Below are 62338 nucleotides of genomic sequence, written 5' to 3' on the forward strand. Positions count from 1 at the left end.
TTACTTAATAAATTAAAAAATCTTCAAGTGCTTTCTAGGCAATATACTATAAAAAAAGACTTAAAACTTTCCATTTTCTGAAGATGGAAACTCTGTATAAACCCTAGAGATATCTACACACAAGCAGGAACTAGGGACAATTTATCTCAGTATATTTTGTAATGATTAATGAAACAACTTTCATTCTAATAGAGTCAACAAGCTTTTCTTAAATGTGTTAACAAGAATTGGAACACTGGAATCCACAGGTCTTGAACAAGTAAAAATTCCCATATATTAATTTTCTACATTGTAATCAATATTCTTTTTGCTGATGTGTTTTGTTTAAAAATCTCAACTATCTTCACTTCTCTGTTTGCTACCAAGGAATCTGAAACAGAACATCTCCCCTACACAAATGTCCGAAAAGTAAAATAAAAAAAACCCCAACAAAACAACAACAAACGCACAGACTTTAAATTTCTGTTTGGTGAATTATGGGGTTTTAACAGCATCTTAAAAAGAATATGATCCTAAGGAATCATATTGAACATAACTCATTTATAAACAACACAATTTATATGAAGAAAATTATTTCATATGTATGTACATACACATGTACCCCACCCCTATTAAAAGTGGGGCTGAGGAAATTCCAGAAGTCACTGTAACAGAATTTCCTGGAAACAGTTTTTTGTTATCATAGTGCTGAGACCACAAACACTCCTCCCACCTCCAGCAACTGATATGTAACAATCCCCTTCTTCAGAACATTTACTTTCATTTTGTTTACTCCAGAATATGGCAGATGTATTTACCATAAAAAATATTACTTTCACAAGGATTTAGTTTTCAGTAACACATGGAAAAACTAAAGTTCTCCCAGTAATTCTATTGCTCAGAAGTTTCTAGCATCATGAATTCTTTTCCCTCATGGTCCAGTGCCATTTTGAACCAGCTGTTGGCCTTTCAGTTTTACCTTTTTTTTTTTCCCTCCTAGCTGGCATGAAGAAACTAGGGAATACCAACACAGTCTGATCTTCTCAAAGTGGATGCTACAACCAGAAATGAAAATATGTAGTTCTTACATAATGAATTCAACAGGTAAGAGTATAAAAAGAAACCCCAAACAAACAAATCGGAATTTTTAGACTCGTCGTTCCACTACAAATAACTAGCTTTTGCAAAGAAAGGTGACACAACTTCTCAGTATCCTCAGCATAAAAAAAACAGTGAAAAGGTTTCAATTATATGTCATTCTGCTCCAAAATCCACCTCAAATTTTTTTTTAGCTTGTAAACTCCACATAACCTCAAGGAGAGCCAGGGAATGGTAAAACGTATTTCTCTTAGTTTATTTTTTTAGTTCCTCCCTTGCTACAGGGAAGTATATGTGTTTTCTACTTATCTGTCTACAGCAGGTGAACAGACATTTAAAGAAATTGCTGTTATCAATTATTTCAGCTGTTTTCTATGGATGTTCTTTTTGGACAACATGTATTTAAACTACCCATAGATTTCTATTTTTCTACAGTTTTTTTAGCCTAAAAGCTAAAAAAAACAACCCAACTCTAAAAAAAACCAACAAGAACTAGAGACTACTTCCAACTCAGTAAACCTCACTTCTAATTCACTACGAGTTGCAGCCTAGCTTTGGACATTAATATCTCATTAAATGCTGGCTAGCATGGTCCTTCAAAGTAAGTAAAAGACAGTCATAAATAACACCAAAGACTATACCAATGACAGTAAACAAAAGTAAAAAACTAAAATTAAGTAGGCCATTTGAAAATTAAACTGAAGTGACAAGCTTTTTAACAAAAATTAGTTCAAATAATGATATTGATATATCTGTGTTTCAATGGATTTAAAGCCAAATGCTTCAACTTTTTTCATTTAAGAAGCCAAAAATTCAGGAGCAGTTGTATGTAAAAGCTGCTATCAGTACACAAACAGGCACAGTATGTAGGGCAGGCAAAAGCAGTAATTGTGGATAAAAGCAAGCCACATTTGAGTTACCATCTAAAAAAAATATCAGATGGTGAATTTATGAGCAAAATCTCTGGTTAGATGTCTAAATTTCAGGTTATTCATCCTCACACAAAATGAAGTATTCCCTCAAATAATTTACCCAACTACATGTTTCCCTTCACTATTTAACCACTTTGCTTTTCTCTTCATCTTTACACTGATGAGAAAAAAGCTTTCACATAACTCTTCATAAAGACACACAAGGGCCTTCTTCACCCTGACTTTAATGTAATTGGTACCAAATCAAGGTAGTTCAGAAGGCTAAATGCAGCTTCTTTGTGCAATACAGCAGTGTCTTATTTTCAAAACCACCAATTTTAAATCACATTAAAAAAAAGGTAAACAGCATTCTAAACCCACAGGTAAGAACATAGATTAAGCAGAAGAACTAACATTAACCCATATTTTTATTTTCTTGATGCCATGAATAATGTAAGGGAATAAGAACATATCAAGAAATTTGCTGCAAATGCAAAATGCTTGAATGTCTACATGCAGTCATTTTTAGAAAAGTTTACTGGCTCCCACCACCTGGATGTAATGCAAAACTCTCACAGAATGCCTTAAACCATTTCCAACTTTAGGACAAAACTCCACAACCACACAATAGCCATGTTTAGAACAAGGTCTTATTCACAACCTCACCTAGAACGAGGAGCACAAGGGAATGAATGCACAAAAAAAAAAAAAAAATCCAGCTGGCTCCATACACCACCAGCTCATGTCTCTGGCTCCTACTCTGGTGCTCCACAGCAGCTCCCAGCTCTCATTCCCTCTGGAAGCAGCACTACTGTTCAGGTTTATACAGCTGTAATTCCTCACAGACCTGAACAGATTCTGTGCAGAGCCACTGCTGCACAAGCACACACCATAGTTTATCTATATGTAAATCCAAGATAATGCACAGTTGACCACAGTATTGTTTGCTGTAGTATCAAACCAGGCTCTCCCTATGCTAATTATTGAATAAGCACTAAAGTATGAAGGACTCTGCTTCAAAGAACTCTAAGACATATTACAAAGACTGATACAAGAAACCAAACTGGTAAAGTGAGAAGCAGGCACTCATATGAAGACATCTGACAATGCTTGCCAGGTATTTGGAGACATCAAGGCAGGTGGAAATATATGGGAGTATGTTGGACAGCACAAGAACACTGGTGAAGGTATTTAATAAAGACACAACTAACACGAAGTCCTCGTGCAGGAGGTAGCAGTTCACGACTTGACACCACATGAGACAATATGCACTGGGGGGGAAATGGTCAAGATCCTCACTGGCTGAAACCACCACCTGCAGTTCGAAATGCTGCTGGAAAAGGTCACAAACTTCGCTGATGCAGAGAAACAGCAAATGTGATTGGAAGGAGTGATTAAAAACGTGTCTCTAAAGAACAGAAGTCAGAACAAACTTGGTTGCACAGTCAGGTGACTGCAATTAGTCTTCTTTTCCCTGCCCTGATGACAGCTCACATTAAGCTGCCTATTCCATGCATTACATGCTGGAAAATACTAAAAATACAAACCAAGTATCTGCAAAATTCAATGCTGTAATTTTCTTCCATCAAGGGAAGTGCTGTAAAGCATATCACCAAAAATTTCTCAATGCTTTCCTTTCAGTCCAATTACATGAAACCACGTTGCAATACATGACAAAATACTCCTTTTTCAGCTACTTCAAATCGAAGAGAGGGGAAAGAGACAAATTTCCTCTTTCCTTTTCTTTGCTGTCAGAACTGAGAGTCACAAGCAGGCAATAAGGTGATATCTCACTAAGCAAGTTGAAAGACTTTTTTTTAACAGAAAAAAGGCCCAACTTTACAATTCCCTTGAGAAACTCAAAGTATTTGCCCCATCTCATACAGCACTACTATGACAGAAAAATCTCACCAGGAATTTATTGAACAAGATGTTTTAACAGGGAACAGATTTTCCAAAGAAGGAATCAAATGCCCTCCCCCCTCAGATCTCCTCTAGGCACAATGGAAAATCCTGCCAGTCTAAGATTTCTTTTACTAGTTTGTGAGGCTTGAAAAGTTTTAGTTATTTGCAAGTTTGAGAAGCGGCTTAAATCATACATTCAACAGCCACAATCTGACTTGTAGTTTGGTGGAGCTAAATGCTACTGGAACTAATTGATAACAATGGCAAACTCAAAATTAAACCAGAGCAAACCCAAGTACAGAAAGATAATACTTAAAAAGTTGTTAGAGAACTTGTTGCTCGCCTTGAAGAAACAGAAATAAAAACAGCTTTAGAGGGATGTTAACTTCACAGGGAGAACAACCCCATCAGCCAGTTAAGATAAAACTTGAACTATTAAAATGAAAAACTAGCAATTAAAGTATTTATGTGTTGTATAGGTGATTAACACCTGAAACAGTCTTTTAAAATCTGTTTTTGAAAATTAGTTTGAAATCACTTTAAATCAGTTATATTTCACAACTACACTAAACTTTTAAGCTGAAGCAAAAGTTGCAAACAAAGACAGGAAATTAAAAAAATGGACTGCAAGCATATTTAGATTTCTAGGGACAGTTTTAACTAAAATCTATAAAAGGAAGAACTAATGATTGAGGAAATGCAATTCCCACTGTAAGGTCAGGAAACAGATTATGTTGCTCTCCATTTGAATGAAGAAATTATGTTCATTGTTTCAAGGGATGGCTACATGACTGTGAAGTCTCACATGGGAAAATGATTTCCCAATTTCTATTGCACAAACATATTAGTCTATCTTATTTGAACAACAAACAAAATCTTATTAAAACCAAGGCAGAATTTTTGCTAGGAATTGTCCATTTCACCCTGTTAAGTATTTGCACATTTTGCTAGTTTAATAGCATCTATACATTTTCTCATGGTTATATTCATTCTAATAGACCCCCATGGAAGTCAGGATGGATACCAGCAAAACCTGAAATGTACAGTTTCTCTCCAGACCACAGAAGTGCCAAAAAACTCCGTAAGACTCTTCCCTTTGTTCTCTCCTCTTCCTCTTCAAGGAAGGGTTTTTCTTTGTTACAGCAGCTACTCACAAAACTTTGAGATGTTTGTCAATTCTAACACAAATGAGTTGCAGCAACTGCAGCTCAACTGAAACTTTGTGTAAAGATACAATTTATGTTCTTTTGTTTATAGCACCACCACCCTTTGGATTTTTGGAAAAGGCTGCTACAGCTGAAGCTTTTCTCTGTCAGTCTTGTTGATCAACTCTTGCTTCTTTCAAAAGCAAGAAGCAAAGACACCCAGGTCATGTTAAAATACACAACCCAAAATATTTAGATTGAACTAATGAAGTGTTTAACTACCTTTGCCATGACAGAGGGAAGTAGATAGAGATGAACTAAGAAGACAGACAAGTAGCCTGGGCAGTATCACACTGCTGTAACTGTTTGCATGTGGGGAGAACATCTGCAAGTACTCCAACATCCTGGAAAATATATCCTGACTTTAAAAAAACTTATCGCTAACTCCAAATATTGCATACTGATTGCTGATCACTATGCCTTTCTATCCTAGACAATTCTTCATTTCTGAAATGATGGGAATTAATGACAAACAGATCGCTAACCTATCTGCAGCCCCATGAGGAAGCGAACAAAAGGATGATGCCACAGAACACAGCAGTCTTCCCCACATGCTCTGCTATCAGAGACTGAAATGTTTTTTTTTTTTGGTCTTGAGGGAAAGAAAAAAATGTCAAAACCTCAAGTGAAGTAATTTTTATACTTAGTTCACTATCCTTCATAACTCTTTTCACTATTAAATAATTCAAAGAAAGATTAATGGCACTCAGGGATGATTATCTCTAGATTAAAGAGTTTATACTTAACTCAGTCAGCAGCTGGATGGTCACTACTGTTTTAGCATGGAAGGTGACAATGGTGGTGTCCTGACTCCAATTAACAGTGCTGGCTTTCACATCTTGTACTGAGGAGTTGTGCATGCATTGCTATTCAGCTGAGTGTCCAAAGATTTTTGGCTATCACCTCTCACACAAAGCATGTTCCTCTAGCCTCTGCCCTCTCCTATGCTGCAAATTATTGTTAAGAGCCTCCCCCTCTGCCTGCAAAGTAGTTCAAGTCTCTGAAGTGCTGGCCATTAGTAACTGTTGTCCACCACTTCAATATTTATTGCTACAGCTGAAGCAGATATAGAAGAACATAACATACTGAGAATATTAATAATTTGCATGTTTCTGTGCCTCGTATGCTGAAATGCTCTGTAAGATGATGATGTTCACTTTAAGCAGTGGTTGGTTAATTTGGACACCAATGTGTCAAGTATACACTTAGCAGAAGGAATTTTCCATTTCAACCAAGTGTTGAATCCAATTCCATGTGATGTGTTTCAATTCCCTGCTCCTCTCTTAAATGTGTGTGCCACCTGGAGTTCTTCCATTAGTCTTGATAATTTCCAAATTAGGGTACACTAAGCCTCAATACTACCATGGATCTCCAGGATAACCCACTTGCTCTTTCCCTAGGCTTTCAAAGGCCTCCAGTGCTACTGTGAATTAACATAAAATATGTCAGCTGGAAGGAATCATCTAATCCAACTACTTGATCACTTCAGAGCTGACCAAAAGTTAAAGCATCTTAGTAATGGCATGAACTGCCTTCCAACTATTGACACTTCAGTGATAACTCCCACAGTTCATCCCTCAATAACCCCTTATCAGGGACACTGACAAGCAATTCCTCTTTTACCACAGTAAAAATTAAATATCCTACTAGACAAATAATTATCTTTTAGTAAAGACATTGTCTTGCCTTGCTTTCAGCTCTTTTGAAGATATTTCAGATGGCTTTTAGAAGACCAAGATAATGTTTCACTAGTATTATCAGGAATTAATTTCTTGCAATTAATGAATTATATTTATCAACTTCTTATTCTCTTACTGAGGTTCTTTAGTGCTTTAACTAATTTGAAGATTCTTCACAATCTGTGACTCCAGCCAAACAGATCTCTTTGTCTTATGGCTCCCAACAACTCTTTCAAGGCTTCTGGTATGAAAGTACCAGAAGTATACAACCTTTTTCCACCTTCTGTATTTAGTTGAAATCACTGGTTAAGGCCTCAGGCTCGTGGGACTTAGATGACAGAGGACTATACCTGGAAAACTGGTTGGAGTGTAATGCTGGGGAGAAGTTCTTGGGGTTTTGGTGGAGAGCTGGAGCTGTTCATCCTGGATAAGGCTCCAAGGAGACCTGAGTGCGCCTTCCAGTACTCAGAGGGGTTACAGGAAAGTTGGACAGAGGCATGGAAGGATAGGGCAAGGGTAAATGACTTTAAACTGACAGAAAGGCAGGTTTATAGCAGGTATTTACCATAAATTCTTTACCATGATGATGGTGAGGCATTGGTATCAGTTGCATAGAGAAGCTGTGGCTGCCCTATCCTTGGAAGTGTTCAGGGCCAGGCTGGATAGGGCTTTGAGCATCCTGATCTAGAGGAAGGTGTCCCAGCCCATGGTAGGAGGTTGGAACTGGATGGTATTTAAGGACCCTTCCAACCCAAACCATTCAGTGATTCCTTGAACATCAGACATTACAAGATGTTTATCTACTATATTTGCTTCTATTAGTTTTCTTTCCATTTTTTTCTTTGAATGCATAAAAAATTCTATTTTTAACATATTACCCTACACAGTCTGTAGTAGACATAGAACATAATCCCAGGTACATTTCCACTGTCTGCATAAATACAGATTTAGAAAACCCATTTCTTTACTACATCTAATTCTATAGTTTTCTGTTCATATAAAAACAAAACCTCCAAAATAACAAAAACAAAGAACAACCCCTCCCAAACAACCAAACCCCCCCAAAAATCCAAAAAACCCCCAACAGAACAGTTATCTTAACTACATCTCAAAGAACAGTGGTACACAGAACTCAAATCAAAGACTTGAAATGACAAGTCCCCTGATCCGTCCTTGATTTCTGTTGGTTTATACTGCTATAGAAGAAAGAGAGCAAATGAGTCAAAAAATGGCACAACAGTAAGATGATGATTACAGTAAGCTAAAAACTACTATTCTCATGTGGATAATGCACAGCAAAGAGCAGTTTCCCCTACACCAAATCTTCATAATGCACAGAGCCACTGAAGCACTTCAAAAATGAAGAACAGCTCCTCTGCATCCCCCATTCAAGTTACCACAAAACACATAAGAGGTTCATGACATTCACCTGTGAGAGGAATCCAGAAGTATTTGGAGGGACCTAAATGAACTAAAAGCTGCTGATAAAGGCACAGCTCTGATCACTGGGAATGGAAAGCAGGTGGCAGAAGGGGGATGCAACCGTTATTCAGCATTTACTTACCTGTGAAAGTAAACTTATCAGTACCAGTACCTGTACAACTTCCACTAGTGTGGAAAAACTAATCATTTTCATTCTCAAGAAATGTATCCAAATGGACAAATAAAATATTGTCCATTTGGACAAAAACAAAACTGCTTTATGGTTTCTGTACAAGTAATATAGAACACGATACAGCATAAAGCATGATGTTAGGTAAAATATTTTCTATTTTGCTATGTAGGTCAGTATAAGAGGAAGAAAATAGTAAAAGGGAAAGCCAGAAAGAAAATGCCAAAAGAAATTTAAGTATGAGAAAGAACAGGTGAACAAAAAGATGAAGATATAACAGGCATTCCTGCTTGTAAGGTCAGCAAATTTTATTTATTTACATTTGCTACTACACTTAATACATTTTTTGAGAACAGTCCCTATGTCCTTGGGATTGGGAAGGTGCAGAAAGTTCGTTGCAGATCAAAAATGTGGCACACTACCAGAATCCTGGGTGAGCAAGTAATTCCTGCCTTCAAATCCAAACAAAAGTTTTTAAAAGAAACTTGGGAAGCTGTATCAAAAATTTGAGGGCAAACTGCTTAAAAACTGGATTTTTTTTTTCCCTTCTAGGTTACCATATGCAAAAGAAAAGCTACATTTTAATTTACATTTAATTTTATTTCACCTGAATAAAATAGTCTTATCTCTAAGTGCAACAACTAAGACTCAATACTGAATGCATATTACTTCTCAGAAAGCCTACCAGGAGTGAGTGCCTTTTCAAACTGAAGCAATTGCTTTGCGTAAATTCTAAACTAATTGTTTTATCGTATTCTGATAAAAACAGGCACTCAGAGAAATACGACATGCTTATGCAAATTAAACAAATGGTTCCAACTGAACATTTCAAAATGACTTTATGCAGTTTCATGTATAACTGCTTTAACAAAATCAGTGTCAAGTTTTAGGTTGTATTATTACAGCCTTGAAAAATCAGCTTAACTCACACATACTGTTCCTAAAGACTTGACTTGACACAAAACCCAGTGACTGTTCCAATGAAAAACAAATCAACTATCTACTGTATGACCTATATGAATGCCATCTTCTGTGGGCCAGCAGTGTTTGCCAGACACACAGCTGCCCTCCAGCCTGCTGCTGGAAGAAATTCCAACTGTGGACTGGAGAATGTCCACTGAGGGGTACCTGGATACTGGAAGCACCTGACACCACAGTTACAGGGATGGTGTGAGAAGTGGTTCCACTTGAACTGGGCCCTGATGTTACAGCAGCTACTGTTCCAGCTGGGGCAAATCCTACTCCAATCTCACTGGCTTCTGGACCAATGTTCACATGCATCGTGCCTCTGATCTCCAGCCAGGACACTTCATCCATGCCTAGGAGGACACAAGAAATGCTCACTCCACATAGAAAGCTAAAAACTCTTGATAACATAAAAGGCTCTCCCCTACATATCTTTACATATATAGCTCTTAGAACTAGTACTGAGAAAGAAAAAAAAAAGTCTAAGCAATACAAGAACAATATTTATTGGGAAATATGTTTACTGATTTAAACCTTAAATCTTAAATGCCACTGCCAAACTACGACTCTAAAAGGAAAAAAAGCACCACAGAGGTTTTTAGAAAACAATATATTCGAATGGTAGAGCTCCCTACATTATAAATGCTTGCCCACATATTTCCTTGCTAAAAAAATCAAAATACAATTTTCAATCACAAAGGCAGCAGTTTCTTTTACATTATTACTCAGCATGATGTGTAAAACCACTATTTCTGTTATACTGCTATGTCTGATTCTATAATTAGTAGACTGTAACAAAGTAGCACAGAAAACTAACTTCTCTATCTGAACTACATCTCACTCTTACACCCCAGCCTCAGTTGCTCTTTCAAATGTGTTAAGCCACATAACATTCCAACATAGTAATTCCCATTAAACATCTCTAACCCATACAACAGTACATGTGCAGGTCTTCACAAAATATAGATTTCAGACTCAGATTAAAATTAAATTCATCAGCTCACTTGTGAAACATTTAAGACTTGGCTTAAAACAATTAGAAATTACAACAGCAAAACACTCTGGTATCAACAAAATCCTCTCAGGAAGAAACACCTGTCCCTGCCTGCACACCCACACTTAATGATCTCCACACACTCCTAACCTACCATAACTAAAGTATTATCAAACTTCTAGTACGTAAATGGACATAAATAAAACCCAAAATACCACCTATAATCTAAAATAATAACTTTTTAAGGGAGCAAAAAATATTTCAGTCCAAGAAATGTCATATTTTTCCCGCTAAAGGAAAGTGAGTCCCATTAAAATCTAACATATGTGGATATTTAATCAGACTACAATACTTAGATCTCAAATATTGACAAAATAAACCAGTCCTTTAATCCCTCTACACAATTCTACCTTCTTTACTGAGTCTTATAGACTACCAAATGTCCCATTTTTAAGAAAAAATATAATATATAGACAGTTATTTTTTATATATACAGGCAGTAATTTTTTATAATCTTGAACAATCTTGGTTTTGGGAGCAATTCAAGATCTAAAGCTACTTTGTCTTATCAGTACTACTATAGTAGACATTTGCTTATTGTCAAAATACTGTAGTAACATGAGTTCTGCAACTTCAGAATATTTGATTAACTCATCACTTTACCATGCCAGAACTAAACTTTAAGCAATATATATCATAGAGGAGACAAACAGAAGATACTTGAAAAATATGAGTCAAGCCTGACTCATTTTTAGATCAACTACACAAAGTCATTTCCAGCAAGTCTAGCTTCGTATGTAATCAATACACACACGTGAAAAGTTACAGAACTTAATGTAGCTTTTAAAAACTCACTTCCTCTTTGAAGAGATTTATGATCTAATTCTACATGAAACTTCATATCAGCCATGCAAAATGACTATATAACTAGCTCAATCCATCACCCAAAATTCTTCCTATAAAAACACAGATGAAATCTAAGAACAAAGTTATGAACATGACATGACACTCAGACTTGACTCCACTCATTTCCACTAGGATTTACATACTGGAAGCATTATATGGAAGGACAGACAACCAGACCTACTACCTGTAACTGAGACTTTTGCCAATGAAGCAAGAGGTAACCTATCCTGGAGTTGTATGAAAAATTTAATTAAAAATAATCACAGCTACAAAACGTACACCAGATTAGTCCAAGTTACACAAATATTTGTTGTCAAAAAATAAGCCTGCCTAGAATGGCTGCAGATGTGTTTTTAGCATAGCCTGCAGAGGACAGCAGATCATATCACCACTTAAATGTAGTGCCAATTTATTCATATACAGAGAACTGGCAAAAATGTCAACTGTGGATTATTACTGAGATGCTTTTGCTATAGCGTTTTGCATTTCCTTCCTAACTCCTAAGATCGTTGTCATAACCTCCTCAGATGTATTTCTTCTACATACCTACAACTGCTCTTAAATAACCTTGTTTAGAAAAAGTATCTTTTAAGCAATAATGAAATATATAATCTTTAGAGATAAGTGGTCTTTATTTGTAAGATAAACATTTCACATATCGGCTCTTGCCTACTATTCTAAGAGCCACAGCAGGTATTCCAAGTGAGATCCAAACTAAATCTGGCTTTAAAGTTTTAGCATGCAAGCCATTGTATAAATTTTACACAAACTGTTTGAAGTGACACTGAAGCAGCTAGAACCAAATTCTTTATATGCTTTGATGTAATTTAAAATGCTTTTCCACTATATGACTGTGTAAGTGCCTACAACTTCATTACTAGACAATTGGTATTATTTGTTACAGTAACTTTCAAAGGAGAGATTTCTTGCCTCATTCCCAAGACAAAGAAAGGCCTGGGCACTGGCTTATGTGGAATAAGCAAGAAAACAGATGCTATGGGTGGGGAAATCCAAATTAAATGAGGCAAACATTTTTACCTAAATTACTTGAAGGGAAATAAGATTGATAACTCTCTTACATACCTATACTTTTGATAAACACAATGAGATGCATTTATACATCACGTCTACTGTCTTATGTTGTTTCCTCTGTAGAGTTTCTATCAAACTTAAAAAAAAAAATACAATGTATTAATGCTCATTTTTCAGATTCACAACTCAGAATTTAACATTCAAGAGAATTTAGGTTTCTTTTTACTGTAATAGGCAGTTAATTCTCATATAATTCCACATTCAAAAAAAAGCAAGAAGACATACAAGCAGTAATTCAAACCCTCTATTGGCTTATGTGCCTCTGTGTATAAAAACTTGGTCAAATAATTTTGGGATTTTGGAAACCACTGTACAAAGAAAAGGAAAAAATTACCAAGGAGAATGCTTCTACACACGCTGGTTATTCAGTGTATAGTCAAATATCACTTAATCAAGGAGAGGGGGCAATATCTAAAAGTGAACTATAAAGTGGCGTTTAAAAATCAGATCTAGCTCACAGTATTCAGCAAGCTGATATTCTGTTAACACACTTGGCCTATACATCTGCAACATCTGGCCCACCGAGAACATTGCAGAGGAACACCCAAGGAAAACTGCTACATAAAGCCTTCAGTGTACTCCACAATCCACTGTAAGATTTGATTTAAACTATCATAACAAGAGGCATCTTCTCATAAGACAGGCAAGCCCAGCTCTTTCAGCCAACTGCTTGCACTATTAGCTCAATCAGGATACCAGATACAATTACAGTTGCCTCAGCACTGTGCCAACATCCCTAGCAGAAGAAAAGGATTCAGTAGTACAGTGATACTACAAGAAAAAAATAAAAACAAACCATTTTTATTAATGTAGAAAAAATAGGATTCCAGTAACATGGACTTTCCTATGTGCAACATCCACATAATAATCTGTAGAATGTACATTATCAAGCAGTTTATCACATGCATTTGCCTACTAACCATTCTGCTGGGCCAAATTCCAAATTTTCAACTCTGAACACTTCAGAAAACTGTCAGGTGATTTGGTGTCATTTCCACACATATAACCCAAGCTACACCACTACTAAATTAGCATTTCCCTTTTTATTCGAGTTTCCTTCTCCCACTTCCCCAGCATATTTATATTCATGTTGACACACAGTTGTTGAGCAAAGTAGGCAACATTTTCCTCAGATTCTCAACAAAACTGCGACTGTTGTTAACATCTGGTTTTAAGCCTAGACGTGTTTAAATATAACAAAAAAACTATGCTTTACGTGTAAAAATGGTAACATGGCATAGTAATTAGATTTCGAATGCATTCATATTCCACATACCTGAAGAGCTACACCATCAGCTCACTGAAACTATGAAGGCCTGATCTCTCAGTGGAGATGCAACAAAGAGAAAGTAAAATAAATCTCAAAGTATCTGGTTCATATCTAGCCTATAAGTGAATATTAGGCGAATTAAGAGTTCTGCCGATTCTCATTGCTCATACACATCTAATTCCTCAGAAAAAAGCATCCCGAAATCAGGAGATAAGAACCTCTTTATCACAACTCAAACACGCTACACATTTTGGTATTAAGCCATCTTGCTACAAACTGTAAAACAGAAGGATATAAACCATCCCAAAAATATTAATTTTCTCTCAAGAAAATCGAAGTCTGACCTTAGGAAATGCACGAAAGAAAACCATGCCAAAACAAAACCCAAAAATCTTTGCACAATAACTGCCATGGAGATTAACCCCAAACTGTTCGCTGTACGGACGATCCACTCAGGACAGGAGGCATTTTCCTCAACTTTTTATTATTGTGGTCTGCACAGGCAGGTTTGAAGCAGAATCAAACCCTACCGCTTCATTGTGTTCTACCAGATACCAAAGGCATTTGGCCTCCTCGCTGCACTCTCAGGAAGCGGTTATTACCTTTAAGAACACTAAAAAAAACCACAAGTTTTTCGTACGTTCGAACAAAGCCAGTGCGATCCCAGCCACGCAAATGGCCCGTGGGGTCCGAGCGCCGCCCCCGGCTCCGCTCCCCGCGAGCCGGAGCCCATTGTAGCCCCAGCGCTGCGGCCGCCCCCGTCTGCCCCGGGCCCCTGACGCTCTCCCAGGCACCAACTCGGCCCCGCACACCCCTCCGGGCCGGGGTCGGCTGCCCCCGGGCCCCTCCGAGCGCACAATGCCGCCCCTCCCTCCGCCGGCGCCGCCGCCCGTCACGGCGCTCGCTCCGTCCCCACCTCGGCGCCGCTCCCGGGCGGACACAAAGGCGGCGAGGCCGCCGCGCAGGCCCCGCGCCGCCCGGTGACCTGCCACAACATGGCCCCCTCCCTCCTCCTCCTCCTCCTCCCCTCCCTCTCCCCTCCCTCGGCGCGCAGCCGAACCCGCAGACAAAAGGGGGCTGGAGGAAGGGGGGCCCGCCTGCCCGCTCCGCCCGCCCGCGGCCTTCCCAGCGCGGCGCCGGCCCCCCAGGGGTACTCACGGGCTGGCTGGCGGCGATGGAGCCGGAGCGGCCGCTGGGACACGCCTGCCCGCCCGCCAGCCCCTTCCTCCTCCTCCTGCCGCTCCCGCTGGGCACCGCTCCTTCCTGCCTCCCCTCCCGCCCGCCCGGGGCTCACAACAACATGGCGCGGAGGGACAGGGACAGCGAGAGCGCGGCTGAACCTCCCCGGCCGCTCCCCCCGGCCGCCGCCGCCGCTCGGCCCCGCCGCCCCTGCCCGCCCCGGCCCCGCCGCGCCTGCGCGCCCCGGCCCGGCCCGCGGGGAGGCGGAGGGAGGAGGCGGCGGCCCCCAGCCCTTCCGCCGCGCATGCGCCGCCGCGCGCCCCTCAGCGCGGGCACCGCAGGAGGGGGATGTCCCCGTCCCTGTCCTTCCCGCCGCAAGGCAGGGTTCGTGTGTGGCTGAGTGTGTTTGTGCTCACTTTCATTTACTGTCTCCAGGTCTGGGCTCCTCAGTGCAAGAAAGACAAGGAGCTACTGGAGAGGGTCCAGCGGAGGCCACAAAAACGATGTGGGGTCGGGAGCATCTCGCATACGAGAAGATGCTGTGGGAGCTGGGCCTGTTCAGTCAAGAGAAAACAGAGAGGGATCTCATTAACGCATATAAGTATGCCAAAGGCAGGTGCCAAGAGAATCACAGAATCACAGAATTTGCTGAATTGAAAGGGGCCCATCAGGATCAGGAAGTGTAACTCCTGGCCCTGCACAGGATATCCTAAGAGTCACACCATGTGCCTTAAAATGTACAAGCGCTTCTTGAACTCTCTTAGACTTAGTGCTATGACCACTGTCCTGGGGAGCCTGTTCCAGTGTCCAGCTAACCTCTGGGTGAAAAACCTTTCCCTGATACGTAACCTAAACATCCCCTGACTCCACTTCAAGCCACTCTTTTGGGTCCTGTCACCAGAGAGAAGCTCAACTTCCCCCATAAGGATGCTGAAGACTGAAAGGAGGTCTCTCCGTGGTCTCCAGCCTGAAGCGCCTGGCTGGTGCCAGACTTCTAAGGAGTGCCCAGTGACAGAAGCAGTAGCAATGAACTAAAACACAGAAAGTTCCACCTCAGCATGAGGAAGAACTTTATGCTGAGGTTGGAAGAGCACTGGAAAAGGCTGCCCAGGGAGGTTGTGGAATCTTCATCTCTGGAGACATTCAAAACCCACCTGGACACATTCCTGTGACCCTGCCTTAGCAGGGGCTGGACTAGATACTCTCCAGAGGTCCCTGCCAACCCTAACAGTTCTGTGATTCTGTGATTTTAGGCCTTTCAGGAAGTGTGGCGGTCAGAGCTGGTGCCCACCTGAGGGCCTGGGAGACAAAAGGGAGGTGGGGCCTGTTTGAGGGGTCCCCAGTGGTCTCTGGTGACTCCCGGGGTCTCTATACCCAGCACAACCCCTAGGATGTGCATTTGCATGTGTGTGTTACACCAAACAAAAACACATCTCAGCAGTTACTAATTTATTAGTTAACTGCTGTGCTAATAGTTATTGTGTGGTGATTTTGGGCAAAGAGCCAATTATTCCCTTCCCCTCAGAGAGATAAAGATGGGATCACTGGTACAGTGGGGTGGTGCTGTTGGTAAATACAGTTCTGGTGTTGGTAAGCATTGCCAGTGCTCCATCTTGATAACCTCACTCAATAGGAGCATAAATTCTGCATATTCAGCAGCCCCTAAAAATTAGAGGGATCTCTGCCTGTCAGCGACATTTTAAAACGCGTATTTCACAAGAAAATCCCCTATTGTGCCTCTTTGCCCATTCTTCAAGAGCCTGGTTAGAGAGTGCTCCATTGCAGGAGACAGTGACAGATGCCATCCACAGATCAGAACTTCAGACAAAACCCAGCTCTGGGTGCTGCGGGCAGTGCACAGTCGCTGCTGCTGAGCCCTTGATGTGTGGGCAGGGAGGAGTCAGGCCCTGCCTATCGCAGGGACTCCAGGCGAGCTGGGCTGCAGGAATAGCACCTGTACTGGTGCTACTGCTGGCACAGCAGTTGTGTGGATGTCTGTGACTACCAACTGTGTTCTTAAAAATAGAGATGTCTCAAAGGAGAAAATCCTGACTGGTTTCAGTATTTATAGACATGGCTGAGAACATAAAAGTTCCCAGCTCCTGATAAAGATAGAAACATTTCTGCAAGAAATTAAAATGATTTCTCAAGCCTAATACTAGTCAGCTAAATACTCAGATATCTGCAGCCTGCTGCCACTCACATGGCTAATCTCTATGATCCCCAGTGTCCCATCCCACTGCCACCTGGGGCTGTCTCCAGGGAGGCTGCAGGGCTGAAAAGCCAATTCCTGTGCTTACTGAACAGGGAAGGCCTCTTAAGTCACAGCCTTCAAGCAAGCCCTTCCCTTCATGCAGACCAGCTGGAACTGAAGGAAACCCTGTTATGCTCTTGGCATCCTGAACACTTACAGCAGCTGGTCTACATTACACCAGCTCTCCAGCTCTGACCCTTCTGGGGACCCTGTTTGTCCTCAGTAATTCTAATCAGTGTTTGTATAAACCATCAAATCTTCACAAAGAACTCAACATGCATTTGATAAGCATAAACTTGAGTGATTACCACATCAGTGTGCTTCCCAGTGTGTTATTTCTCAGAAAAACTCAACCTGGTCATGAAAAAGGAAAATGTTTAAGTGCAATCAGTTTGGGATTTGATCTGATAAATACAATTATTTGATTATTTTCTGAAGTATTTTTCTAAAAAAGAGAATAAAACAATTCTACCACCACACATCTCACAATTTAATAATGGCACTAAAGTTTTTGAGTCATGCTAAAAGAGTTAAAGAAATGCCTTTCTCTTTTACCTTTATTCTGAGCGGAAACTTTAAAAATACTTAATGCTTTAGATAGTTTTACTTGATATCAGTCCATTACAAAATGTTTTTCCTAGCTATTCTTCTTTTTCAGGGTGTGTTAACAGCTGACAGGGCTCTGCTTACACTCCAGACATTTCAGATAAACTCCTTTAACGTAATTATACTTTGTTTTTTCTATGAATATGTATCCTCAATGAAAAATGCTTAACAAATGTACAGTTTAAGACAGTAGCCAAGAATATGAAAAGCCTGGATGCCTTTGCCTTCCTCCACAGTCTTCCTCTGACACCTTGGGTAAGGCACTTGACTGAGAAGCACTCACAGAAACCAAAAGGTGCAGATGTAACCACCCTCACTCAGCTAGTGCCTAATCATGAAGAGGTCTACATTCTCTAAAGCCACAAACCTAAGGACCTAAAACTCTGGACATAAAAAGAATTTATCCTGCTGTGCCATGACATTCATATCCCCCAGCAGTTTTGACAAACAGCGCTGTTGGATCTATCAGGGTAGCAAATAATTAACCTGTATTAATTAAAATGAAGGTATTCCTCCATGAAAATGAAAATGAAACAACTAGGTGTGGTAGACACTCTCAAACCATCTCCACAGAAAATGAAGGTCCCTGCAAAAGCCAACACTCTTTTAAAAAAAAGTGTGTGACATCCTTCACTCTCAGGATGGAGAAGCACCCAGATTTGATTCCTTTGCTCAAGATTTACAGGCATGACTTGCTTCGAGAGTCCCCAAAATCAACAGCCTACTTTGGCTGCCCTCTGCTGCAGCTGGGCTGTTCTGCAGGGAAGAAGTCCCTATCTTCGTCTCAGATCTTCTGCTTAATGGCCTTGCTGGCCATGCAGTCAGAGAAGCACAGAGATGTTTGGGTTGGAAGGGATTTAATGACCCTCTAGTCCAAACCCCAAGCCTAACTATCCCCGTCTAATCCCCAGTCTAGCTGTCATCCTACAGTTTAAGAGGGGCAGTCGTGGATGTGTGAACCTCTGAATTCTCTGAAACAACAGTTGCAGTTTCATGCATTTGCAGGAGCAGATCCCATCCTGAAGTTAACTTTCCCACATCACCACTGCATACCAAATCTAGGCACCCAATGCATTGGGTTCTGCATTCCATTTTGTCACGACACTTAAAACTAATTAATAAAATCAATGAGTCTGAAATGCTACAGTCACTAGACATGCTGCTAGATGCATTGCTGCAGGAATTTTTTTGTATTTCATGTTTTAGGCTGACAGTGACCATAATACATAGGAGAGTTTACTGCAGTAAAACTCTGTCCCAGGGAGCCAAGCCTCCCCCTTGGCTAATCTGTTCCCAGAGCCTCAGAGAAACAGGCTTAGGAGCTGCAGACTCTTTTCACAGCAGGACTTCCCCATTCATGCATCCTTTTGCCCCACCATTGCTTCACAAGCATAGCCTTTCCCTGCAGCCATTCATGTGCTAAGTCAGGGCTGATCTTCTGTTCTATTGCTTTTGACCACTAACGTGTTAATTAACTCAGTCTCTGCAGCTTCTCCTTGTACTGATACAGTGGTCTGAATTCCCTCAATCTTCACAGCCTGTCTCAACCCTCTCTTCTGATATGGAAGCATTTGACCTACATTATGCAGCTGCATCCGTTGTCTGGTTTTAATGTTTAAAAGGACATGTTTTAAGCTTTTTATGCCATATTTAGGAAGAACTCTTCTAAGTTACTTATCCTTAAAATTTCCCATTTAACACAATAATTGGTACAAAAAGACCTTCCCCTAATATTATTCCCATAAACCCATTTGGTTTTTTTACATAAAGTTTCACCAACTTGCATGAACTAGAACTTCTCTGTATCTTCAAAAATGAGAAGCTGTAGTGCAAAGGATAAACTAAAAGAAAGATATTGCAACAATACTTTGACTTATATAATTTCATGTCTTAGGTCCATTAACACCCTTCTGCCTCTTGCTGTATCAAATACTGATCCTCCCAATTGCCAAAGGTTCTTCTGACAGGGCTCTGAACCAGCAGCCTGAACGCCAAGTGGAGTTTGCTTAGGGTGACATTTGGACATCTACAGTCATCTCTGCTCTTTTGGTGTAATCACTAGGTTATAATTTTTTCTTCTATCTTAACTGCACCTGAAGCTCACCAGAATTTCCTGTTTTTGTACAGTGTCAAGGGGGACCAACCGCAAGCAACAAGGTGACTGGACACATCATTTAAATAAAAAAATGGAGCACAGCTGTATTAGCTCAGAGCTAGTTCAGACCTCTGTTCTGACTCATAATTATAGCATGAAGACATTCCCACTGGCCCCCATTTCCATGCAAACCTCCTCCTGTGCCAAATATGCCTTCCAAGCAGCAAGGCACAGCACAGTGAGTAAAGAATGCCAGACACAGACTGAGGAAGGGAAATTCCATCTTGCTTCCTGAGCATAATCAAAGTGGTTGAGTACTGTAATACTGAAAAGTAGGTTCCAATGTTATGCCCATATTACATAAATAATATCAGTGCATTCATACCTCTGCTTACCTTTAATTATATCTGCAGGTTTACAGACTTCTAAAGTACTTCTTTTGTTTCTGATGCATCCTACTTCCTAGGCAGTTAGTCAAACACAGAACAAAACAAGAAATTCATTGAGCTGAAACAATGCGTTTTTAAACATTGCAAAATTCAAGTTCCTTTTTTGTGAGTCAGCTCTCCCTCTCTTGCAGTAGAGGACCCTTGTCTTCAGCTAATCTGTTATCAGGGCCCAACAGCTGTTTGTGCATCCATACCCCCAGTGCTGGGGTGGGGACCCAAGGGTGAGCTGGCATCTGGAGCAGAAAATGGAAAAGGCAGGGCGAGAGGGAAGAGAATTGCTTTGTTTTCCTGTGGGAGCTGCTGGGGGAGGAACCCACTACCCAGGCAGCTATACCTTTTCTGTCTCTATGACACTGGGAGCAAAGAGCTGTGCAAGGGGGAAGCAGAGATTAGCTCTTCAAATGGGAATAATCAATTTCCATTTCCCTGGCACAGGAAAGGTAGGCACAAGACCACACCCTGCAGTCTGTGGCTTGCTTTGCCTACTGGCTTGAGCTAGCTCCAGATGGAAATCCAGTTTGGCTGGAAAACTTCCCTCGTAATACATCCTGTTAGTGGATTGCAAATCAGGAAGTTTATATGTGTAAATAAGAGTGCATTTACACTCATTTTGGCTAAGGACTAAGAATTAGAGGACATCAACTGTAGATGCATCCAATTTTCATTCAAGAGAACAATACTACTTAAGAGCGATTCCTGTATATCTGTGTTACATAATGCTGACTGTGTCACTGACAAGGGTGATTAAGGAGCTATGATCTCTAGACCAGGAAAAGTCCTCCAAACCTTTTATAAAGCACAGTTCTTTTCTTCATGCAATCTCAAGGGAAAATTTACCAAATTGAATTAAAACCCGGTTCCCATCTCCCACATATACTTCCCCTGGAAGGCCAAGAAAAGATGCTTAATAGATTTCATCGTTCCTTTTATTTATACCTATTTTCAGCTTTAACCAAAACATTCAGATGGGAGGAATTAGTCTCAACACATCACCATCTTCCCAAGATCATTGGTTTTTCTGTTGGTAAAAATGCACAAGATGAAGCATTAGCTGGAAAATACATGTCTGTTGCAACTTCATAAAGCACCAGAGATGTTAAAGACTGTCATAACTTACATGACTTTTCCAGGCAAACACTGTTTTTTCCTTTATGTTTGACAGAGTCTACGGGCTGTTACAGTTACACAGCATTAAACTTACCCTCTTGTCCTAGCTCTTTGGGAAGCTAGGCAGTATCTGGTATGGAGACTGACTGAGCCCCCCTGACTCTGGCTAAGCTTAACGCAGGAGATCAACTTCACAGGGCTGGAAGCATGGATCGCCCAGAGCCCATTGTACAGCTTATAGCCACTTCACAAAGAAAATGCTTTGGACGTGTAGGGACAAACCCTGCCCTCGTGCTGGCCCTGACTGCGAGCTGAAACACATCCCATCCCTGCGTGGGGGCAGAGCAGTGCAGGGGTGATCTGCCTCACACGTGTTGACAGCAGCAGTGCCAGGCAGGGATAAGGGACCCAGCCCCACCCTGCGCTCCCGACTGTGGCCCAGGGAAAGCAAACAGGCGGAGGCAGCTCACAAAACTTTCACCAGCTGCTGCAAGCGACGTTGCCCTATTTTCCTTCCTGGCTGTTCTCCACTTGCTTTTCCTAGTCCCCGAGTAGTAGGGCAGGTCCTCTGGTGTGCCACACTACTACCAAGGCTGGTGCTTCCCTCACTTTTGTGATTAAGAAGAAAAGAGGGAGGTGGGCAAAGAGCCCTTCAGTCCTCGGGGTTATTGGGAAGACATTGTGGCAGCAGTGAGGCAGGCTGGGGAAGGGAGCTGCCTTCTGTGGGCCCTAAGTGTCTCTTCTGGTCCAGAGTTTCCTTCTAAAATAGGGATCAGTTATCATGAAGTTTTAAAGGAATTCAGTTTTGTACCTGCAGTTACTATGTCACCTTTTCACCCAAGGAAAACTGGAATTACTTGTCTCAATGTTATTATGGTATTTCTGACAACAATTGTACAGAGGAAACTATTTTATTATAGAATTCACCTAGCAGAGTGAATATAGATTTACAGGTTAAACTCTAAGCATGTGTTGTAAAAGTTTATTTTAAAAATAATAAAACTGTCTTATGTTAGTGAAGGTATTATTGTGTATTTACTCAAAAGCATAGGAATGCACTTCAGTGATTAAATAGAATTTTGGCATGTTTAAATTCTATTTTTAATCTTGTTTGATAGAAAATTTTCATGAAAATGTTTATTTATGAAAATAAATTACAATGACATAACTGACATTACAAATGTCAGTAATGACAGCACTCAAATGGTAATGATTCTGCAAAACAGACTGTGTGTAAAACAAGATAATCTAATCTTGAATTAAACTTAATAAATAAATAAAAACTTAATTCCAACGTTAAAAAGGAGTTCTTAAGAGTACAAACAAATGCAAATAAATTATAAAGGCCATTTCAAGTTACTGCTAGGAAAAGAAAACAGGACAGATTGTATGTAAATATATATATATGTATATACACGCTGTATACATATATAGCTATAAACCCAGGAAATATAGAATGAAGGAAGAAATTTGTATCATTTCCCTCAGTTGCTGAAAGCAAAAGTACCAATAGCACTTGATTGAATAGCTCAACCTGTGCAAGCAATGTTGGGATCAGTACTTTTCCCAAGTTGTAATTATTTCTTACCAGCTGTGGTTCTCATTTCATCAGTGTTTCATCTTACTCCATCAGTATCTTCTAGAGCAGCTAGTATCATAGAATCATTAAGGTTGGACCTCCAAGACCATTAAGTCCAACCTTTGACCAAATACCACCATGCCAACTAAACCCTAGCACTAAATGCCACAAACAGTTGTTTCTTAAACAGCACCAGGGATGGTGACTCCACCACTTCCTTCTGCATCCCATTCTAATGCTTAACCACCTTTTCAAGTAAAGGGTGAAAAAATTCTTCCTGATATCCAACATGAACCTTCCCTGGTGAAGCTTGAGACCATTTCCTCTCATTCTCAACACTCTTTATTATCTTTCACAGTGGTGGCTAGATTGAGTTCTAGCTGAGCTTTCACCTTTCTCATTTTCTTTCTCTCTACATGACCCAATGACATCCTCGTATTCTTCCTGAGTTGCCTGCCCCTTCTTCCAAAGGTCATAAACTCACTCTTTTTTTTTTTTTTTTTTTTTTTTTTTTTTTTTTTTTTTTCCTGAGTTTCAACCAAACCTCCCTATTCAGTCAGGCTGGTTTTCTTTCCCACTGTCTAACCTTTAGGGTGAGTCACATAGGGACAACCTGCTCCTGAGCCTTTGAGATTTTCTTCTACCTGAATCCCATTGTTTTTAAGGTGTGCAGTATGGCACTAGCAGCTTATTCTTGAACACAGTAAGATAACTAAATAAAATATTCAGTGTGTAATTGGAAACACGGGATACCAAATACATTTTAATAAAGACCATCTATAAAACAAAAGCAAGTCTTTCAAAGTTTAATAGTTGCAAAACCAGGATATGCTGAGCTCTTGCTGAGCAGGAACAGGGAGGCTCAACCTCAGCTGCAGGCTGTCTGCAGACCAGACAGGGAGCACTAACTCAGCTCATGGTAAATTATTGGGTTTAAGATTCACTCTTAACCCTCCAACTTCAGCTCCTCTATTGTAACATGGCAGGGAAAGGCAGTTTCTCTAAACATAAACAAGCTCAGTATTAGTGATGATTCTTATTGTGAAGCCCAGGGCTGTCCTGCATCCTCAGAAATGTCATTTCCACCCCACCATCCTACTCCCAGTAGCCCAAGCTGTGCTTTTGTTTTTCTAGCTGCAGCTCACATTGGCATTTTTAAAATCCCAGCCAGAGCTCTGCTGCACAAGGAGCTCTGTTTTTCATGCCAGGGGCACTGTTGCCTTGGGGGCAGCCACACACTGTTGGCCACATGGCACATGATGAAAGAAGCTGGTGGGTCCAGGCCACCCCAGTGGGGTGGAGACCTAAAGCTCCACTCTTTCAAGCTCAGATGTGAGAAGAGCCAGGATGCACAGGGGGATGTAGAGTCCTAGAGTCAAACACATGGGGCACCTGTTCCCCAGGCAGATACCTCTCAATGAGTCCTCTGTCTGTTTTCACACAGGACATCTGGGGTGTGTTTTCTTTCTGTCCCAGTTTTTCTTCTGGGCTCAAGATGCATTTCAGAGCTCCACTTTCCTGGTCTTTATTTCCTTTCTGTTTTCAGTCAGGCACCTCTACTTATATGGCAAGCACAGTCACCAAAATCTGCCTGCAACTGCAGTTCAAATCTTGCATTTTGGAGGTGAGAGAATTCAAGCTGCATTTGTGGGTTTCCATGTTCTTAAGTAGAGAATGCCATCAAACCCATATTTTATATCCTGTATGAATTATCTAACCTTTAGTACCTCTCATCCAACTTGATGCTTGTTGTTTGATTTTATTTTTTTAATTAAATATATATATATATATATATATATATATATATATATATATATAAATCTTGATCCCTGCACAAATTTATAAGTATAGTGTTGGTATCTACCTCCAAAGAAAGTTATGGGCAATGATTTTGGCAACTCCACCCTCAGATTACAGATTATTTTTAATCCCATCCAGAGATTTGTAAGTCTTTCCCAAGTGCGGGACAGGGAATCCAAGACCATAACTGTGTTTCAAATATCACTCCTGGGACCTAAAATTAAATATTGCAAAATATTTGGCCACATGTTTTGCCTAGTTTTTACCACTGACATTGACCTTTACTTTAAATTACTTTTCTCTAGTCCTCCTAGTTACTCCTGAAATAAAAACAGCCATAGGTACATTAATGAGAGTTTTCATTCACAACTCGAATATAGTCTGTGCTATCTTAATATTGAAGAAGTAATACTTGGAGTGGGCTTTCTTTTTAGCCAGGAATGCAAAATAGCAAACCCAAATGCGGACTGAGCCATGTCGCATTATTGCTCGGGACCAGTAGATGGCAATCACCCATTGCAGTGTCACAGGTAAGTGAGAATTGTTCAGGTAGGGGATTTATTAGGTGACAGCTTAAGCAGCAAAGCTCTGCTACTCCACGGGAGGAGAAAGCAGAACTTGTATTTTTTACTCCTTCTTATACCTCTCCCTTTTAGAAGGGAGCAGTGGGTTGCCCTTTTACATATTCAGTTTTAAAAAATTATAATTGTGACAATTCATTTGACTAAATATCTTATGGCTGCTCCTGACTGCTAATATCAGTCAAAAAAAGGACAAGACAATGGGGAAAAAAAATCCAAAGCAATCAGACCGCCTTAGCTTCCACAGGAAGAGCCTCAAGTTCTTGTTCTTATTAATTAGATTCCTTATTACTTTAGGTGGAAGCAGTTAGAACTAAGTAACAATGAATCTGGGATTGGAAACAGACTTCCCTCTAGGAATTGACTGAGGCTATTGACATACCAGGTAATTAATTCTGGTCATGAGGGGCCTTACAAAAAATTTTTTGACATGATCAAGTTTGAAGAAATTCTAATTTTTTTTCCCTACAACATTGGATTAAAACTTATTCATTTCTAGGAGCAAGAACTGTAAAGGTTTGAAAAAATCTGCTCCAAGAACTTTGCATTAACACTTCAGAACAGAAGTTCCTTCATTAAAACAGGAGAAGAGTTAGAGAAATATATCTATAGCCTTACTAGAAGGATACTTAACTACTTACATGAAATTTTCCTTTAGCGTTGATTTAACCATATTTAGTACCTTTGTTTTTGATATACATAATACATGCATTGATGCACATAGGAGTGTCAGTAGTGCAGGAAAAAAACCAGACCTTTGGACCACTGAAGGATTCCAGCATCGCCTTTCAGTGTCATTTGCAATTTAAAGACAGTACACTACAAATAGCTAAACCAGACAAGAAGAGCACTGTCACTCAGTAAAAGCAAACCAAAATACATTACTGAGATGCCTCCCTCCAAGTTCTCAAGCACTTTGCAAACCATTAACTTGAAATGTGTTAATTTGCACCCTTGCAGTACAAGGTGTATGTTTATTGTCAGAACTCACACGTTTGCTGGTAAAGTTTAGAAATCCTACTCGACAGATAAAGTATAAGCTTTTGCTTTTGTTACAGCTACCCCTTGATCAGCTGTGAACTTCTGTAAGAGACTTTGAAATTAGGAGTAAACCAGCTGGCATCCATTTCCTAGTGAATACTAGAGAGGTGATATTAGGAATAGATTCTGAAATCTGTTATAAAACCCATCAAACTTTTCTCATTATTTCCTTAATCTAATAATAACATTTATACTCTAACCTCCCCTAATTTTTAATAATATTTGAGAGCTTTTTTCTTCTTTAGAGAACCTCAAGTCCTTTAACCTGATTATAAAATTTAAGCAACTTTATTTACCTTAGCATGATAAATTATGTGACTTGTATATGTTGTATTTCTTGTTGACTCATGAATTTTGCTAAGGATCCAAGAGTTACCTTGGACTCTTCTTTCAGTCCAAAGCTAGTTAGATTTCTTTTAGATTTTGTTTAATTTTTTTTTATTTTTTATTTTTTTAGAAAAGGTAAAGAAATAGAAGTCTAAATGATTTAGAAGGAATTTTTAGAAAAACAATAGAATTACTGCTCTGTTTATAGTTTACTGCTCTGTTTATAGTAACACTTTTTTTAGCTCAAATGTTTGAGAAGGACAGATAGTTTTAAAGATTCAAGCTTTGTGGTTTCCATGAAGGGCAGAGAAGGTCTCACTTCTGGTACTTACCACAACAGAAACTTGCAAGAGACCTCCAAGGACAGTAACTCTCCAGTAAAGTTTAGTTTATGTTCAAAGGAATCCATGTGGAAGTTCCCTTCTGCTCAATACTTCATATACATAACAGATCACAAAATATACCCTCATGCACTGTAACAGTCATATTTGTAGCAGAACCTGCCTCAAGGTCTGGAATTTTATGGGTTAGATATCTAAGTAAGGATGAGGGGTCTTCAAAAGCTTTTGCCATCTGTCACATGTGCATTGAAATGTGTGTATGATGAGCTGTGACAAAGTGCTCTGAAGATTGTGGCTGGTAGGAGTGTGCACACCTTATGTACAATGGAAAAAATGCCCTGGAAAAATGTAATTGTAGCCTTTTCATGCTTCTCCTCGTGCAATTTCTAAAAATGGAAAAAATCCATATTACCCTCTACTACTGTGCAGAAAAAGTCTCTGGACTGTGCTTGGCAGAAGATTTCTATTTCTTTGATTAAGACACTGGAAATGTTCCTTGTTGAGCAAAGTCTTAGCATGTTGGCCAACAGACTTGTTTGATCATACTACAGTGAAGAATGAAGATATGCTTGAACACTGAATTGAGTGCTTGAACATTGACTTTTAAGCAAATAATAAAGTACAGATTTGCATGGGGACTTTGCTTACCTGATCCTTATTTCAGAGGCTGTTTGAAGCATGATGTAAAGGAGAGATTACCAGGATCACAGTCCAGTAATTTGCTGAGTGATTTTGAGGTGCTGCTGAATACTATCCATTATCATTACTTGCAGTGAGATTCAGGGATAATCAGACTCAGTGTAATAAATTACCAAGATAAGATGGGTAATGAAAGAATGTGAAATGCAGAAGATAAGTTGGTGTTTCTCAACAGCCTTCAGCATGACTTTTGTAATTATTAACTAAACCTTAAAGCCTGAGGTAGTCCTTATTCAAATGCCTTAATCCTTCTTCAGATTCTCTTCTTACAACAACATCTGCTCACATTTCCACAATGAGGGAAAGGAAGACAACAGATCCACTTCATTCGTCCACAGATCTGAGTGAAGGGAAGGAGAAGTTAAGACTGAGACAAGAAGTTGGCCTGATTAGCAGTGTGTCATTAATTGCAGGCACCATGATAGGCTCAGGGATCTTTATGTCCCCTGAGTGGGTACTACATCACATGGGGAACCCTGCCAGCAGCCTGCTGATCTGGGCAGCATGTGGTCTCCTGGCCATGTTTGGAGCCTTGTCGTACGCTGAGCTTGGAACAATAATTAAAGAGTCTGGAGGAGAATATATTTACATTTTGAGGATTTTTGGTTCCTTTCCTGCTTTCCTTTTCGCCTACACTTCTGTCATCCTGGTGAGACCAGCTGGTTTGGCAGCTGTCTGTCTGAGCTTTGCTGAGTACGCCATTGCGCCGTTCTACCCAGGATGCTCATCTCCGCAGGTTGCCGTCAAATGTACAGCTGCTGCCTGCATCCTGATCTTAACTATCATCAACTGTCTCAACGTGAGGCTGGCAACATCTGTTATGAACATTTTTACAGCTGCCAAACTCTTGGCTTTGTTGGTGATCGTGGTGGGTGGATTGGTGCTGCTTGCCAAGGGACAAACTCAGAGTTTTCAGAATGGTTTTCAAGGCACGACTTCAGGTATTGGGGCAGTTGGAGTGGCTTTTTACCAGGGACTCTGGTCCTATGATGGATGGAACAACCTAAATTATGTGACTGAGGAACTGAAGAAGCCTGAGGTGAGTGAGTGAGTGAGTGAGTGAGTGAGTGAGTGAGTGAGTGAGTGAGTGAGTGAGTGAATGAGTGAGTGAGTAAGTGAGTGAGTTGGGTTTTACTTAATCCTGCTGCTAATATGTTTGATTCTATCTGTGACTGTGTTAAGAGTGGTAATCAAGGGATTTATAGTGAGGGTGGTGAGACACACTCACAAGAGACATTGTGGAAGCCCCATCCCCAGAAGTGTTCAAAAGAGGCTTGTGTGGGGCTTTGAGCAACCTGGTGTAGTGGAAGGAACCCTGGCTCATTGCATGGGGTTTAGAACTAGATAATCTTCAAGATCCCTTCCAATCCAAACCAAACCATCTTGTGGTCCTATGAAAGTCCTAAAATAACCCATTGACTGGAAAGAAATTATTAGGCAGCACTTGGATGCTTTGGGGATGAAGTTTTGTCTTAGTGTTTAGAGGATCTCACTGTAGACACCTAGATTTATTCAGAAAAACACTCACTACTGTAATCCATAAAGTATTCTTAACACCATGTATTTCCTTAAATACTTGATCTATAATCTGTGCTTTAGAGAACTACTTTATCTGTCCCTGTTGCGTCAAGGGACAACTTCAGAGCAAGCCAAACCTCATTGGAAAGGGAATCTAACTTTGTGAATGATCCCTATCTTTAAATATTTATATTTTAGCACTGTGCAGTCTGTGCTATAGGAACTGAAGTAGCTCACCTGCATCTCACATCAGCCTTCACTGCACCATATTACCCATTTTCACAGATCAAACACTGCAGCAGTGAACAACTCTTACTTTGTAAGAGTTATATGAATGCAGAGTTTATAGAAAGTGCTTTCTACCAGCACAGCACACTAGATCCTACAGATTAAATGAAAATACACAGTTAAACATTAACCTAAATGGCAGCAAAGACCCCAGGATCACTCTCTCCCACAGGATCATGAGCACTGATATTCAGGCCCTTCCAGAGTGGAGACACCACTATTAGGAATTGCTGTATCTTGTTCTGTGTTGAGAATGGGGAATGCAAAAATTTATATTTCAGGTTCTTAGATGCATACAGTTGCCTTTTCCTGGTATTTTCAGTTGTGCAAGACATTGTTGATTTTATTGAGTCTTAAAATGATCCTGTGGTGTTCTAAGACACAATCCTGCCACTAATAAAAAATAAATATTTCCTTTCTAGAGGAAATCTCCTTTGAGATCAACCCCATTTTGATTTAAACTGTGGAGTAGTTAAATGTGATGCAACACATACTGGAACTTTGTCCATGGCAGTGAGGTGTTTATGGGAAGATGCAGCACACCAGGAGACATAACACACTAATAGCAAATAAATCAATAATAAAATAATCACGAACTATGCAAAAGGCATATTGGGCAGCTACAAATCAAAACATTTTTATTAAGAATTGGTGGGGTTTTTTGTTTATTTTGTTTGGTTGTGGGGTTTTTTAGACTAACTTCAGAACTGTACAAGACTGATGTGAAAACTGGCATGTGAATCTGGATTTATGTCTTGTTCTGGGTTCTTAGGGAGAGGAGGAATTTGAAAAAGAGATGTGGGTGGTGGCAAAAACAAAACAAAAAAAGCACAGTGCAGGCATAAATGTGCTTCACCTAACACTGCTGTCACCTTTTCCAGGTGACCCTCCCCAGAGCTCTGATGATCGCCATTCCTTTGGTTACGTGCCTGTATTTGCTGGTAAACGTGAGCTACCTGGCAGCCATGACTCCCTCTGAGCTGCTGTCTTCAGGAGCTGTGGCTGTCACCTGGGGGTGAGCTCTGCGTGGGGCAACACGGGCAGTGCAGCCCTGAGAAACACTGGTTCTCTCCTGAGTTTCAGGAGATTTGAATGTTGTTCCCAGAGGGGATGGCAGCACTGTGTTAGTCAGACCAGGAGGAGCTGTCAGGCCATGTTACAGAGAAGAAGAAGGTGACAAAGATGCTCAGAGGGCTGAAGCACACTGTCTGAGAGAGCTGGGACTGTTCAGCCTAGAGGAGAGAAAGTTCCAGGGAGACCTTATAGCATGTTCCAGTGCTTAAAGGGGCTACAAGAGATCTGGAAAGGAAATTTCTACAAGGACATTAGAAGTAGGACAAGCAGGAATGGCTTCAAATTGAAAGAGAGTAGTTTTAGCTTAGACATAAGAAAGAAATGCTTTACTGTGAGGGTGGTGAGGCACTGTCACAGGTTTCCCAGAGAAGCTCTGAATGCCCCATCCTTGGAAACCTTCAAGGTCAGGTTGGAGGGGGTTTTGAGCAACCTGGTCTAGTGGAAGGCGTCCCTGCCCATGGCAGGAGCTTGGAAGAGGGTGATTTTCAAGGTTCCAAACTGTTCTATGATTCTATAATTCTATGGTTCTGTGAGGCCAAGGCTGACCAGCTCCATCTGGCCATGGTCTCCAAGGTGCCTCTAGGCTGCCAAGATGGCACATTCCTTACTCCCCAATTCCCTTTGTTTACACTGGGAACCTGTAGCTCCTCCCAACTCATGTTTTACCTCAGGGAAAGTGTCCATAAAGGAGGGGTGAAGGTCACAACAGGAGCTGGGAATTCCCTCCCCACAGGCACTGGGAATGCAGCCAGGGTACATATCCAGACTTGGGGACTGAGAAATGACCCACATTTTAGATATCTCCAGGGATATGGAGACAGCAGTGTGCTGCCCTGCTAATGCAGAAGCAGTGGATTGAGACTGGAGTTAACTGGGTGAATACTGTCCACTTGGCACCTGGAATTTAGAGCAGACCCGAGTCTTTTGTCTCAGTTTCTCTCTCTGTGGGGAAATTGGAAAACGGCATTGATCTCAACAACACCTTTGAGAGGTGTTATACACAGGTTGGGTACCCTTTGGTAACTGTAACTTCAATTGGCTTGTGTTTTTCCAGAGCTGTACAGAAACAATTTCTACCTTTCATCAACCTGAAGTATTTGGTGACATTAAACAGTTTCTGTACAAGACAAGGAATTTAGGAAGAGAAGGAAGGGACCATCATGAGAGGTATAGACACCATCAATGATCTTCCAGTGGAACATCCAGCCTTAGTCTAAATACTTCCAAAGACACAGAATCCCTGATTGCCCTAAATCATGCCCTAAAAATGTCTGGCAGAAATGATGACACAGGTTATGTACTGCTCATCCTCTTCTGGAAAAGTCAGCAGCAGCTTTGCTTCTGTGTGCATTCCACAAAATCTCCCACTTGAAGATCTGACTGAGCTCTTGCTGGATGTGTTGTCTAATAGCCTTTCATATCATTATGAGTAAGAGATTTTAAAGGTCTAGTGCTTTGTTTGAGCATGCCTTACTAAGCTGCAGTGTCATGAACTTTCCCTGCACTTCCTTTCCCATCATTCCTAATTAAGTTATTTGTGAGCTTCCTCCTTTGTAACACATCTCCTTTTCTTGCCTGATTAACCTTTTCACCCAAGAGAGCAATTCAGGAAGAAATACTGAACTAGTCACAAGAAAGCTGGGCACTCAAAGGCTGGGGAACAGGTAGGGAGCCAGTCTGAGGAGGGGGTGAAGGTTGTGGCTCACAAGCAAGAGATGCAGCTATTCAGGCCATTAAGAAAGAATAGGAGGAGTATAAAGAAGCCAGAGGAGGACTTGTCACATTTAAATGCATTTATTCCCTATACAAGAGGAAACCTGCCAGAAAGAAACATTGTTCAGTGGTGAGAGGTACAGCCACAAAAGGAGCTCAGGAAACTCTTCCCAGCGTTTCTTTGATGACAATGATTTAACAGCAACCACAGGTTTCAGTTTGCTTGTAAATAAAGTGGTCTAAAAAACATTAGAGTTTTGGATTTTTACCAATTAGATAAACAGAGTGTTTGTGTATGTGATAATTACCTCAAACACCAGTATTTATACTCTATTAGTACTCTTAATGTTGCTTCATTCCAAAAGACTGTCTTCACTTTTAGGTGAGAAAATTATCATTCCTTCAAATGTTTGTCTTGAACTCTGTAACTCTGCTAATTCTTCTGATAGGGAGAAAGGAAACCAGAAGTGTCTGAATGTGTTGTAGAACCAAACATCTGGAATTCAAACCATTGCTTTGGCTTAAATCTGATTGACAGAAGAGCAGAAATAGGTGCATGTGGGATTAAAGGGTTAAAATCCTATGCATATTCAGGAAGAGGTTGTAATGCAGAATATTTCTTCTAGTGTGATGGGAATAGTTTTTCTGTGATTTCCAAGCTAATATTATTGGTTGTGATAGCAGTATCTTTAGACATTTTGCCACAGCATCAGTACATAAAAAAGGTGTTTTTGCCTGTTGTGACCGCTTTGTTGTTCACCATTGCAGTGTGGACAGAATATATATAGCAGAAAGAAAAGCTGTCAGACAAGACAAACTTACTAGTCACTAAATATTATGGGAATTGCAAGAAGACTTTAAATCATTAGAAAGACTTCAGAAAAAAAAATCAGTATAATACAGAAATAATGGAGGGATGAAACCTGTCTGGTTCTACAGTGAATATTCAATACATCTACGAACTGCTCTTATGCTATGAACTCTTTCTCACCTCAGGGACAAAGTCCTGGGCAGCTGGGCATGGCTCATCTCCCTGTCGGTGGCCCTGTCTACGTTTGGTTCATCGAATGGCACGTTCTTCAGTGGAGGCCGTGTGTGCTACATTGCTGCCAGGGAGGGACATATGGTAAGCACAGAGAAAGGGGTCTGGCTTTTTCCTCCCAAATTTGCCCTAAACTAGGATGCTTACTTTGAGCAACTTCACCTTCTTGTGACACTAAAGCAGTCAGGAAAACACTGTGTATGTTCAACTGGCAGAATGATAGCTCTTCAGGCGGTTTGTTCCTTGCTCAAAGACTTCAGTCCCAATCTCTTTCAAATGTAAGGTATATGTTGTCTCTGGGCTTTCTTCTTCTGTCAGGTGATTTCAGAAAAATACATATTCACATCTAGCCTGAATTTTAAGAACAGCTTTGAAATGAACCAGTCAAATATTGCTGCATTGGAACACCAGGCACAGGCAGTGGGGTGACAGTACACCTGCCACGGAAGGGGAACCTGGCCACACTTATGTGTTGTAGGCACCTTTGCTCGCTCTGGGAAGGTAGCCCAGCACCTGCCAGCTGCCTTTGCACACTGTACTGACTACACAGGTTGGTCTCAGGGGTGATCCCAGCCTTCTCATGCGTGGAACAGCTTAGATGTAGCATAGGATATCTCTGCTCTTGAAGTTTCATAGCAATTACAAGGTGACACCAAGCCTTACATCTCTCCTAGCTTGGGTTTATCATTGGTTAGGTAGGCCAGATCTAACCCAGTGGAGGTCAGGCTGCTGCAGATCCCTTCTCCCTGGTCCAACCAGTAAGTCCAGCATGTATTCCCAGTAGCCACACACACACACAAACACAGGTATGAAACATATTTATGTACACACATACATACATGTATAGCTGCATGTATACATACAGAGACAGCAGGGAACTGCAGAGCTGCACATACAGACTTACCTGGGGGTCACACAAACACCAGCACTAACAACACCAAGGGCCTTTGATTTCCTCTCTGGCTGATTAGGGGTCTATTAGTGAGAAATACATATAGAAACATGTACAGTGTGGGTTCCTCCAGTAGCTGGGCTCAGATACTCAGCCCCTGGATCCCAGTCCCCCCAGTTGCTGCTACCTGGGCATACAAGCCCCTGAGGTTGCTGCCACATCCCAGCTGCTGATACAGACCTTCTCATTCACAGGTACGCCTCCATACACACTTAACCACACTGCTCCACAAAGGAGAAAAAAGGCTTGGCTGCATTTATCCTCTCTTTTGAGCAGGCCTCTTGTATTCCTCCTGAATCGCTCTGCTTTTTTTGCTCCTTCCTACCCACAGCATCTGAAATTCCTGTCCTCAGATGTGAAGGCACTGAAATAGGTTGCACAGAGAGGTTGTGGATGCCCAATCCCTGGAAGTTTGAGGCCAGGCTTGATGGGGCTCTGAGCAGCCTGGTCTGGTGAAAGGTGTCCCTGCCTGCAGCAGGGTTGTTATAACTAGATGATCTTTAAGGTCCCTTCCAACTCAAATCTTTCCATGAATCTATGATTCCACACTTGCTCCGCTCCTGGTTCATAGCAGGGAATCTTTTATGCATATGAATGACCAGATTGGTGGAGATGACTGAACTGGTGGTGGCTGGTTTTGGTGGTTCCTGGTTTCGGTGGTTACTGGTTCCTCAACTTGTCTCTCTAAGGACAGTGTCTGCTCTATCCTGGCAAGCTCTGTGCTGAGAAGTGCACAGATGGTCCGAATCTGACCATTGTAGTCTATGTGCTGAATGCTTATGCCATTTCTCAGACACTCATCTCTAGCAAAAGTCCTTGCATGATATTTTTGTTGGGAATTAAAAATTCAAACTGAGCATATTTGATATGAAACCAGTGAGACACAATAAAAATACCCTTGAAGGAGTTTTCTGTATTTACACTCCTTGGAAGTTGGTCTGGTTTTATATGACACTTATTTGTTGATTATGAGTGGCTGTGGCTGCAGACAGAGCTCCCACCCACAGCTGTGGGGGGTGAGTAAGGACCTCTGAGTCCATCATACCATGACACAGAGTTTTGCTTTGTTTTTCAGCCAGACATTCTGTCCATGGCTCACGTGAGATGCCTCACGCCCTCCCCTGCTCTACTGTTTACATCTGCCATGTCTTTAATAATGATAATATCAGGAAGCTTTACCAGTATCGTGAACTTTTTCAGGTATGTGTGTGTAGGGTTTCTGTTTGCATCCCCTGTGCTCCTGGGTTTTACATTGTTTATAAGTATTTTCTTGCATTATCTTTTTGAGCCTGGGCTATTGCTTTCTAGCCAATACTGGGGAGACTAGGAGGGAAGAAAGAAGAGACTGGGAACCAGCACCTTTGCAATGTGTGAATGCTCCTGTTGCTAGAGACTTAACTGAATGTGATTCATCCCCATTGAATCAGCAAGGTTCAGATAATTCTAAAGTTCTCATTGTTTCATCTAGAAAGGAAATTAATGGAAGAACTGCTAAATTATTATCAATATTCACCTTTTTAATTGGAGATGCAAACATCTGGGATTTGCAAGGCAGGACTGACATTCCTGGATTATCTTACCCCAAGTTTAATGCTGTCTATTTTCTTTCTCTTTTCTTGGAGTTTTGTGGCATGGCTTTTCTATGGAATGACTATTTCTGGGCTCCTGTATTTAAAAATCAAGAAACCAGAACTGCCAAGATCTTACAAGGTAAAGTAATAACATAAAACCCTCAAATATTTTCCAATATTGTTCAAATGACTAAGAGAACATTTAGAGAAAAGAGTGAGCACTGGTGGCTTACAGATTTAATGTGGTTGTCCTTCCTTTTCTCATTTCAAGTTTTGTATCAGCAAAGCCAACAAGGGGTGAGATAGTGTGAACATACAGGCATAAGTCAAGGTTGAATTCTCTGTCTTGATAAGCTAATAATGCCCTGCCTCCTCACTATGAAAATATATCTACCATATCCTCTTTTTCCCTAAAAGATTTAAGTGGTAAATGAAGGATGATTCTGATCAACATTGTAATCACCTGTTTATGGTCACAGACTCTGGGCAAACTCCTTGGAGGAGAGCTCAGGTGTAAGAACTTGGCAGAGATAAAAATAACTTAGGTGGAGTGCCCCAAATTCTTGGAGATGACATGGAAACAGGTTTGTTCCCCAAAAAACAGATAAAAGGAAGGAAATCAGCAGTCAAGTGTTCTTACCCTCCTTTGAGGAAGGGTGGCTTCAAATTGAAGTTTAAATGCTTTCTGATCAGGCTTACAGAAATTGCCTCTGAGATTGCCTGTCCACCTGTCTATTAACACATGGTTAAAACTTTTTGTGCAAGGGTACCAAGGTACAGTTGATTTGAATACAGTTGCTGTGTGTTTTGTCCACAGCTTGGCTTTTAGATGCAAGGTAGTAGGGAGAGCAAGAACAGACCTGGCATTAAACCCAGTAGTTTGCACCTACAGGTCTAGGAGGGCAAGAAAGACCAGGGGCTAAGCTGTGATATGGTTTTGTAGCTCTTGCAGGGATGTTCAGCCTTGGAGTGGGGGTATGCTGGGAAGCAGGATGTTGCCATTAATTCGTATTTCTAGGTAATACCTCAGGTTGCAGAAAGGTTTCATCTAAAAAGCCTTCTGCAGAAGTTCTAGAGTTGTCCAGACACAGAGGCCCAGAATTACATGACTTCTTATGCTGATGTTTTGGTTTCACAGGTTCCAATTATCATCCCCATAATTGTGCTGGTGGCAGCTGTGTACCTGGTGTTAGCTCCCATCATTGACCAACCCCAAATAGAGATCCTCTACATCGTCCTGTTCATCTTCAGTGGCATCATTTTTTATTTCCCACTGGTTCACTTTAAGTACCATCCTCGCTTCTTACAGAGAGCCACTTTACACCTCCAGTTGTTGCTGGAAGTTGCTCCAACTACCAGGGATGCAAATTGAGATAACATCCTCCCTTCACATGGCTGGCTACACTTCATGGTTTGTCCCAGTGCCTTGGTTTTCAAGGCTCAGAAAATATTCTTCTGTAAAGAGCAATGAGTAGAATGTGAGTGACATGTGTCCACGTGAGATAGACTACAGCTGTGACTCCTCATGTTTCCCTAAAATTCTGGAGACATGTTTTTCTCCTTTTCAGCTCTGCCTTGGCATTACATACAGATTCCAAAGGAATATGTGCTTTTGTATTTTTCATCCCAAAAAGGGCTGTTTCTCAGGATCTTATCTCATATTTCAAGATAAAAAGCATCAAAAGATAGACAATGAAATATTTTTCCTATAGCAGGCTGGATGCCAAAGCCATTCCTGGCAATGCCTTTAATTATTTACACCTAGTTCTGCTCACTGTGACTGCAGAGCTTCTCAAATCAATAAAGGAAGGGTTCTCCACAGCCACAAGAAATAAACTCTTTTTCACTCACATATTCACTCTGGGAAGATTATGCTTCTTCCAGCTCCAAGTGTACAGTCACAACAGTCCTTTCTCTGTCTCAGAAATCGACCCACATCTCCCACAGCAAGCCCTCTGACATGAGATAAAGAAGTGCTTTAAAGCTCTGTCAGTTTCCTTAGATGAGAATGTGCCTGTTATCTGGGATCCATCCATTCATGATGTGGACACAAGCAGCATCACTCGAGTACCAACATTCACCCATGTGCTTCCTGTGATCCCCCCGAAGACAAAAAACTTCTTTTGTGACAAAATGAGGAAAAAACAAAACAACTAAAACTCTAGAGCGTATGTGCCAGCAAGATACTCTGACTAGGAAATAAAGAAACCACATACTGGGTTGCATTAGGAGAAGTGTGGCCAGCAGAGCAAGGGAACAGTCTGTCTGTTTGGACTCAACACCTGAAATCATGCATCCATGCTATTCAAGGGTAGAGTTGTGAAGACCACCTTCTTTGTAATGGAAACTGAAGAGCAATGGTTACAAGCTGTGGCTGGAGGTGTTCAGGCTGGACTTAGAAGAAATGTGCCCGATGAGGGCAGTGCAGCCTTGGAGCAGTGTGCAGAAAGGTGGTGAGATCTCAGTTCTCACCTTTCCTACCACAGCCATTTCCATCAATTTTTATGATTCTAAAGTCTCAGCACAAAAGTCACAGGCTGTGTTCTCACCCACACGTCACTGAAGTCACTGTTGTTTCCCATTATCCTGAGGTGCTCTAGGGGAAGGAGAGGTACTATAAGCTGTTTTCTTCACATTTTTCCAGCTGGTTCCAGGATGGTACGTGTCCTGTCAGAGACTAAAAGGGTGTAGAAGTTAGTCCCTAAAATGCCTTGTTAAAGTACTGAAAGTTAACTTTCTGTCAGCATTCTTCTATAGAACCTGCTACAATCCTGCTACCTTTTACCTAACTTGCTGTGATCCTAGAACACAGGTCACTTGATCCTCCCTTTTCCAGCCCATCTCAGACCTGTGTATCTGATTACAATCTCATTCTGCAATGTCACCCCTTCTGTTCCTCTGAGTGGTGATGTGAGCAGCTACAGGGATGTGCCAACAGTCTGTTGTTTCCAAGTCTTAGGTATGATAATGGATAGCCCAGATGCCACTCATCCAAATCCTTAGCTTAAATAGTATTTAGGAGGATTTCCTTCCACTGATTGTTAGTGGAGTTGCCAACAAAGGCCAATGAGGGAACAATTTTTCCTTCTGAATCTCCTGACAACTTAAAATTCTTGGGATGCATCTCTTAAAGGAGAGGATGTTCTTAAAAGGACTGATGAGGTTAGGAGCTCTAGATTACCTTCCTCCCACTGCCCCAGGCTCTTCATCTGATGTCAGGGAAACTTAAAGGAGCTGCATCTCAGCTACTTACCTAAAAATACGAATAACACAATTTCTCTGATTATAATTTTCTTAAAACAATCTTTTTTCTACCTATTTATGAAGCCTATCACATGGGGCTGTGCTCTTATAAAGAACATGAAAAGGCATAGCACTTTGAATAAATAGCCTTTATGTGTTACTAGTTTGTGTATGGATATAAGGGAACTGAAAAGCTGCAATTATCATACTTTGCACCAATTTAATTTTCTATAGATATTATTTTAACAAGATGTTCTTTTTTTATTTATTTTGCCTAGGATTTGCAGGTGTTTGTAATGCCAAAACAAGATGCTGAAAGCTCAGATAATTGCAAGATAATTACAATAAAATGGGCATTACAATAAAGTGAGTTAATGTGTCTGTTTCTGTTTTTCATCCAAGAAAAACAATTCCATAGAAATTTTACTGCATGATCATAAATAATCAGCATTAGGCTTATCTCTCCTTGGTCAGAAGGTTTAGCAACATGTGTGGGTGTTTATATGTGTGTACATTCATTTTTCAAAATGATTGCTTATCTATTCAGCCCCAGGATATGTAAATTGGAATCTCTTTTTCCTTCATGAGACATTTACAATAGAAATGTCAGGAAGAAGCAACAGGTCCTTACCATTCATTCCTTCGGCACAGTGACAATGTGACAGTGTTCAGAGCTCTGCACCTGCAGTTTGTACAGGTTATACTACAACATCTTATTGTTTCCAAAGCTCCAGATCCCTGTGACCTCTGCTTAGACCCTTTCTTCACAGGCTCAAAGGAAAAATGAACTATCAGCCTTGACCTCAATATAATTGTAAGATCTCTACTTCACCTCAAGACCCTGAGTATAATTGAGTCCCATCCTTCAGCTGTCAAGCTGCAACAACCAGTTGGGAGTTTTACCTTAGTGCACAAAGCTGAATGTGTTCTGGACTTTTTCCTGACTTCCTCAGAAGCATCAGAGATGGATTACACTTGGGGACAGTAAAGGACAGTCCAGTGTGTGTGAGAGCACAGAAAATCCGTCTTTGATGATTTTCTAGTCAGGCATGTTCATATGCCCAAGTTCAAGTGATTGCCGTAATTTGTGGTTGAGGACAAATTTACGATTGGGTGGGACAGAGCAGAATTCATGATTACTTTAATTTTCCTCTGTTCAAGAAACACAGTTTGCCCACTTGGACTGACTGGATTTATCTGAACAGTTTTCAGCCAGTGCACAGGGTTTGGTGTTTAGTCTCTCCTGCTCTTTCTTGGGACACAGGGAATAAAAAAGACCTCACTGGACTCTCTCAGCAATGTTAACTTGCTCTTCAGGTCATCACGCTTAGGGGATCTTCTCTTTTCAGAGATTGAATAAATACAGTCAGCTCTGGGAATCATAGACCATTCAAGTGTGGGCTGAAGTTCCCCTCTGGAGGTTTCCCGTCCAACTTCCTTCTTGAAACAGGACTATAATCATGTAAAGTAGGTTACATGTGCCCCTGTCTCTTCATGTTTTGGAAAACACTGAGGATGGAGAGACCACCATCTCTCTGCACTGCTCTCTGGATAAAGAAATTTTGCTGAAGTCAGTCTGAACATCTCAAGCTGCAGTTTGTGGCTGTTGCCTTTCCCTGGATCATCTTCTGCTGCCAAAGTGGTTCCATCCATTTTGTAACTCTCTTTCATGGACCTGTAGGTTGCTGTTATGTTGCCTCTTTTTCTTTTTGCCAGACTCAACAAGCCCAACTCAAGAAGTTTCTTCTTGTAGGCAAAGTGCTCTGGACTTGTGCTTGGGAGCTCTTTGCCGAACTTTCTGCAGTTCCTCTGCTTTCCTTTTGAACTGGGAAGGGGTCAGAAAATTGAATGCAATATTCCAAGTGTGCCCTCACAGGTGTCAAGTCTACAAACACTGACATCCCTTGGTCTGCTTAGGTACCTTTCACAATGCAGGCCACTGTGTGTAACCCTGTCAGTCAGTCACTTCAGTCAGTCAGAGAGCTTCAGCTGACTCTGTTGAAGGCAATGACAAACCCTTACCTTGTAGAGTTTGTGCCCTTATTAGAGACTTTGTCTAGGCTGTGATAAATCCAGCACCAGGATGACTCAGTCTAGCAGTGCAGGGGGATCTACATCTTGCACTTTACCATTTATTGATTAGTTAGTTAGATACTCTCAGGGTCTTTGTGTATGTGACTCATTCCTCATGAAGGAGTGCTTTTGCTAAAAAAGGATGCATACCCACGGTTGTACAATAAATGGGTGGTCTTAGGCTTGAGAACTAGCAGTGAGATTAATGGCTGGTGAAATAGCCCATCTGTTTTTAAAATCAAGCTACCATGCCATATTTGTCCTCAGACACATTGAACCCTATGGCTTGAGTGTCTGGCAGATAAATAATCATCTCTTCCTTCTAAAGTCTGGTCATCAGTTGTTATTGTTTAATTTCATGGTCTATGCCCTGGTTTCCATGCAGTGATACAAAAGGCAACAGGGGAGCTGAGAACAGGGAAAATGCAAAGTAGCCTGAAAGAGAATTACTGTACATACAAGTCTTGGCTTGCCTGAATTACCTATGTAAAATCCAGACATGGACAACACCCAAACAGCAAAGACGTGTGCCCAGAATTTTTGAAATGACAGAATAAATTTATTTTTTTTGCTAAGCAGTAATTGTTTGCCTTTCTGTTTGTACATTCTGGGCCTGTTCTTCAATTCACAATCTGTTTTTCCCACAGCATAACTGTGTCATTAACAAATTAGAGCAACGGTTCAGCCTTTTTTCATTGCTCAGTCTGTGGTTGCCAAACATCATCAACAGGTCATGATTCCTTTGAAGAGATGGCACCAGAATGCACACAGATTTCCAGCAGAAGGTACAGGCCCTGGCACAAGGAGCACCACCAGTTCCTGAATGAGAAATCCAGAGCTGTCTCCAGGATCTCTCAGGGTATTGGATCTGCTGTCCTCTTCCCTTTGCTGTGGCCTTACTCCAGGGCTCTGTGTGCTCAGTTTTCCACTCACATCCCACCCTGTTTAAAGATGAGTTAATGAGACTTCAGCCTGTCTGAGCTGTTGTGAATCTCAATTAATTCATATTTGTAAATAAAAGGAAATAACCTCATCTCACTGAAGAGGAAGCTGGAAGATCAAACCATGCCAATAGTTTTTCTTCCTAGGCCAAGCAGTGCCTCTTACCTATACTTTCACAATCTATATTGAGTGTGCAGAAGCTGCAGAAAATCTGGAGGGTTTCATTCTGGCTGAAGGGCCAGTCTCGTAAGTTGTACCAGCTGAGCCACCCTTTTGGTGTCCCTGGATGTCTCCCAGTCCACTGGGGCCATGTGGGCACTCTGCAGGCAGGAGCCATGCTTCATGCACAGAGAGAAAGTACAGAGGAGCATGGATGTATCTGAGCATGCCCAGGGGATGCTGCAAACCATCCCAAGCATCAGAGGAAAACACTTGGAAAACACTGAGGATGGAGACCTGCACCTCTTGGAGCAAGACAAAACAGTTGGACCAGATCCTGCTGCAGGTTCCTACCAGGATTCTCATGTACCAGGCACAAGCATGACCATGGGTAAAGAAGCATATGGTCACTATTCATCCCCTTGGAGCTGCTTGGACTTGACTGTGGAAGCAGAAATGGTCCTTAAAAATCCCCTGCAGTCTTCCTCAGCTTTCCAGCGAGTCCTGTCACCCCATGTCCCCCAGGAGCAAGCTTTCCTGCTCCTCCTGCCAAGCTTTCCTGCTCCTCCTGCCCTGAGGGCTGTGCTGACATCCTGCCCAGCAAACCCCTGCCTGTTTTTCCACTCTTATTTAGTTTACTTTGTGCTAAAAGTAATGTTCCTCATATTTACAATGCAAAATCCCCCTCAGACAGCACCAAAATACTTGACTCAGGAGCCCTGTATATGGGCAAAGGGATTGGGAGATTTGGAATAGACATTGGCACAGATGGGAATGATGGGAAAGGTATTGCACAGCTGTGGTCTGAAACCTCAGCTTAACACTGGCTTCTTTAAAATCATAGAATCATTTAGGTAGGAAAAGACCTTTAAGATCATTGAGTTCAAGCCACCGTTAAACTACGTCCCTAAGCACCACATCTACACTTCTAAAAAATCCCTTCAGGGATGGTGAGTCCACCACATCCCTGGACAACCTGTTTCAATACTTGATAACCCTTTCAGTGAAGAAATATTTCCTAATATCTGATCTAAACCTTCGCTGGAGCAACTTGAAAGCATTTCTTTTCATCCTGTCCTTGAAAGAAGAGACTCACACCTCATTACAGCTCCTCTCAGGTAATTGTAGAGAGCAGTAAGGTCTCCCCTAAGCTCAGACAAGTTCCCGTGTCTGCTGTGCCCAAGGCAGCTGAGGGAGTCCCGGGAGCCGAGGGGCAGGGAGGTGACATCGCAGGGGACCGCGGGGCTGGCAGGTGGCAGTGGCAGTCAGGGCTGAAGAGCTCGGCAGCATCAGCCTCTGTCCCCACTGCGGCTGGGCAGGACAAAGAGCTGAGACCCAGGAATGGGGTGGGTTGTGCCCAGGGAGCAGTTTCACTGTGCTACAATGGACAGCTGCATGCAGCCCCTGCCCACCCAGAGCCGACCTCCACTTACAACAGAAAAGCTCCTTTTGGGGCAGCAGACCGAGTTCAAACACCTCTGGCTGTACAGACAGATGCCAGCTCTGGAGCAAGGGAGAGGGCAGTCCTGGGGCTGGAAGTGAAATGATAAAAGGGAACAAGTCCTTGCCTCTGCAGTAGTGGCCTCCTGGTTCCTGTGTCCATCTGTCCCTATGTCTGTACCCCAGGCACCCACAGTACAGCACCCACCAGAGCCACCTGCTGAACAGCACTGGGGACACTTCTCTTGGGCTGCAGCAACTGCCCTGGGATGGGGGATTCTCCCAAGGGCCATGGCTTTTTGTCTTGAAGCAGTAGTGGTTAGAAAGGAAGGCAGCTTTCAGGCTGAAATCAGGATGAGTCCTTGTGAAGTCAGGCAAATGCATGGAAACTGAATTATTCATCATTGTATTCAAAACATATCCCTCACCCTGCCATTTTGGAAATCCAGATAAAACGCTTTTGTGCTGGAGTTGGATACCCCCAGAGGTAGTTTTGTAGTGCATTTTAAAATCTTGGCTCTTTGTCTTGTCTTGAGATCAAAGCCAGTTGAGAAGCAGGAGCTGCCTCCTGGAGCAGGCAGGACCTTGCTCTGCTGAGCTCAGGGCTTGCTGGAAACCCACAGAGTAAAACTCAAGGCTCAGGTTGTGTAACTGGGCACAAAATGAATCTGACTTTTTCATTATCCAAAGTGAGTGCAAACAGATAAACACAGGGGATAATGGGGAAGAGTTAATTACATATGTCTTTTCTGCAGATGGATTTTGGGTGGAAGAATGTTATAATTTATTTAAGATGTGTTGGTTCCTAACACAAAGAAGCTGTAGCTGAGTTAGGACCTGCATTTTGCTGTACATATGCAGAAGCTCCCTCAAAAATTAAACCATTTGCCAGAGACCATCCCAGCATAACTCTGCTATACAATGCCTGCACTTGCAGAAGAAACACATCCGTGTTTTTCAGTAGATGCAGTTTACACCCTGGAACCCCAATTACTGTGCATTTCAATGGGCTTTGCAAAGTGTGACCCATGGAAATGCTTTGTGGGATAGTGCTCCCTCCAGGAGTGTTTTCTCAGAAGAGGTGGGACTGGCAAACAAGCTCAGTTTTCCTTTTCCAGCATTCCCTCAGGTAGGACAGCAGAGGAGCACATTCCTCCTGGGACAGAATAAAAACAGAGCTGTAAGTCCAACAGCCTTGGACATGGATACAAGGATGTATCCCCTTCCCCTGCATCTCCTGTAGGGAATATCTTGTATGCTCATGACATGTCAGCAGCCACAGAGATGTTTTCTATGGCTTTGAGCAGAAATGGAGATAATCTAACCTGTATCATATATCTTTCAAAGGAAAAAATACGTGTAAAGCACTATACCTACTCTAGCTTGTAAGAAGTTTTAGAAAATAAAGTTCAAAAGGGCAAAAACTTTGGCTGATGATTCTGACAATGTTCCAGGCAGATGTAGTCAGTCATGAATGGCATCAGCAATAGCTAATTAATTCCTAAAAGCACTTTGAATATTAGCAGGTTGCTTCAACAATTGTCTCTTTGTTACTACTCAGAGAAGCAATTTCTCCAGGGTTATTTTATGTTCCATTTTCTGTCTTTTCACAAGCCAATGTCCTGAGACCTATGTTGCCCCTGAGATATTGACCATCCTTTCCAAAGGAGGATCCACACTGTCCATAGCACTATTTTAGCATTTTGTGGGTGTGGCTTTGGCTTAGATTGGCTGGGGGGTGTAAGGGAGGAACAGGTACAGCCACCAGTAAAGCAAGAAAGTCAACCTGATATAAACCCTGCATCATTAAGTACAAAGCCTTAAAATCCTCCCCCACCCCCACTGTCACAGAATTGCCATACTGGGGGCAGACATGGCCAAACTGCCCCTCAGTTCCTGCTGTGGTTCTCCCAAAGCCCAGTGCAAGACACACAGGTCTCTCTGAACTCCTTCCCCCAAGTGAATCTCACCCTGGTCATGTCCCAGACGTCCATCTATGAAAACACAGCCAGATCCAGCCCTTGTCTCTCACAGGCTGAGTGGGTCACAGGAAGTTTTCAGTCTGATGCATCTCCAGGGATGATGGACAACAAATGGGATCCAGATGTGTCCTCCAGCACAAGGCCTTGCTTTTGGAAGGAATTTCCCCAGATCTTTCTCCAGATTTTGCTCTCAGGGTTTATTTCATGTAATGTACAGCCACCTGGCTTCCCTCCAGCTGCCAGTCATCAGCATTGGCTTCCCAGGGGTAAAAGCATGTCAAAATTTTGCCTGGTCCTTTCCATTGCCACAGTCTGCTACTGTCCATCCCCTAAACCCAGGCAGTGGAGTGGCCTGAGCTGTCCTGAACACCCCACACCACTTCAGAAAGCCAACCACATCCTGGGATACATCCAAAGCTGAGTGCACAGCAGGCCAAGGGAGGGGATTCTACCCCTTTCCTGTACTCTGGTGAGATCTTAACAACACTCCTGCAACCAGCTCTGGGGTCTCTAGCATGGAAGGCCATCAACCTGTTGCAGTGAGGCCAGAAAAGGGCACAAAAATAATCAGAGGACTCAAACACCTCTCCAGGCTAGGAGAGTTGGGGTTGTTCAGGCTGGAGAAGAGGTTTCAGGGAGACCTTATAGCAACCTCCAGTACCAGGGTACTGGAAGATGAGGCCAAACTTTTTAGTAGGGGCATGTTGCAGAGGGACATAGCTTGTTGCTATGGTTTTAAACTGAAATAGGATCATCAGCTGTAAGGAAGAAAGCTTTTACACTAAGTTGAGAAATAATGGCATGGGTTACCCAGAGAGGTGGTGGATGCCCTACCCCTGGAAATATTCAAGGTTAAGCTGAACAGCAACGTCAAGTTGCTCTGATCAACCTGATCTAGTTGAACATGTCCCTGCTCATGGCAGACAGCTTGGACTAGATGGCTTTTAAAGGTTCCTTCCTGTCCAAACAGCTCAGATTCTGATTCCAATTCTGATTCTGATTCTGATTCCAATTCTGATTCTGATTCTGATTCTTCCTTGGGGGTCCACAGCACACAGCCTGCATTTTGTGAAGAAAACAGGGCACAGAGTCCTGGTGTATTGACACAAAACAAAGCTTAAAACTCACAGAGAGCAGACAGTGGAGCCAAGAATGGAGCCTGGGCTCCTTAAAGCCTCCCTGCACCAGAAATGATGATGAAACATTTATTGATTGCAATGAAGCATTACTGCTCTGAGAGAGCTAAGGGAGTCCATATGGCTCAGTGTTTCAAATCCTTTGCCTCAATATTTTTCTAGCTACAAAAATGTACGTATTTTTTCTCTCAGGCAGACATTTGGCAGCAGAGTTAAGTGAACTCTAAGGGCTGTTATAACTTAGACCCATCTTTGGGAGCCCAGTGATGCATGAGAAAGAGCTCTGTCTTTACAAACTCCTAAAAGCACATAAGACTACTGCATACTGCTTTTCCATTGGGACTTACAGACAACTTCCAGCAGGATCATGGGTTAGGCTGTGGGCAGCTTAACATCAGTGCTGTGTCATCTTGTCTGTTTATTTGGTGAATTCTGATTTTCATAATTAATGCAGTAGAGAAATTCAACAGAGAATTCACTTGTGGGAAGGAAATATGTCTGGGACTCTGAGGTTGAGGAATTTAAAACAAACTCTCTTTCAATAAAAGCAACCCATTAAGAGCCTCTTGATTATATATTTGACTATTTCAATTTAAAATGCTAGTTAAAAAAAAGTAAATAAAATATGCTTCAGTTCTGCAAATTAAATTTTTTCTCAGTTAAAGTCCATTGAGAGACACCCCCAGGGTAAATTTCCCCCACATCTCATTTCTGCCCTGGAGTGTTTTGTTAGCAGTCTGAGTCATCCAAAGCTCCTGAGTTAATTTCTGAATTTCATAGCTGATATCCCACAGCTGAAGCACGTCAGTGATTCAGAAAAACGCTGATTAATACGAAGCGGGAGGAAGTCGGGCATTGCTGTTTGGCCCTGCTCGCCTCCCCCTCTGCGGGACCAGGCCTGGCTTTCTGCAGGTCCCACACCATGCTGGCACTGGGGATCTGCGTGTGGAGCCACAGCAGGGGTGTGAGGATCCTGCCCCATCCCTTCCCCATCCCAGCAGCCGGGCAGCAGCTGCCCTTTGAGCGCATCTGCAGAGGCAGCAGCCGGGATGTCTGCAGCACCTGTGCCCATGTGAACCTGGTCAGCGCTCCTTTGCTCATGCTACAGATTGTCATTAGCTTCATCCTTTCCTGGAGTTCCACTCCAGCCTCTCCAGCTTGTCCTGGCCCTGCACAGAAGGTTCTCCCACAGCTTGTTGCTCCTGTCTGCTGGAGCAGCACCGTGCTGGGTTGGGAGGATGAGGAGGAGACATGGGGCACTCACACCAGAGCCTCATATGGTGACAAATGACAGTCCATAGCCAGCATGCTCAGCCGGCATTTCTCCATTCTCTGCATGTTGATGTGGTGCTAAGGAGCTACACACACCAGCAGTGATGCCTCAGGCATCTGGAATTTTCAGCATTTTTGACTCCTCTGTTTTCACTTCGAACATTCAGCCAGGTTTGGGCACCAGGCAGAGGCACTGCCCCCAGACATGGAACAGAAATACTGAGACATGACAGAGTCCTCCATGAGCTCTGCACTCCCAGTCCCCAGATCCTCCTATACCTCCGGCTGGGCTTGTTTCAAATGCAGTGGGAGGTGCAAACCCAGCTGTGCCAGGGCTCTGCAGCCACTGAGAGGGTCCATGGCTGGGCCTCAGGCAGGGTGGTTCTCCTGCTGCAGTTTGGAAGATGGGCAGATGGTGCCATCAGGATGATTAACAGCACCAAAGCCAGTTTGCCAAAAGCCTATTGATTTTCCAGAAGGGTGACAAATCTTCTCCTTATGTACCAACACTGAGACTAAAGTAATCTGCTTACAGCAGGAGGGAAGTCAGCTTTCAGCATGATTTAGGGAGGGCTGGGTTGCATCCAGACACACACCAGTATGATCTTTCCTGAGTGCTGTTACACACTGCCTTAATAATTAATTAGAGATAAATAACATTTATGTTTAACACTAATTTGTAGCTGAAATAGGGCAGCAGACTAAGTGCCAAGACCAGATCCTGCACTGGGTGGATGGCTTTTCAATGAGTCAAAGGGAGTAAAGATTGTTCCAGGGCTCCTTCTTTCCCCAGGGGTCATGGTGGATGACCACATAGGGAAGCCACTGTGGTAATAGCAATGTGTTAATGTCTTTTCTTGACCGAATGAGAATCTAGGGAGATCTCTGCATAACAGAGATCAATCATCAGAGAGAAATCATCAGATGTGATGATTTGCTGTGGTCTTAAAGCAACTGGGTTATAGCCAGACATCAGCAAATGACATCACAAAACACTGTCACTATCAAGAGCACCTCCCTCACCTCTGGGTTGGTACAGCCCCTCCTGTTTGGCACTGTATGAACACAAAGCAAAAAGGCAGTGCTGAGTTTGCAATCTCATCCCTTGATCCATAGGGCAATAATCACAGAAGTGTGTCAAAAAAGACTGATAGGTGTTACCATGAGGCTTTTCCATATCTGCCTAATTATAATGGGAATCCAGCTGTTTGGGTTGTAGTGGAAGAAAATAACAAGATTGTTTTTGTGATGTTAGGTCCTGCTCATTTTTAATCCCTCACCTTCTCCTCTGTGGTCCCTGCATGAGGCTGAAGTGTTGGTTTAGTGAGGGGGACCATGGTGATGCTCTGACAACCATGGCAGAGGCTGACCAAGCCCTGTGGGTCTTGTTCTCCAGTTGTTGGGAAAGAAGCCAGTGTGCTCTTTCCAGTGAGACTGGGATGAAGAGAAGAAAAAGTCTGAGCTGAGTCTCTCATATTTTCAGAGCATCATCATCTGTTGGCAATTTACTATTGATGCAGCTTGTACCAGGTTTACAGCAGGTCACTGGAAATGTATCTGGGCCCATTCATTGTTTTTAAAAGCAAAGCAATGCTTAAGTGCAACATTAATTTAAATTTACCTTCCTGCAGAAAACTGGACAGGGAGCCTTCCAAAAGATGTATTTTTATTATCTCTCTCTCCTACCTTTGGTCGTTGATAAATATTTATTTATGCTTTAACCTGCCAAAGGCTTTAAGCACAGCTACATTTCACTTCCCTCCAGGGTAAGTGTTGGCAGGCAGCATGATGGGCACAGCCTGTGGCACACCCAAAATTGTCTTCCCATGGTGGCTGGGGAGCGTGACTAAACCCTGGAACCACAGGAACATGTGGGTCAGAGGCGGTGGGGGAACCCCAGAAACCCCCAGCAGGGGACAGGAGCCCTGGTGCAGCCCCTCTCAGGGCTGTCCTGGGCAGTCTCAGCCTGGGACACACCTGAGCTACAGGGAAAGGCTGTGTGGGCTGAGAGGGGAAGGGGTACAGGACACAGTGTGGGACACAGAGAAGGAGCATCTTGGAATTACATAAAACTTACTATGGGACCTTTAGAGGAGGAACAGTGCAGAGGGAAAGGGAGGTATCTTGATGGTTTGGAAAGAAATAAGGGTGGAAAACCACAACAATAAGGGGACCAAAGGGGCCAGTGGCATGTCAAGGGTTGGCTGGTTGCTTTGGCTGGTCATGCTCTGCACCTGGTCAGAAGGGCTTGTCTTCTCATTGAACTCTACTTCAGAGTAGAGTTTCATGGGTGAGAGACTCTGCTCTGTGTGCACTTGTGTGTTGGGGGTCTAGGTGAATCACTGGTGAATGTCAAGCTGTTGTAACAGGTGAGTAGGATAAAAGGCTTTAGGAGACAGATATCAAAGAAGCTGTAAGGCTGGTCTGGATGCACTAGAGATCTGTGTGTTGGCTACTGGAGGGACCAGGGGGTCCTGGACAGCTACGGGGGGTATTGTGGGACCTGGAAGTCAACTGAAAGACCTGACTCTGTGTGCCTGTGCAAGAGCCAACTGGAGACAAGAGGATTCAGGGATAAGCTATGCTGTAGACTTGAGTGTCTCAGGATAGTGGCTGGAGGAATCCACATTGTATAGATGTCCATATAAATCTATATCTATATCTAATCTATATCTACATCTACATCTAAATCTACATCTACATCTATATCTCTATATCTATCTATCTATCTATCTATCTATCTATCTATCTATCTATCTATCCATATTCTATTAATGGGCTTTCATCATGAACTGCCAGAGAGCAGAACAGGATGAGCTTTTGGAGCTGTTTGTGTTTTTGTGTTTTTTGAGTGTTTCTGTGGAACTGATCACACGTGTACCCAGATATGTGTTGAGTGTGTTTGTGCTCATGTGCCCCCTGGGAACACACACTGAGCCTGACTGCCAGCTGGCCCTGGGGCCAGGGACCTGCAGCATCCTTGCCTCTATTGGGCCACTGGATTTGTCAGCCTGTGACAGTGACCTGTTCCCTTGGGCCTGCAGTAGGGTGGGAGCCAAGGATAGTCTCTGACAAGACTATCCTACTGCCTGAACAAAAGAGTTAAAAGGGAGAAAGTGCTCCTTTTAATGTTTTCAAGATTACAAACTCCCCTTCAGTCAAGGCTGGATGATGACAGACAGCTAAATCCCCCATTCTCAGCACCCAGGCATATCCACCTTGCAACACTGCTTGTCTCAGCCACACCTGAGCCATCAAAGTTGCTCCCAATGGTATCAAACTGCTCAGAAACAAGTGATGGGTGTGATTTGTGAACTGAATGTTTGTCTACCAATCTGTCCCCTCAACAGGCACAGCCTGAGGGATGTGCTGAAAGTCTCCTCCAAAAGCTGTGTCACCCTGACACAGGAGGTAGCTGGCATAAAGCATGTGTTGGGCAACTGAGCAGACTGAAACGTGAACACATCAAGAGTGCAGAGTAGTTCCAGTGATGGACAAGTCCACTAGCAGTGATGAAGCTTTCAAGGCCTCAGGGACACACAGAATTTAGTTTCGGGAAAAATTTGCAGTCTTTCTTCCTTTTCATATGCTACTCTGAGTTGCTGTGGAGGAATACCATGATCCAGCCCTGTATCTCCAACAAAATATAATAACAAATTACAGGCTCTTGTATCACTTTGACATTCTCCAAGTGATTGCAGATGCACAAGATGATGAATTATTTAAAACAGATGCAGTACCTTTCATAAAATGAATTTGATTTAGTGGCAAGACATTATGAAGAAAACTGAGACAAAAGCCTAAGAGAATCTGTTTTCATAAAACAGAACATGCTTCCTGTCTGAAGATAATTTTGAGTAAACAGATGAATTAGCAGGTAGACTAATAGATAGATTGTCCACTAGGAAGACCTATTTACAAAAGAAACTAATACAAAATGGAGAATGTCTTGCTAAGCAAGATATATTACCCTCTCTCCATTGCATCTGCAAATCAGGCAATGGAAAGGAAAGAAAGAACACACGGGGCTTTTTTAGTTCCAAACTGCTCCTTCTTCCAATGCCATGTAGTGGGTGCTGTGCAGGTAGGTTTTTGCTAAAGTACTGCTGATATATCACTTTGTAGATGTCTCTGAAGCCTACAGGTTCTTCCTACATCTCTGTACAAAACACATTCTAGATTGTCATGGATTTTGTGGCTTATCATGGTCTGCAGAGTTCGACTGGGGGAAGTCAGGTCCTTTATCAATTGGGGTCTGGAGGAGTTGTTTGAAGACATGAGTGTCCAAGAGCTTTTCTGCTTTAGCCCAACGAAGTCAGCTTTTCTACAAACCTTGCCTTGATGACATTCTTAAGCATGCAGGCCACTGTATTTCCTATTTCATGGAATGCATAAACTATCTTTGCAATGAAAGTGGAAAATTGCTCTCACATACTGCTTTCTTATTGTTACGTACTGACTTTATTATTTATTTATTCTTATTTCTACTGAACACATCAGTATCATTTATTTGCATATTTGCTTCGCTGAAATCCCAAATTATACAGTATAACATCATATTCACCTAATATAGTATGAATTCCCCTGCTGTTTCAATTGGACAACTGTGGTGATGGGGAGCAAATAGTGTATTTCATCTTAGAAATGGCCCTGCTGAATGATATATGAACTTCATTTAATTTCCATCTTCTGTTCCATAGTACTTCTTTCCTTTGTTTTTTATTTTCCTTAATAAATACTCATGTTTAATATTTAAATACACAAAAATAAAAAAAAAAGAAAAAGAAAAGGTTAATAAACAGTTTCCTCTCCCTCTTTCTTCTCTTTTCCCCTCCAACTCTGGCAGCATGGCTTATATTAGAGGAGAGCACTTTGGCTCAAGCTTAGCCTGGTATAAGCAAACCGCTGGCAGTTTGCTTCTGTGTGGATTCATCACTATTAATTTTTGTTCCAAGCTTAAGATTTGGGCACGTAACACTTTCCAAGTATCAGTCTCCAACAGGCTTTCTAGCTCTTCAATGGCTAATATCTGAGTTTTTCCACAGCTAGTGTCTGATCTCTTCACATGAGTGAGAACACTAGCCATGCCAGCAGGCCTGCTGCTAGGAGCCCAGTATCACTCACTGGAGTCTGCAGAGGATCCTGGGGACACATTGCTAAGTGAGAAAAGTGAACGAGCACCCCTCGAGCTCTCTGCTGACAGGGGATATTGCTCCTTTACAGCTACCTGGCAGTGCAGACGTGCACAGCCTCTTCTGTACAGCCACACACATGGAGCCTTGGTGGAATAGAAAAGCAACCCCAGCTACAGATACCTTAGGATAATAAACTGACTGCTGGGATATATATATGCCCTTCTTTCTGGATCACAGAACAATGCCTAACACAGAACAGGAAACTATCTTTTTCTATCTGTTTTTCTTGGAAGACAGATGCCTTAAAATATGGACTCTGGCCAAATAAATTTATAAGCCACATAGTAAACATCTTTTGAACAAGTCCTCTGAGACATAGAGGGAGATCATTGTTTTTTTGATAGAAGTGGCAAAAAAAGTGAATCTGTACAGGTTAGGCAAAGATGATTAAAAACCTCCCCTGAGTTTCTCTTTTCCAGTTGCAGAGGAGTAGACAGTGGAAATGGATTGCCAACTTTCTATTTCCCATAAAAAGCCAATAAAAAGGTTAATGTTAAGAAACAGAAACTAATGTCAGTGTAACAACAGTTTAATTCAGAGATATGACAATGAATATATTACAGACAGATATTACAGTGAATACTGGGAGTGAAACCAGTTACCCCTATTTTGAACAAAACACCCTTCTGAGGAAAGCACTTATTTATTTAGACTAAAACAGACACCAGCCCATTTGCTGCCCAGTGTCCTACTAAGCATCAGGTAGTGTGGGCCTGATTCACCCAAGTGGTCTGAACTTTCCAGGTAGGGGGAGCAGTAAGTGCTTAGAATCTTAGAAAAACTGTCATTCTCCAGTTCAGTGCTTGCACATCAGTCACCTGAGACACCTGTGCTCTTTAACTTATCTGCAGACTAATCCTCCCCACCCACACATGCACACACAGGATGGGAATAACAATTTAAACCTATCTACATAAACACAGCTCTTTGAAAGGCTCTATTGATGCTACTACCTGAATCAGGAGAGCACTTATGCACAGAGCACAGGCACACCCAAGTTGCATGGGAGGAAGAGTTTTAAAGTTTGGGTACAATATCAGGTTGCATGCAGGGGATTATTACAGACAGGGGGGAAAGGAAATTGAGATTAAGAATGGCTCAGGAGACAAAAGGGAAAGAGCATGGAAAACAAGAAAAAGAAAGCTCCAAGAAGTAGATGATTCACAGTTACTTTAGGCAGCAGTTTAAGTTTCTTAGTTTGAAGATGGAAATAACACCTACTTATCACCAAGACACGGGCTGGTAATTCATGTTGAAAAGCACTGAGAGATTCTTGGAAGAAAGGTACTTTTGGAAATGTCATCCTTGAAGCATTTGTTGTTATGGCACAGTGTGATTGTGGATTTCAAACTGCTACCAAAAAGTGATGTAAAAGGAAAGCAGCAATCCATCCAATACTGAATACTTGGCCAGCCCCAACATTTCTACCCATGATATCATCAATAAATAAATAATGGTGTGAAGAGTGGGTAAGTAAAAATTTAAAGTGTCTATTTTGCTAGGTCTCTCACCTGGAAAAGCTCATTTGCAAAGTGTACAGCTCCAGGTAAAAATCAGTTTAAAAATTTGTTTCCTCCTTGGAAACTTTAATCAGACTGCCAGAGTGATGACACCAGCATCGACGAAGTCAGCAAAACGAAGTGACAGATTTCCATGTTCTCCTAGTTTACAACAGTTACAATCAATTAGCACTGTACCTTTACTTCGGGATCAGAAGGGGTTTACCTTATAATATTTCTCTGTCCATTTCTGCATTTCAGCACATGCCTTCAAACCTTGCAGTCACATTACTTGCCTGCTTCCAGCCTTGTTCTTTTAATCTCACTTCACAACTCAGCTCTTTGGGCTGCCAGGACTCAGTGCTTCTCAGAAGGGAGGAATGGGGAGTTCCACCCAAAATCTTTCCATTTTGGTCCATCTCTGTGCCTCTCTGAGATGTTCTGCTTTGGTTGATAGTGTGTCTCAGTCTCTTTCCAGATTGTTAATGACTTGCAAAGTTGACAGCATGGTTGCTGGCATTTCGTCTTCTTTATATACTCTGCCTGCAAGTGATAGGGAAAGAGAAAAAATTAACATACATTCAGATTATAAGAACAAAAAGACATAGAAATTGAAACCTAGTCTTTTTTTCTACTTTTAAGGTAGGATTTCAGTCATGAACTGGACTATCCTACTCCAGATCCAGGCTGGTTTACCCCAGTTTATTCACTTGTGCTGAAGAAGAGGTGAAGATAGCACTGCCTCCATTGTACTCTGTGCTATATATTGCATTCCTGATGCATATATGTGACCAACCCTTGGCCAGCTCTACAAATCAATCCTAGACAAAGTCAGACCTGCTCTGCCAGTCAGAAACCCGCTGCTATTAGCACAGCAGACTATTGGATACTTGTGTAGTGACACCCTTCCCTAAGGACATCCTTCAAGGAAGTGTAGGAAGGAAACTTTGTCAGCACAGCTGTTTGCCACTGAGTCTTACTACCAGAAACCTGGGATTAGATTCACTAAAACAAGTGTTCTTGTGCTCATCCCAGTGGTGCTGGTCTATGTTTCTGTCCTGGTCTCTGTGTAACTCCCTTGACTAAAAAACGTCCATAGAGAATGGTAGCTTGATCATTTCCATTTCTCAAGACTGGTTCCACATCCCAAACATAGAATTGTTCTCTTCAGCCTGTATTGGAGGTGGAGAAAGAAAGAAATCCAGCTTTCAAGTGTGATGCTTTACAGATAAGGGATGTTTTCCTCCTGTAACATATAAGCAGGCTTTATAGCACAAACAAGACAGCAACAAAGATACCTGCTTACTTTTCCGCATGATGAAATCCAACCACAAAATAATGTTCACTTCTCACAAAATTTGGCAGCACCTGTATTGTTTTTTTCTCCTCCCTTCATCATGTAATGCACTTGGTTAATGATCTCCAGGCTTCTATCATCACCTTCTTTTGTCTTGGCAGAACAGCCCAGGTAAGCATATGCCCCAATGCTGGCAGCCTAAGCTTTTCCTTCTCTAGTGTTAATTGTCTCCTTGCCTGGAGTAGTTTCTTCTTAATGCCTTAATTCTATCTTGGCAGCCACTGGAATAAAAGGTACTGTGAGGCAGAGCACTTAGATTTCTGGAACTCAGAAACCAAGGATGTTTGCTGTAAGCCAGTCCTGTCCATGAAGAAACACAATAAAATAACATCCATAGCTGTCCACTTCCTTGTGGAACACTGAGCAGAGATCTCAGTAACCGACTTTGTCCTTCCCTGACACACCCAAGAGAACGAGTTTCATCTCTTCCCCATCTACCTCTGTGTCAGTAGTGTCAGCATTGGCTCGTTGGGAAAGTGTTCATGGCACAGAGCAAAGATGAAGCATATTTTACCATGGAGGTGATCTGCAGCTGTCTCCTAAAAGCAGCCATTCCTTGAAAATAAAGATGAAGTATGAAATGACATATTCCCAGGGTTTGGAGGTTTTTTTTAAGCTTTTGTGAAGGGTAGAATGAGGAGAGGAGAGAAATTCCATTAGTTTGGAATTTCCCTTGTCTCCTTTTTTCTCTCCATACTCCTGTCTTACCTTTCTTCCTTATTTTTACCCTCCTTTAATTTCTCTGATATACAGATATATAGATTTTCTCTGATATATAGAATCTTCTGAAATTGTGACTACCTTGTTGTTGCCTAATACTATAAATAAAAAAATTAAGGTATAAGCCAAATCTGGATGTAACCAAGAGCCCTGCAGTACCCTATATTTCTGTTTTATCATCTCAGATAATGTTTATGGCCAGTGTTCAGTCCATAACAGATTGAATTATTTTAGATTGAATGACTTAATTTTGGGAGTGAGGTGGAATGTAAAACAACTATGATTTGGAAATTGAACAACTTTCCAAATCACTTTTATTGACATTTTTCCTGCCATGATCTTTTAGTGGAATTCTACAATGGCAATAGGTCTCCTGTGTGCACCCATGCTGCTTTTGCTCATAGAACAGTTATCATGTGGGAATTAAGAAAGTCTTCTCAGTCTTCATAGAGTCATGGTTAATTTATATGAAATAGAAGTTTGGTAGACTTACAGGATAGTAATTTCCATCATTTCAACCACCTTCTCTTAGATCAGTTTCTTCTAATATTGTTGGTGCCTCAGCTTCCTCAGGTCACAGTTCCCCTGCAGAGAGAACTGACCACCACACTTCAAAGACCACCATGAAGACCACAGTAATTAAAGGAATAGGTTAATGTACCTTAAAATAGCAAATCAATCTACATAGAGAGCCATATGACATCATTGTTTTTTAAAGAAATCTACTGTACTTCTGTCAATAAAGTGGAAATTACACAAATCATTAACAAATCACAACATGCTTACTTCAGAAGTTTCCTTGTTCCTATTGCAAAAGACTCATCCTGTGCCAGCACTTCAGAAGTGAGCATGCCAAACTGCCTGGAATGTGGGCTGACAGTGCTGGAGTCTGAAACAGGAGCAGACCTGCCAGAGAGACCCTCCAAACATCACTTTTCAGATCTGTTGAGCCATCACAAATAAATGAATTGCAGAATCAAAGAATGGATGAGGTGAGGAGGGGTTATTTACTCCACCCTGCCCTGCTCACAGCAGGATCAACTACAGCAGGTTGCTCAGGACTGTGTCTAGTTGGGTTTTGAATATGCCCAAGGATGGAGACTCCCCAGGCTCTGTGGGCAGCCTTTCCCAGTGTCTGACCATCCTCAAAGTAGTGGAATGAAGTACATCCACTGGGGAGATGAAAGATAAAGAACTTCCCACTGTTAAGGATATAATCTTTAACTCCAGATAGAGAGACTGAATTCCCTGATATTTTGTTGGTATTGGACTAGCAATTTTTACTGTCTTCCTGGTAGACAATGACTGCAAGGTTTCTGCAGTCAGTAAAAAACTGAGAACAAAAGGAACCAGGGGATGATAAGTTTGGTCTCTCTGCAGAGAGAACTGTTTCCAAAGGCATTATTGGTGATGTAGATATGCAACATGATTCATACAGCTACAGAAGGGTTCTTCGACTGAGGGCTTGTAGGTCTAAAAATTCTAGCCCAAGGATGAGGAACTTGTTTTATTTAATTTGAACTCAACTGGAGACAAAAAACCACTTCAATTTACTGTAGTGGTATAACTTTACTCTGCCAAACCATATTTCCTGAGTCCTGTTAAAGTATGAATTTTATAGTCTTGCTATAAGAACTAGAAAAAATTAAAACCAACAGCTTCTGACTGACTCTCTTATTCCCTGGAAGAGCAATGCCAGTGGATCCCATACAGCCATGAAAGCGTTTCTTTTTTGGGATTATGTACTTTCATGTGCACTGTACTTAGCATAAACCTCTGTATGAAAATATGCTGGTCATTTCAGCTTCTCCTGCTGTGCCTGAGCATTCCAGTTTCTACATAGATCAGTCTGGCTTGTCTGCTGAGGGCACTGATCCCAAGGGGCTCTGAGAGTTAAACTCTGCTTTTCTCCAGGTATGCTGGAAAGCAATGGGCCTATGGTGACGCACAGCAAGTGGTCTGGTTCCTAAATGTGCCAGAAATTGTTACCTTAGATATGGATGCTAGCTCTGGAGCAAGCTGCAGGGAGCCTGCAGAAACTGCAGGCCCCATAGCTTCTCAGTCCTGCCTGAGAGCTAGCCTGAGAAATTCATGGGAGGATTTAAAAACAATCCTCAAAGACAGAAAACAGCCTTGCAGGCGCTGTTTGTCTGTCCTCTTGTTTTCTTGGCAAGAGAAAGTCAGAGGGTGTTGTACACCACTGACCAGTGATGGTGATATAGTGGTTTACTAACCAATAAGAGTTTCCTTTCTGTACTTTCCGTGAACCAGTCTATAAAACAAGGCTAAAGTAATAAACTAAGGAATTCTCCTGTTCTGACTCCATGAGAGTCTGTGTCGTTCTCTACCCAGCCGCTCCTTAACAGAGCGACACTTAGAGAGACAGATACTCACCAGTTCTGCCCGTTCTCTCTCATCTCCTCAGAGCATTTCCACACTAGGCCTGTGAACTGCTCAGATTTCACTGCCTCTTGCCTTCCTCACTCTGCCGAGAAGTTTTGCCTGCATGGGGGAGCAGGATGCCTGGTGCTAGCATTACAAGCCACCATGCAGGACTCTGTGTGCCATTACAGCACACATGGCTCCCTCAGCATGTTATGCCACAGCAGGCAATGTACTTATTTGCCTACTTATTGACAAAAAGGAGAAAGATTGCCTTGCCCACTGAGCTTTCGTGCTTTTGGTACAGATCTATGCTTGAACACAAATTATCTGAGTTACAGACATGCCCTTTAGAAAATCTGTTTATCAAGAAGAGCAGGGGGAGAATATAATCTGGAAACAATCTCCAGTAATTGACAGGAATTGTCTTCTCAACAAAAAAACGCCTCTTGGATTAAATAAAAAAAGCAAAACAAAACCTGAGTTTTAATCTCAAAACCATAAGCACAAGCAATAAAAGCAAACAAGTGGTGTCTTCTTTCTCCTACTTTATGCTTGCTTCATCAATCATACAGACATATGTGGTGCAGCAGAACTAATGCTGTGCTTAGAGAGTGCACATTTTGGGATAACTAGAAGGGAATATTCAGCTTTCCTAAAGAACTATAGTTCAGCATATCATGCAGAAAATATAAAAGCTACAACATAAGTTAAAATTCAGCCCTCAAATACATTGGCTAAGTACAGATGTGTAATAACCACAGTGACTTAGATGCTCCCCATAGAGGCTGTTGCTGGAGTGTACCCCAGAACAGCGAAATGAGTGTGATCTCAGCCTGAGTTGGTGACAGGGCTGAGGCTCATGATATAAAGCTTCTGGGAAAAAGACTTATAAAGCATTTGAAACCCTTGGTCAAGGAGTTACATAGCTTTTGCTGAAGTCTGTCTTGCAAGGTGAGAGATGAAACATCAGGTGCTTTGCCTTCAGTGCAACTGTGTGGAAGACTAGAGATTTGACACTTCACTTGAAAATGAAGCGGTTATGGTTCAGACCACAACTGGGTGCTGCAAATACATGTGCTCAGTTACAAGAAAAAAATCAAGCTATGGATTTAACTTGGATTTAGCTCGACATTTGTGGAGTAATTCCTCTGCACAATTTGGAAACTGGAACCAGCAGGCAGTTTGGATGAGGCCACCCTGCTTTGAAGCCTTTAAGGAGTTCAGCAGTATGGATGTGGGACACTCGAAGCACACAGGTAATTGTCAGCAGCGCTCTGGGCAACGACAGAGCCGTGTGCTTTGAAATGGATAAGCCTCTTTTATTTACATGCCTTCCTGTGGTACAGCACAGGTAAGTCGATCACGATAATGCAAATTCTCATTTGCATTATTCCTTTTTCTATTTAAGGAAACGTTTTGCTCCTGAAAAGACAAAACTGATCACCGTGGCGTGATTCAGAAATCAGAAGTATATTTAAGCAGCACCTGTCACGCCGGATGAAGCGCTCTCAGCCCGTCCTGCTGCCGCCGCAGAGGTGGATTTTTCCAGCCGCGGATTTTTCCAGCCGTGGATTTTTCCAGCTGCGGAGCCGCAAGGAGCAGGCGCAGGGCGGTGCAGGGCGCGGAGCGGCCGCGAGAGGGCGCTGGGGCCCCGCCGTCAGCGCAGCGCGGCCGGGGCAGCGGCGGCTCCGTGCGGATTTACATCGTCCAGGGAAAATACACAGCAAATTCACTCCGGCTGCCGCTCCGAACGGCATAAACGTGCTTGGGACCGCGGGGAAAACAGCTACACGCTGCCAGTGCACCATCAGAAGGACATGGCAGCATGGACATGATTTCCACACAGTTTTGTGAAGAATTTAAGCCCGTGAGCAGTGACAACAAATTTAAAGGGATGATGCTAGCCAGAAATGTGGCTCGAAGGCCACAGGTACTGAAGAACATCCATGTTATTGCTGGATATCAGTTTGAATTTATTATGTTTATATAAAATATGCTGTACAAACCCTTGAAAGATCAAGGTACAAATTTGTCCGTCAGGGACATGCTCTTTTGACTGAGAAAAACAGATATTACAAAAATCTTGCAAAAAATTAATTTTATTTCAATGTCTAGGATTAAGCAAACCTTTTGCCCTATTAATGCACACCCCTCTGTAACAGTCTGCCGCAAGTAACTTGTCAGTTTGATGTACTCCGTGATGCATTCGCTCTCCAAGCGCGTATTTTAAAATACAATTTTTAATAACAACGGTATTGTACAAACCATTTATTTTTGTTCTATTCACTAATGTCAGTGCTGGCTAGGAAAACGGGACACTTCGGATCCAACCCCGAGAGGCAGTAGCCACAGGACATCGTCTGTGTGGGGAAGCTCTCAGGGAAGAAGCTCGGGACACCAGCCGGTTGAGCAGCGGTAGCTGCAACAGGGACCGAGCGCGTCGCTGCCGCCGGTGTCCGTGTGCCCCGGGCCCAGCCCAGCCCTGTCCAGCCCTGTCCAGCCCTGTCCAGCCCTGTCCAGCCCAGCCCAGCCCTGTCCAGCCCTGTCCAGCCCAGCCCAGCCCTGTCCAGCCCAGCCCAGCCCGGTCCAGCCCTGCCCTGCCCGCTGCTCCTATGTTCGGACTCGTGCCCTGCCCTCCCAGCAACCCCACACTATAGCGCTTTGCGCCCCTTTATTTTCCATGTTCATTTTTTCATTGCTGTGACTTCCGATCTCCCTGTAAATTGAGACCTAAAGACCAGCTCGGTTCAAGCCTGCTGCTTCTCCCGGTTTACAATTCCTCCGCTCCCTTTCGGCTGAGAGCTGGCGACAGTCGAACACGATGGATTTTTTAAGGAAGGGAGTCGAGCGCTTTTCCAGTAGCACCCAGCAGACGCTTTTATTTTACTCAACCGCCTGCAATACTCTGTGTTCATTTTGCCCGGCCTTTAAAGCAGGACCTGGGACGCAGCGGCGCTCCCCGTTCCTCTCGGTCGGCCGCCCAGACTCTTCACACCGGCCATCCCGAGCGGCAAGACCGCGGCGGGGACCGGCGCTGCCCTGCCCTGGCGCCAAGCCGGCATCCCCCGGGGCCGGGAGGGCTCAGAGCGGGCACGGGAGCTC

General features: G+C 42.3%; 2 protein-coding genes and 1 long non-coding RNA gene across 15 annotated transcripts in view; 1 reads left to right on the plus strand and 2 right to left on the minus strand.

Annotated features, from left to right (window-relative positions):
- Window positions 1-20316, minus strand: part of PUM2 (pumilio RNA binding family member 2) — a 74903-nt gene extending 54587 nt beyond the window's left edge. For 3 of the 13 annotated variants that reach the window (XM_015621206.2, XM_015621203.2, XM_015621216.3), the window contains exons 1-2: window positions 12339-12423; window positions 9518-9708 (exon numbers count right to left, since the gene is read on the minus strand). In XM_015621206.2, the coding sequence (XP_015476692.2) occupies window positions 9518-9708; window positions 12339-12369 (222 nt within the window). In that variant the 5' untranslated portion in view covers window positions 12370-12423. Of the gene's footprint in view, window positions 1-9517; window positions 9709-12338; window positions 12424-14775; window positions 14900-15212; window positions 15351-20146 lie in introns of those variants that run through there. The other 10 variants (XM_015621208.2, XM_015621205.2, XM_015621210.3 and 7 more) reach the window with 9 other exon arrangements.
- A 792-nt stretch (window positions 20317-21108) lies between these two features.
- Window positions 21109-21827, minus strand: LOC117244094. Its single transcript, XR_004496529.1, has 2 exons — window positions 21318-21827; window positions 21109-21218 (listed from the first exon to the last, which is right to left on the minus strand). It is a non-coding gene; the product is annotated as an uncharacterized LOC117244094 (long non-coding RNA).
- A 5245-nt stretch (window positions 21828-27072) lies between these two features.
- On the plus strand, window positions 27073-42149 carry LOC107201100 (b(0,+)-type amino acid transporter 1-like). Its single transcript, XM_015620293.3, has 6 exons — window positions 27073-28714; window positions 30363-30496; window positions 33265-33394; window positions 35338-35462; window positions 35885-35972; window positions 36972-42149. The coding sequence occupies exons 1-6, from the start codon at window positions 27971-27973 to the stop codon at window positions 37203-37205; spliced, it is 1455 nt and encodes a 484-aa protein (XP_015475779.1). The 5' UTR covers window positions 27073-27970; the 3' UTR covers window positions 37206-42149.
- Window positions 42150-62338: the final 20189 nt, after the last annotated feature.

This window comes from Parus major, chromosome 3, assembly GCF_001522545.3.
Source record: "Parus major isolate Abel chromosome 3, Parus_major1.1, whole genome shotgun sequence".
In the NCBI taxonomy this organism is placed as follows: Eukaryota; Metazoa; Chordata; class Aves; order Passeriformes; family Paridae; genus Parus; species Parus major.

What these genes read in the sequence shown, in the direction of transcription:
- LOC107201100 (XM_015620293.3), top strand. Translation starts at nt 27,971, where the DNA reads ATGAGGGAAAGGAAGACAACAGATCCACTTCATTCGTCCACAGATCTG. An exon ending in GCTGTGGCTGTCACCTGGGG is followed by an intron (nt 30,497 to 33,264) that starts GTGAGCTCTGCG and finishes TTCTCACCTCAG; the next exon opens with GGACAAAGTCCTGGGCAGCT. An exon ending in AGTATCGTGAACTTTTTCAG is followed by an intron (nt 35,463 to 35,884) that starts GTATGTGTGTGT and finishes CTTTTCTTGGAG; the next exon opens with TTTTGTGGCATGGCTTTTCT.